This window comes from Uloborus diversus, chromosome 8, assembly GCF_026930045.1.
Source record: "Uloborus diversus isolate 005 chromosome 8, Udiv.v.3.1, whole genome shotgun sequence".
Taxonomy (NCBI): domain Eukaryota; kingdom Metazoa; phylum Arthropoda; class Arachnida; order Araneae; family Uloboridae; genus Uloborus; species Uloborus diversus.
In genome coordinates, this window is record NC_072738.1 from 36,132,057 (window position 1) to 36,204,145 (window position 72,089).

The 72,089-nt window shown below is 34.1% G+C and overlaps 1 protein-coding gene across 3 annotated transcripts; it reads left to right on the top strand.

Annotated features, from left to right (window-relative positions):
• Positions 1-18,598: 18,598 nt before the first annotated feature.
• Positions 18,599-52,759, top strand: LOC129227599 (alpha-tocopherol transfer protein-like). 3 transcript variants are annotated; one of them, XM_054862182.1, is made up of 6 exons: positions 18,599-18,832; positions 33,296-33,494; positions 35,672-35,914; positions 39,479-39,672; positions 51,050-51,160; positions 52,275-52,759. In XM_054862182.1, the coding sequence occupies exons 2-6, from the start codon at positions 33,332-33,334 to the stop codon at positions 52,449-52,451; spliced, it is 888 nt and encodes a 295-aa protein (XP_054718157.1). In that variant the 5' UTR covers positions 18,599-18,832; positions 33,296-33,331; the 3' UTR covers positions 52,452-52,759. The 3 variants fall into 3 exon arrangements, with proteins under 3 accessions (XP_054718157.1, XP_054718158.1, XP_054718159.1); XM_054862183.1 differs by having other exon boundaries at positions 18,599-18,828; XM_054862184.1 differs by lacking the exon at positions 18,599-18,832 and adding an exon at positions 32,358-32,461.
• Positions 52,760-72,089: the final 19,330 nt, after the last annotated feature.

Consider the following 72,089-nt stretch of genomic DNA (forward strand, 5'->3'; position numbering starts at 1 on the left):
TTCCTTGCAATAAGAAATGATTATGTAATAGAATGGAAAAACGTTGTATGTTGCTCTCCGCGGCCTATTTAGTATATTGCACTAAGCAAATTTGTTTTTTGACAGTAGTGAAAAGTTGTTGCTTCCAACATACAATGTTTTCAATTAATTCCTTAAACAAACTACAGTTTTAAAGCATAGCATATTAGTTTGATTCCAGACACTTACAGCTGTATGTCATGCAGGATTGCCCATCCCCCCTAGGTTGATCCCCCTCAAATAATGAGAACGAAATCCCTCTCAAATGCCTCCTCTAAATACAGTGAAATCTGTGTAAGTTGACCACTTGTGGTTCATTACTTTAGTGGTCAACTTAAACAGGTGGTCAACTTACAGAGATTGATTTATATGGTAATGGCTAATTCCGTGCCAGATAAAATCAGTCAACTTAAACTTTACAAGGGTGGTCTTACAGGTTTTACTGTATTACAATGGTCAGACATATGGTGGCAGAGTTTAGGCTCGCCACTGGCCATGACCGTCTCCCAAAACACCTACCTCGAATCATTTCGAGTGTTTTCTGCAGTCTTTGTGATCTGGAACGGATCATAGATGCTGACTACCTCGTCCTTTGCCTTGCTCTTTCCAAACGCTCTCTTGCGGACCGATACTGGGAGGCCAGGGACCTCTTGGATTCATAAGCCTTTGCTACAGTTGTTGTTTTTTTTTTAAATTTTATTTATTTATATATTTATTTTTTTGTCTACTTGTTTAAATCCTTAATCCAGTTGTTCTTTTGTATCTGTAGTTGTCTTAAGGGGGTGCGGGACACAAAAATCGTCAAATTTTGCATTTAAAAAAAAAAGAAACTTTTCTATTTCTTTTCTGCTTAAAATGACGTTTGAATCTTATTTCTATCTTCACTAGAACGAAAGATATACTTATTTTTGTTGCCTGCATTTAATTAATATTATTTTGACTTTAAAAGTTTAAACGTGGTTTTCTCCATGATGCAATTTTTCCCGATTTTCAAGAAAACTTTTACTGCAAAAAATATGATTAAAAAAAAAAAAGCATCAATTTTTTTCGATTTTTTAAAAAATTTTTTATTGAATTAATATTTTTTAAATTTCCGAAAAAAGTTAAAGCTTAGATATTTGTGCATAAGTTTCTGAAAAAAAAAATTGAAAATTTATCAAGAATATTTTTAGTTATAGCGATTTAAAGCAACCCCATTGAAAAAACAATTTTTTTTTTTTTTTTGAAAAATATTTATGTTATGATTTTTGCTTGTTAAATAGATATTGAATCAGTGCAAAAAATTTCAAAACTCTAAATTGTTTAATAAAATCTTTTCCAAAATTTGTCCCGGACCCTCTTAAAATCTTGCCATTAGAAAAAAAAAATTGCAATGGCGTAGTAACTGTCTTGCAGTGGCGGATACAGCCGGCGGGCAACCGGGCATTTGCCCGGTGGGCCGGTCATGCTTCGGGCCGATCAACTAACAGCAAAGTCTTTCGGGCCTGTCTACTAACAGCAAAATGTAAATTTTGCGCGCATGTATTTAGAATAACGCAAATTCGCAAAACACAGCCTCAGCTCCTCTTTACGCATGGGCTAAAGCTTGCGGGTGGAGGGAGGCAGGGCCGTCACCAAGAGGGGGGTGGGGGAATTTCTGAAATGGGGCTGCCTAGGGCCTGATTACCACACAGGCTGACTAGGCCTAGGCCTGGGGCACCATGTTCCTAAGGGAACCCAGATTTATGCATAGCATGCAACGATATGAGAAATACACGTACATTTTCAAAAAAAATAAAAAATAATGACTTATTAATTGTAAAAAAACTTCTTTAAAAGGGAATTTTTAATCATTCTGCCAGTAACGAATTTACTTGGTCACGATTAAGAGGGGGCCCAAAGGGGATTCATAAATGCACATAAGTGATTTATACATAGTTGTGTGATTAGACAAAGAGGCCTCCAAAAGTGCATTCGTGCTTTAAAAATGTAAATCAAACACTGCAGTCATCAAGGGGCCTGCAAATTAATGTGGGCCTAGGGCCTCACTTTTAGCTAGTCGGGCCCTGGGGCTGCCAATATATTTTCAGTGGTATAATAAAAAATAAATGAATAAATTAAAAAAAAAAAAACAGAGAAACCTTAGCGGCCGTAAAAAATTTAAATACTTTTGGTCTCTTTGACGCTTTTATTTATAAATGACAATTCACAATTGCTATAAAATGTAACTTACAACAAGGGCCGACATGAGGTCATGTCAACTTAGTTGGAGAATAGGGGGCCCGGCTCGGAACTGAACTCGCGCAGAGGGTAAAACATCCTAATGGTGAAATGTGTAGAAGGGGGCCTGTGAAAAAATTGACCTATGTAATTTTTCCCCAGATCCGCTTTTGCTCTCGGCGACTCTGTTTATAACAATTGGAATTAAAGGACAAAACATTTTTTCCGTAATATTATTTAAAAAAATGCAATCTTAAAATACCATTGAGGAGCATGAAAGGCTCTACATTATTAAGATTATTAAATCAAAGGCCAAAAAACGCCGAAATGCGAGTTTCAAACATTTTTTGACGAAACATAAAGTATTCTGTACGCTGTACCAACTCACGGTTTCAGTCCCCTCAGTTTTAAGAAAATAAGTTGATAAAAACCAATGTCGAAAGAATTCCGGTGGTCCCCAGAACCTTCCCTCCCTCCTAATATCATCGAAGATCGTGTAAAATTTAAATTTTTGGCTTCAATTTTGAATAACTTCATAAGAGAACAGCCGAATCTACTCCCGCCATAACATGGAATTCCAGTTTCGAAAATTTGCTGGAGGAAAGTACTGCTCGAATCTCTCTCATTTTTTTTAACATTCCCAAAGATGGTCTAAAACTGTATAACAGTAAATTCACAGTGTGTAAATTAACAGTAATAAAAATTTTCTGGGAAAGTACCCCCGTCCCCTCCTCTCTTTCGGCATCATCAATGAAGAACGTTTTAAATCTCGTTTTTAGCCCTTCAATTTCGAAAATTTTCCAAGGTGAGCCTCTTGAAAACTCTTTTTCCTAACATCACTGAAGGACAGCTAAAATTTCGTTTTTGGAACTTAACTTTCGAGTAACTGACGGTGCCCTAGTCTTTACCAAAAAAGGCTTTTTAAGACTTCAATTTGAAAATTTTCTGCTAATATATATATTTTTTAAATTTCAGAGGAGAGCCTCCGGAACCGCTCTTCATACCATATACTCGAAGATAATTTAAAATTCTGTTTTTTTTTGGATTTATACTTCTGAAAAATTGCAGCAGGAGAAACCCTGAACCTACGCTCTCCTAACATCACCAAATACTGTCTAAAATTGAGTTTTTAAGACTACAATTTCGAAACTTTTCCGGGCGAGAGACCCCCCGGACCTCCTTATTTCAGACTCAGTGTTAATCTTTCCATTAAGTTTATATTGCTAAAATGCCAGAACGCTAAGTCCACTCTCTCTCTCTCTCTCTCTTTTTATTGGTACATGTGTTTGAAAAAAGATTAAGGGGCTGCTAAACTCGTACCCGACCCCTCCCACCAGGTTTTTGCCTTCGCATCGAGTCTGGGGGTCGTCAGGGTATGGCAGTATAAAAAAGGGAATGTTTATAACAGGGCCCAGTAATGTATGTTTATGTCGAGATACCCATCACGTTCTAAGACGGCCCATGAACATTGCTAGATCAGTTTCATATAACAGGGCAATTAAGTTACTTGATATGATTGCAAAGAAGGACATGCTAGCCAAGCAGTGTTATTATTACAGAAATATTCAATAAAGTTCCGGGCATTATAAAAATACTTAAATAGACAATTACAATCACAATTTTCCCTCAAAATAAGTTTTAGCTAATACTGTATCAATTTGTTCACCATTAAAGGACAGAAGTGTTCCTATCTGTTAAAATGGTTTAAATAAATCATATTTAGTTGAAAAGAATATTTTCCTCATATTTAAGTGATATCCCAATCGTTAGGTAAAATTTAATATCTATAAGAGCTATGGGGCCGCTACATCTCCTAATGCCAGGGCCGATTTTTTCAATCAATCCGCCACTGCTGTCTTGCCCCCTCCCCATCCACTTGGACATCCCTGAATTATAAAAATAAATTAATAGCATTATAAACAAAGCAACAGCTTCCTGAATAAAAATGTCATGTTAGAATTACGTGAATTGAAATTACAGCTTTAAAGCTTTTTTTATTTTCTTCAAAAAATCAGCTTTTTTCCTGCACGATGTTGAGATGTTATTCTAAAGACGTTGGGTGTTGTACGTTAAGCAATAAAAGATTTCTGATTGTTTTCGTTCGACTCTTGTTGATTTCAAGGTCACTTCAGATTACCAGTTTTAGAATTCTTGACGTAAATGTTATTTACTTATTTTTTTTATTTTTTTTTTTAAGTATAGGAAATTTAAATTTTATTCATGTAAAACTTAGCTCAAAGCATGAACGGATGCAAGGGAGGGGCGATGGGGGCAATCGCCCCTCCCTTGAGGCGCTCTACAGGCAATTTTTCGACACTTAAATTTCAAAAGTATTTTTTAGTTTAGGGCCCTGCAAAAAGTTTAAGGGAACTCTCAACCAGAAAATTTTGGGAATATTTCAAACTTGAGGTCTTAACGCAATTTTCAACCATCTTCGGTAACGTTAGAGGAAGAAATGAGGTTCAAGCTCTTCCCTCTGCTAATTTATCAAAACTGCAGTTCCAAAAATACAATTTTAAACGGTATTGGGTTGTGTTAGGGGAGAGGGTTCAGAGACTGTAATTTTTCCACAAATGAAGTTCTAAAAACGCAATTTCGCCCTTCCCTTGAAGGGTTCCTGGATCCGTCCTTGGCTTAAAGAAATGTTAGGGCTAAGACCACTTGTGAGCGAAGCTGACTCATTCGACATTTTGGTTCAAAACGTGTACTCTGGACAACATCACGATGTGTTGATAATAGTGGAGGAGCCCTATAGTCTTGAGATCATATTACACCTGAACTTCGTCCAAGGGCGCATCCAGGAAATGTTCAAGGAGGGGGCGATTATTTTTAACTTATTACTCTTTGGAACTTCAATTCAAAGGTGCCCTACATTTGTGTTTCTTTTTTTAAATGTCCAAGTGAGCCCTTAAATCACCTCTAGTATCATGTAAGATCGTGTAAAATTGTGGTTTTGAAATTTCAATTTCGGAAAAATTCGTGTGGAAAGTTCTGGTCTCTATCCCCAGAGTAATAAGAGATGGGCTACGATTGCGTTTTCAAGACTCAATTGCGGAAGAATTCCCTTTCTCCTAACATTATCGATTACTATGTAAAGCTGCGTTTTTTGGAATTTAAGCATCGAAAACACACATGAAGAAAGTTCCTGTATCTCGGCTCAAGGAGGGGGCGATCGCACCTCATCGCGCCTAAATTGTAATCATCCTTGATTCCGTCCAATACGTAAAAATTCACATGACATTGAAAATAAGTACAGGAGCTCAGCTCCCGTGAACTTCGATGAAAATGAAGCTCTGCTTTGCATTACGCATTCAGTGAGTTTGAATCTTGGTTGTAAAACAGCTCGTGCAGCAATATATTGCATTAAAAAAAAAAACTGTTCCCCAATATACAGACCAGTGGCGAGTTTTGCGGGGTGCATAATCGTAGTGGTTAAAAACGCGATTTCTTCAATTATCTAACGATTCAGCATCCGCATTAATAGGCTCAGGCGCAAATCCATCTCTTTGAGTTCGGTTTCCTAAAAATAAAGACCTCTAGATTCTTAATTTAACATTTAAAAAAACAATATATCTTTGCAAAAAAAAAAAAAAAATCAGTTTTCCATTTATGTTTAACTACAATTTTTTCACCCGTCTTGCGACACAAGGGTCATTTTTCTCCACTCTATTTGGGGTCGCGATCCTTAGTTTGAATATTGGTCTTCTAGAATGTCAGTCTCTACTCAACTGATGTATAGAACAACACGTCCTCCTTTTCTTTTTTTTTCAATAATTATTTTTCAAAATGCTTAATTAGCCGATAGAAAGATATAGAAGGAAAAATTGCGCTTGAGTTATATGGAATGCAATTTTTTTGATCAATTTCCAAACCCCCTGTACTTCCTCACGGATTCTTATGACATTAGATCCATAATTAAACCCTACCCCACCTCACGCATAAAAAGGCATCCTTTTGACCTTGCTGAATGAAAAGTTCTTCTCAATCATCTTACGGTCTTTACGAAACTATTAAGTTATACAGCTATTATTACGTTTCCCAGCCGCCTTTTCATGAACAGGATAAGGAAACTAAATGAAAATGGTGAACCTGTCTTTAGAAACAAAAAACGGCAGCACGCGATGCTCGACGTGCTTTTGGACGTCAAAGCGGTCTTCTTATTGGTCCTCAACCAAAAGGTGCACCACGTGGTTCGATGTTGTCTCCGAGTCACGTTTTCCACCACGCGGAAAGGGCAACAACAAATGCTCTTTCATGACAATTGAGGCTGAAAATATCGCGATTAACCTTGTCCGACGCCAAAAATATTATGTAAATTGACAGGTTCTAGAAAAGACTTCTAGTACGCATTAAGTCATCTGTTGTTTACCCGGTATTGTATTGAAATACTATAATTTCTAAGAAATAATGCCACCAATGCGCTCATCAATATTGTGAAGAAATGTCGTGAAAATAACCAGTTGACCACTGATGATGCTTTTCGATTATGAAATGATATGTTGGAGTTCCTATTATGTTATCTCCAGGAAGGATGGTTCAACCTTCACATTTTCTGATTATTCAACCGAATACAAAAACTAAACACACCTTTATGTACTATGGTTTCAAAGTGTAACAAATATCTTCAAAGAACTTACAAGATGAGGTCGGTAGTAAAAGGATAATAAGAAAACTTGAAGTTTCTTTCTAATAAAAACTAATGCATACCAATAATTTGACAGGTTTCCTTTCTAACGAACTTCAAACAAGCAAGGGCTGATCCAGCTTCCGATTTTGGAGGGAGTCATTTTCGGAAATATGGAGGGGGTTTAAGTTCAATATTCAGGTGCAAATAGGGGGTTTGAGTCAAATTTTCGACAATATAGCTTTTCAAAATGCATTTTGTATGCTATATTTGGTTACTTAAGGGGCAGGGGAGAGGCAGGATTCTCCTTTTCTGGATTCGTGCTAGCAACAAGAAGGTTTTTAATTCATATGCTTTTTCATATTTTTTAATGTCCATCCACAAAACTTCTCACTGGATGAAACAACTTTGAATTTTCTTATTTTAAGCGATGGAATATGCTCCAACTAAGGATTCGTACACTTGTTTGACCATACTCAGGGCTGCCCTCCTAAAGTCAAGGTCGCACCCCCCCCCCCCCCAAATATCGTGAAGCTCCCTTAAAGCAAGACCTCTCCCCTCCAAAAGGGAAAAAAAACCTCAAAACACCCCTTTAAAAATGTCAATGGCGCAGTCTGCGCCATGAATACCCCCCCCCCCCCTCCTCCCCCGGGTGGGCATCCCTGCCATACTTGTCCGTTTAAAAAGAAAACTATAAGAAAAAAAAAGTAATTTTCATGTCAGCAGCTATGGCATAAAATGAATTACAATTAGTCGCGCACACAAGCAGGAGGTCCGGTCCCCTCCTATGAATCCTCCCATAGACCCTGAGTTTTTTTAATTGACTATAATCCTATATATGTAGTACTTTAAATAATGCCAAGCAAATATTACAACAACTTCAGATTTAATAAATGCAAAAAATTTTCTCTCTTTCTTCCCCAACAAAATCGAACTGTATGTGAACATAACATTGCTGTCAAAAATGATGATTTTGCTTCGCTATTTTTACTTTTAACTAGGAGAAAAGTAAATGCATTCATTCTTGGGTTTTCTGGTATTTTAATTAAGTATTTGCTATTCATAAATTTATTTTTGAAACTAATGCTAAGTAATTTTTTAATAATTTTCTTCTTAACTATTTTTTGTTCCCGACAATCGATTAAATCAAAAGAAAACGTTTGGATGCGTGTTGGAATATGATAGGAGAATGGTGGACCTTCGATCCTGGATCCTCCCCCCCACCCCTTTTCAGAAATTCCTGTGTGCGTCACTGATTACAATTAAATATGAAACTCATCATTTAAAAGAATCAGCTGTCATACAAATTTCAATAAAAAGGTGGTAAGAGTTTTGAAAGAAAGTATCATAGCAAGATCAAATTCAGAAATTAAAATTCCTAAAATTAAAATTTGGACTTAACAGAAATTTTCACCCTTCTTACAAAGACGAAAAATAATCAATTCGTACGGTGCGCGTGATTTTGTTTGTTTGTTTAAATCCAATTTGGTGACATTTTCCCCCTACTTCTCTCTGTTTAATATTTTTATTCTTAGAATCTTAAAATATAAGCCATTAAAAATATCGTACCATACCACAAGGATTTTACTGTGCTCCGACTACGGTTTACAAAAAACGCCTTCCCATGCGTTTTCTGCAAAAATGAATTTTCACTGAAGTGAATAAAATTAAAATAATAAATTGTAGCTAATGCATAAATAGAACCGATTGCTAAACGTAATTAAGAAAAAAAAGTTAAAAAAATCTAAATGCCGTTCAGCTTTTGCCCATAAACAATCCCCCCCCCCCTTTATCACTTAATATCAATACTTGCTTGCTTTAAACATTAAGTGGAATTTGGCTCAAAAATTGTGCATAAAGTCATGTGTAACCTAAAATATACCATGACTATAAGTTAAAATGAACCCCTTTCTTGCAACAATTTCTTCTTCATTTAAATGGTAATGAAATAAATCATTTTCTACGAAAAAGTACTTTTTTTTTTGTCTCTTATTCTCAACTTTTTCAGTCTTTACTTCGTGGGAAATACCTCAGACATATTTCCCTAATTCCCAGTTTTTTTTTTTTAATGACTTTTCCGAAAAACTGTTTAACAGTCTTGATTAGTTTTATGATTAAAAAAAAAAGTGAATTTTCTCGTCGACTGATATTAAATATTTTGGAACTTTTCAAAAAAAAAAAAAAAAAAAAAACCGTTTTCATAATATCTGTAGGGGAGACCGGGGCAAGATGACTATGCATACAATTTTTGTTGTTTATTAATGTATTTTTAAAGATAATAAAAATTAACTCTACATGAGCTGTTAGAATAGTCCTTTGTAGTATTAAATGTAATACCATTCAATTTTTTAAATAAAATAAATGAAGAATATTTTTATTTTTTCATAACCTTAACAAATCGTCATCTTACCCAGTACTGGGACAAGATGACTTTGGCCGTGGGGCAAGATAACAGCACTAAAAAAGGTTAAACACATTTTATCTTTTGAATATATTACATAGTTTAGCAAATAATAACTGCGTTTTTACATCTTACAAAGCATCAAATTAAGCGTAATGAATTGCAACATAATATTGAAGTGTTTAGTTGTGCAGCTATCAATACTCACAAATGAAAATGCCATTTTCACAATTGGAACATTCATCATGCCACCACTCTTGGCATTTTGCAGCCCTAAACCATCCTTCTGTTGAAGCGTCACAATATTCTTCTTCCGTCCAATCTTTTGCATGTACCAGACTAAAGTTTTTCCTCTCTCCTCTAAAGTTGCGATGTTGTGACTTACGTTGTTCTGACTCGGAGTTACAGATATAATTTGCGAGAATGTTTTTGAACCCTTTAAATCTGACCAAGAAGAAATAATAAAATCGAAAATGTATCGTGACTCTTTATATGACCTTGATAAAAGATATTCCGAACAAATTCATGACTCGAATAACTGTAAAATTGTGTATTGTATTGTATTGTCTGTGTATTGTCGCGGCAGGAGAGGTGTGAGACGGACAGACAAATAGATAAGCATTTCCAACCCTACTTCCTGTTTGTTTCATTTTTAATAAATTGTTATGTAATTATCCAATTAATTTTTAGAATTAATTAAGTTAGTACTTAGACTATTTTTCACGGAGACATTTTTAGGGGAGATACTTTATTTTATAAATTTTCAAACATATGCTTTTCTTTTTATTTTTAAAATAAAAATAATAAATAAATAAATAAATAAAATAAATTAATAGTTAACACGTACCAATATATCAATGCTATCAAATAAATTACTTCTTCTCATAAATCGTATCAAGATTTTTTTTTTTTTTTTTTTTTTTTTTTTTTTTTTTTTTTTTAAGAGTGAAGGGGGTGGGGAGGGGGCTAGAGAATTCTTTCTATGTTTTTTTATTTCCGATATCTTCATTATAAAAATTATATCCGGGTTCAAAAATCATCAGATTTCGGTCTAGAATTTCTACATGACGTCTAGATGCATTTCCCGTGAAAGAGATTACCGAGTGCTGATTATTGATCAAGGGTAGACAATCAGCGACCGCCCGAAGATAACCTAGTCCCCTACCTTGGAATAAATATTTGTGAGATAAAAAGTTTGTGTTTAATGCAGAAATGATTAGAAGTTTTATAATGAGACAATATATTGTATTCTAATTTGCTTGTGTTAAAAGAGTGCACAATGACAGCATAACTCCAAGGGTCGTTTTAGTTTCCCCAGGATTCTGAAATTTTCTAATGCGTAGTTATTTATTTTTCAGTGTACTTTTGCGTAAAACCAGAAAATAATAAAATAATATAAATAACAATTTCGTCCAAAATGTATGCAAAATACAAACAAATGAATAAACATTAAAATAAACAAAAAATTAAAAACTAATTTCGTGTTTTTTTTATGACAAAATAGTTTTCGTGATCAAGGAACGGTGTTTACAAAAGTTATAATAATGTTGCATCCATTTAGTACTAATTTTCAGATTTTTTTTTCGTACTGAAAAGCACGTAAAAAAAGAATATGCTTGAATGGCAACATTCTACGATTTTGAAGAACTATTACTTGACTCTACATCTAATAATCACAAAATATGTGCAGTGCGAAATGAAAGCAAAAGTTTAAAAGACACTGTTAAGAAATTGTAACATTGAAAAAAAAAAAAAAAAAAAGTTCAAAACCTCTTTATTTTAAGGATAAAAACGAAAAACATTTTCTAATTGAATTTATTTTAAAGGGTCTTTGGTTTCAGAGATTCTGAAGTCAAATATAATTTTGAGCTTTATCATGCATGCCGTATCTATGCGTTTAAAGTTAAATAATAAAAGTACAGTGTGCAAAAAACATCCAATCCGTAAGAACTTGCAAAGTAAAAAAAAAATAAATAAATAAATACAAATGTAAAAAAATCAATAAATAAAATAGTAAAAACCTAAAACTAAATAAAATAATGATAATTATAATTGTAAAAAAATAAAACGAAAAAAAAATCCATTACAAAAACGCTATATTTATACTTGTGAAAAAAGCAACGATAGTATAGAATTCCAGAGATAAAATTTCATTGACTTCGCAGCAATGGATGATATGGCTCTATAAGCCAATCATAATGACGATAAATTTACATCAAGGCACTGCAAACTAAAATCAATAAGTAATCTTAAATGCTCAAATAAATAAATAATAAATCTTTTGCATAGTAATTTGACCAACTTTTACAATAATTAAATACGGAAAATTTTGACCTGTTTTATTTTGTTATGTCACCATGTCTCACCCTAGCAAGAAAAGTGATAGAACTTTAAAAAACAGCATTGGAGAAAATCAAGGTTTTATACATAGTAGTTTTAAGGGTAATCATAACACAACTATTTAAATAAATAAAAATAATAATAAAATAAAATAAATTTAATCAATTAAAAAAAAGAGGCTACTTTAAATTGCTAAAACTCAAAATATTCTTGATCGATTTTAAAAAAATTTTCAAAAAAAAAAAAATATGCACAAATATCTAAGTTTAAATTTTTATACGGCAATTTAAAAATATTAATTCAATAAAAAATAGAAAATATTTGAAGAAAAATTTCAAAAAATTCTAAGATATTTCTTTTTTTTTTTTTTTTATCACATTTTTTGCAGTAAACTTTTTTTTTTTTTTTTTCCAAATTTGCCGAATAAAAATTAAAGCAAACTGTTTGAAAAAGAAATGCACCAAATTTCATTATTTTATCTTTATCAGTCCTTGACTTATAAGAGTTTGAATACAAAAAATCGGGAAAAATTGCATCACGGAGAAAAATGCGTTTAAAGTTTTAACAATATTAATTAAATGCAGGCAACAAAAAAAGGTATATCTTTCGTTCTAGTTAAAATAGAAACAAGATTTAAACGTCATTTTGGGCAGAAAAAAATGGAAAAGTTTTTTTTTTTAATGCAAAATTTAACGATTTTTGTGTCCCAGACCCTTTCAAATATTACAATACGCGCAAAAGTTATAATGTGATGTTTACTGGTTAGTTTTTGTAGTCGAAATTAATAATATATACTTAAAAGTCTGAGTTTTTCTAAATTATGAAATTTTAACGATGTCTCGCTATTGATTATATCGTTTATGCACCACCTGGCACCTGTTATGTAAGCTCACTTTGTACGAGTTTTGTGGCAAGAAAGATCCTTAATTTAGTTTTTAAATCAATAGCTTGTATATTTTCCTCAAATTTTGTGTTGTGTCACTTTTTTTGCCGGGTGCGATGTGTTGAAAATTATTTAATGTTTCTAGACAGCGTTTTTTGATTATGTGTCATTATCTACAATAAAAACTCATAAATACCTTTTTTTTTTCACAGGTAAGAAATCTCCTCGGAAAATTCTTTCATCGTACAGAATTTTGTTCACTGAATAATCAACGTTTTTCTTCATTAGAAAAATGATGGTCATCAGAATCTTAAAGAGAAAAATTAGAAATTATGAAGATGTACATAGGTAATATTTTTCTTTGCACGAAAACTACGAAATGGGTTCGATTCTATTCCGCTTTGAAACATGTGTCAATCCGAAAGTTAATGGTCTACACTTCGATACGAATCAGTGAATGAAATTTAACCCACTGAAATGAATCAGACAATACAATTTAATCCACTGAAATGAATCAATCAATGAACTATATTTCCTACATTTCACTGAAAAAAAGCAGTCAATGAAATTTGTCCCACTGAAATGAATCAGTCAGTGAAATTTAATCCACTGAAATGAAACAGTCTATGAAATTTATTCCACTGAATTGAATCAGTCAATGAACTGTATTTCACTGAAAAAAAAAGCAGTCAATGAAATTTGTTGTACTGAAATGAATCAGTCAATGATATTTATTCCACTGAAATGAATCAGTCAATGAACTATATTTCACTGAAAAAAAGCAGTCAATGAAATTTGTTCCACTGAAATGAATCAGTCAGTGAAATTTAATCCACTGAAATGAATCAGTCAATGAAATTTATTTCATTAAAAGGAATCAGTCAATGAAATTTATTTCATTAAAAGGAATCAGTCAATGAACTATATTTCACTGAAAAAAAAGCAGTCAATGAAATTTGTTCCACTGAAATGAATCAGTCAGTGAAGTTTAAATCCAATGAAATGAATCAGTCAATGAACTTTATTTCACTGAAATGAATCAGTCAATGGAATTTGTTCTACTGAAATAAATCTGTCAATGAAATTTAATCCACTAAAATGAATAGGTCAATAAAATGCACAGCAACTAAATGCAGTGAAATCCCGTTACAACGAAATGCAAGGGAGCGCAAATTTTATTCGTCATAAAGGGAATATCGTTGTAATGGAATTCAAGTAATGTAATTGCAATTAAAACGGAACTGAGTATTAATTTCGTTAAAACGGATATTTTGTTTTATTGGTATTTGCTGTAATAAGATTTTACTGTACTAGCAAAAGGTGGTCTAAGAAATGATTGAAAGAGTTACATTAGAAATACTTTGGGGAAAAATTTAGCCATTAGCTTAGAAAAAAAAAAAAAACAGTTCGTGCAGTGCCAGCGTAATATACCCTAAATAAATACACAGGAAAGAAGAAGGAAAGAAAGGTGGAAATTAGAAATAAAAGTTCGAACTGCAAATTTGTGAAATAACCAGTGACCGCCTCTTATCTGAATGAAGTTTGTTTTAAACAGTTTTTATTCAATAAAGCGGCAGATTTAATAAAGTAGAAATTAGTTAATATTTTTTTATATAATATAGAATCCTACATACAGTTTAAGAGAAGTCAATTTTCGTCAAACAAAATGAACTATCGTTAGAAATATCTATTCGTTAACAATATTTATTCTTTGATTATTTAAAAAAAATAAATAAATAAAAATATCATAAAGGTGTATGGAAAAGCAATTACATAATTCAAATTTTAACTTACTTGTGCTTTGAAAGAACTATCGCTTTTCGATTATTTAGAAGGGGCTGTAATTAATCTAAACACTCTTTTTTAATGTCGTAAAAAAATCTTTAGTCATAAGAATTCATACTTTGTTGCACCAACAGAAGCTCCGTCTCTGTCTTTATGCTTCATTTTTCTCGAGAAAACTGATACTACATGTGTGCCACCACCCTGCCTCCCTCTCGTTTCTCTATTAGTTAAAAAGTAAAAATAAAGTTAAAAAGTCTCATTTTACAAACAGAAGGCAAAGAAAAGAAAAAATAATTGAATGATGCATCACGCGCTTATGAGAAATGTTTAATTATGTACGTTTGATTCATTTGAGCGGCTTGTTTGATTCAAATACAAGGCAATGTTTAATGTTAGTGCTGGATTTCGTTCTGCTTTTTACAAGTTGATTCATTAAAGCGGCTGATTCAACTAAGCACTGATTCGATTACTCGGTGCTACCTGTATTTTATATATCATAGTTTACTGTCGCACTATAGCAGGCGTAATTTCCCACCAAAGAAGGGCAGGAGCCCTATAGTTTTCAGAGCATTTTAATGCTAAAATAGCATGAATTCAGTCTAAAATGTGAAAATTCCCGTGAAACTAAAAAACTGAAATGTAGCAGCTGAGCTCCCGTGAGCAGATCTTGCAAGTTAAGCCCGATACTATAGTGGGGGGGGGGGGGGGGGGGGGGGGGGAATAAGTGAAATAGCAGGACAAAGTGAAATGGTGAAATATTTACTTTGCTTTTAGCGCCACCTATCTAGGAATATATTGACAGAAAAACATGTAGTCTTTAACATTTTAAACATTATCTGAGATCTACTAATATTCAATGAAGTATTTATTGCCTTAATATTCACTTTTTTGTATTTCAAATGCTTTCTACTGTTAGTCAAGTACATGGGGCAAAGTGAAATAGTTAATTTTATTTATTAATTCAATCTGTTACAATCCATTAAAGTTTTCATTTATTAATTACTTCATTTACATTTCTTTATTTAGTAATTCACTGATTTATTTATCCATTTATTTTTCTCATATACTAATTAACTAATTCAATTAATTATATTTTTTCGTTTATTGTTTAATTTCCTTTTCATTCATTCACTCATTGTTTTATTTACTCATTTATGGGATCAAAAATATCTTTAATAATCGAATAGAAAGTATTTCATTAGACCAATATTTTATTTTTCACTTTGCCCTTTGAAAAAAAGAAGTGAAAATGTTTCAATTTTTTTGGAAGTATAAATTCACTGTCAAAAATAAAAAATAATGTTTCAATGTAAGTTACATTATAAAATATATTGTTCTTTCTTTATGCACCGCAATTTTCAGAACAAATTTTCAACCTTGTTCATTTTGAAAAAAGTAAGTTATCTTAACTGATTCACTTTGCCCCACATTCCCCTATATTGTATTATATCTCACTATCGTACCATGCTAAATAATATATTTCTTGAAATCAGCAAAAGTAAAAACGAAGTAATAAACATTTTCATAATATACACTAATAGCTTAACCTTATTAGAATAAACAAAAAGGGATCCAGGTCGTCCGAATTGATGAAAGTACAGATTAAACAAAATAACTTGAGACTAAATGTAAGTAAACAAACTATTGTACACGGTAAAAATTGGGTTTCGAATTCAAGAGATTGAAATATAAAAGTGCACAAGAGAAAAATACAAAATACGGTCGAAAAAAATACATCAAATACATCATAACTCGCCTTTTATTTTTACAGTATGTACATCTAAATGGCTGTCCGTATTACGCAAAGTCCGGTTTACTGGGGTCCGAATTAACGAGGTTTTACTGTACGTGAGTACATGCGATATCAGAATAACAAATTCCTTGGATAACTAGTTAATATAAAGCAAGTACCAAACTTTATGAAATAAATTATTGGTACCGTAAAATAACGCATAATTTTCTCCAAATTGGATGAAAATAGTTCGTTTAGTAAATTTATCCTATTGCCTTAAGGACAAAACTGGATAAGATCATAATTTTAGTAATAAAGTCTCACATAAATCAAAAAATTAAATAATAAAGTAATAATAAATAACAAATAGTATTTATGAGATAATTTGTTTATGAGAACTGTATTCGAAAAAGTATAATAACAACATGAAATGTTCTACTAGTAATCAGTCGTTAAATTTAATTGAAAGTAAACAGCAGAGAAAAGTTTACTGCTCGAAGTTATAAATTTGTGTAAGGACAAAATACAATAGGTAAAAAAAAGTGTTGTACAAAACCTGAAAATAACACAAAGAAGAAAATAGAACTATTATTTGCAGAAATGTTTCCGGGATTTAATTTGCCAAGATGATATAGACTGAATCAATATCTTCTTGTGGCTCCATTTTCAATTTTTTTTTTTTTTTTTTTTTTTTTTCTCCTACTCTCAAAGAGAAATAAATGAAAAAATAAAATAAAATAAAATGAATAAAGGAAAAAAATAAATAATAAAATAAATTATAATTATTTATTTATTCCGTTTTGTTTTTAATTCATTTTTATTATTATTAATATTAATAATCATAATAATAAATAATAAACACTTCTATTCATATAAACGTTTAACTTATAATTCATCCTTTATCAGATCTTATTTAAAGCATAATCTTCGCAATAATCCCTCGGTAAAAATGCATTTTATTTTGAATGTATGGACATTATTTACTGTCAACAGGTCATTATTTTGTTATCAAGCTCCTATTTACGATAATAGATATATTCTTTTTTCGGTAACAATTTCATTTGATAGTAAATTTTATCGGATAATATTGTGGCAGCAATCAAATGCTTTTCATCAACTTTTATGCAGGCATTTGCGGAACATACGGTTAATAAAAAAGGAAAAAAAAAGAAACAAATAAAGTGAATTGCTCAAACACACTGGGGCGGATACAAGAGGAGAGTCATAGGGGTCCTGCCCCCCCCCCCCCCCTCATAAACGGTCGACAATTAGTATCCGTCCACATTGTGTTCAAACACTGTATGAATAAAATGTAAACCATTTCTGTGGTCTTTTCAATTCAATAATTATTTTTGAAAGTAAATATTTGAAATACTACTTCTTTTCATTGCTTTTAAAATTATTTTTAACGTTTATGCCTATGAAGGACCCTTTTCTTGGCCGATTTGCTGCTTTTTATTGACACCCAAGTGGTTTCAGAAGTTTTTCGTACCCAAAATCGTAGGCTCAATCATGGAGGGAGGGGGGCGGTTCATTCCTTTGCATGATCCCCCCTCAATGTTAGTTTGTATCCGCTTGTGCACACACGCACACACAGACAACCGCACATTAAATGGCAATGCAAGAAAAAATTAAAGCTATTCTATACAGTGATGAGTTCAAATAAATTAAGGAAATATATTTTTTTTTTTTTTTTGAACCTAAATGCCTATTTTTTATTTTTTATTTTGAATCCATTATTTTAATTCTTTCATCCTGAGATCCATGGTACCGGAGGTTTCCCCCCTCTCAAGAGCGATGACGCACCAACTCCCACTGCTTCGGAATAATTTTCCCAGAATCAGGGGTGTTCCCATAGGGTATACTCCATATACGCCGTATACTCTCATACTCAAACATTTTTTAGACATATAACGTATACCCTCAAGCTTCAAAAATTTTCATTTACAATTAAGATTTTATCATCGCATTTCTAAATTTTCCTAAAGCAAAAACAATTGTATCTCATCGTATACCCTCAAGCTTCAAAAATTTTCATTTACAATTAAGACTTTATCATCGCATTTCTAAATTTTCCTAAAGCAAAAACAATTGTATCTATTTAACCATATTTTCCCACGAGTAACCATATTTCTTAAAAAATTTTAACACTTAATAAATCAACGTTTTTCGAAAGCATTACGATCGCATACACATATTATACTTGATGGAATACTGGGAGTATACCCTCAGAAAAATTGATGGGAACATCACTGATCAGAATACAAGTCAAAAAAAAAAAAAAAAAAAAAAGCAAAAGATCTCTAACATGTCCCCCCCCCCCAAAAAAAAAAAACTTGAACTGAAAATGAAAATTTCTAAGGCGCAATCTGTGCCATTGAACGTCCCCTCATGAGCACCCTTGGTTAATATTAATTATTAATTGTGATTGAACCACGATTTCTCACTCATTGCTAATATTTCACAATCTCAAAAAGTAACCGGAATTTTTTTAATCGAAGAACGTATTAAATGACATCACGAACCAAGAGAGGGTCGAAGTCCAATGTTCCACAACTGGAATAAAAATAATAATCCCGCCAGATTATTCATTCTCCCTTTTTTTCTCGATTTCTCCTCGCGCAATCTTCCAAAATAACGGGTTCAATATCGAATGAAATTTCGACTGTTAAGTTTCTTTTAGTTATTTTTGATTCTTAATTTTGTGAAGAAGCTGCAAAAAATATTACTGAATAAAGATTTTGAATAAATTTTGTATTTAATTTGGACATTTTCATTGCAACTTGTAAATGGATTGGAACCGATAGAATTCTGATTTGACATTACTGTATATTTTCTGCACGCAAGTGAGTAAGTATTATCTGCTTTACATATATATTAATGCAAATCAAAATTCAAAACGTTTTTAATGGAGTTAATTCTTATTTTTGATTTACTATTGCACTAATATTTATCGTAGTTCCTAAAACGTTCGTATAAAGTAAAAATTTCTTACCAGGCTGTGATTAACGCATGGGATAACTGGACCCAAACCCAGGGGCTCGCAAAATTCAGGACATCATTTACTTCGAAAACGTTGCATTATATGCAATACAATTCGAATTTATTAGACTTAAAGTATAAAAATACGAAAAAAAAATAATGTTGAAAGGTTTTTGTTTTGTTTTTTTTTCTTTCATTTCTCTAGTATTTATTGTTAGCATTCAACATTCAGTACACTTGTATAACAAATTTTCTTTATAGTATTACATTAAAATTACATTGCAGATTGTAGAAATAGAGTGAATATTGTATTTAAATAGGAAAATAAAAATAGGAAAACTTTTAGTTGTAGTCATACCACTAATATAACTATTTCAACATTTGAAGAGAAAACTAGTGCACTGAAATCAGTGCAAAAAGCTCAAAAACACAACCAAAAGTTGCGAGAGAACTGACAAGAACCGAGTGGACACCGGTATTTATACCAAAGATGGCCAACCAATTGGTTGGCCATCTTTGCCAACCAAGAGGCTTCATTGTAGCCTTGAAATAGCTATATGCTGTATCTACTCCAATATTTGTGCTTTATTTACGTTGTTTTTCACTTTAATCATATTGTAGCACAAAGCTTATATGATAATTTTTCATATAGTGCACTGAAATTCCGATACAACGAATATCAATGCAGCGAAGTACATTTTCACTTTTCAGTCTCAATTTAATTGCCATTATACTGCTTGAATTCCATTATAACGAAATTGCTGTTACAACGAACAAAATTTGAGGTGGCTTGAAATTTGTCTTGAAAACGAAACTTTTTCGAGTGAAATGAATAGAAGTAAACTTGTAACTACAAAAAATCATGTAGCTATAATCAATGTAGAGAAATGTTGGGCAAAGTGAAATGGTAAAATATTTTATACACTTTGCAGTACAACCACTTATCTGGCAATATTTTTACTATGTTATAAAACAAGAATCTAGTCAAAAAATCATTAAAGATCAAGGTGAATACAAGCAGTTTTCATATTTTTATACTCATATCGTAATATTTTGAGCCATATGAAAAAAAAAATTTTTGTTCCTGTTAAAGCACCAAATTCTTGTAATTATGGGGCCTACTGGTGTTCAGTATAGTATTCATTTACTTAACATTAAGCATGGTTGGATTATAAATGTGTTGTACAATTTATCATGTACGTGTGAGACAAAGTGAAATAGTTCATTTCAGTTTCAATTAATTAGTTTATTAAATCGCTCATGCGATAATTTATTAAAATTCATCCATTTACTTGTTTTTTCACTCAGTTGCTTATTTTTTTTCTAAATTAATTCTAAACAAATAAATATTTCATTATAAATGGATTTTAATTATCTTTTTGAATCATGTATGGGGAAAAGTGGTAATTTTCTGCTTTTATTTGAGGTTAAAAATTTACTGACAAAAATGTGTGTGTGAATAACCTTTTCCACAACTTTTATTACAAAATACATTTTCCTTTTCATATGCTATAATGTTATTTTTATTTATTTATTTTTTAATTTTGTTTTTCATTTAAAAAAAGTAGGTTATCCAGCTGCTTCACTTTGCCCCACATTCCCTTGCAATGTTTATTAATATGAACAGTAAGACTTTACATAAATTCATCCATGGAACCTCCCGATGGGAGGTCACTGTGACCTCCCAAAAATTTCTTTATTTGGCAAATTTTGTCTAACGATTCGGTAAAATAATTATCATTCTGCGAAATTTGGAGTTCCATTCGGTAAAATTTGGAGTTCTATTCGGCAAAATTATCAACATTCGGTTAAATTTAGAGCTCTATTCCGCTAATTGAGAACTTACGCCCTCCCGAAAATTTATGTTCGGGGAGCCGTTGAAGTCATCTTGAACTTAAATAATGCGTAAAGGAAACTTTTTAGCGTATAACATATTAGTCCTACTTAGGATGATATTATCTTTTTAATTGCAGGGAAAAGTCGATAATAGCTGATACTTTTATCCCACTCGAAATTTTTTATCGAGGTCGAAGAATTTTTTTCATTCGCAAATTTATAAATTTATTTCAAAATGTAGAAACGACCTATAAAGTTTTTGATAATTTTAAACCAGCATTTGTTAGAACATTGTACCAACCAAATGTTTCTGATTTCCTCATTAAATCAAAGTTCGTTATAAGCGATCTCGATTGTACTGGCTTCATTGCCCATACAAATTTTCATGAACCAGGGGTGGATACAAGGGGAATGTCATGGGGCTCATGACCCCCTTCCCCATAAACAATATTATCCACCCATCATTATTGTATGTGAACATCCTCATATATATATATATATATATATATATAATAGCTATTTCACTGATCGAGTAAAGCCTTGGTTTCCTAGGAGTCAACTCGCCGATCGTCGACGTCGCTCCTCGCTGAGGAGAAAACTCGATTCTTCTGCCCATGCGCGCCCAAGCTAAATCGACGTCGTGAGTGGCCACGCCGGAATCTACTTGACTTTGATTTCAGCGTCACGGCGAGGAGCGACGTCGAAGATCGGCGATTCGCTCCTAGGAAACCAGGGCTTAACGCTGACGTCATCAACGATGAAACTCGCGCCACGACACGATAATTCGATAATATTTTTTGGCAATGTTTGACATGCAGGGAAATGCTTTATTGTGACGAGGCTGAACTGGATCGGGTAACTTAACTGTTTTACTGGTAAGACTGTCATTTAAGGAAAATGAAGAAAGGAAAAAGTGGTCAACAATGAACGCTATCTACTGGAGTTCAGAGTTAATCCACTAAAGTAAGGGTTAAATTTCATCTATCAAAAAATCACCAAACAGGCAACTGCTTCGTACAAATGTAGCAGTTTTCCCCCCGTCATACCTTGACGGGCGATTTTCTAGTAATTTAATAATTGCATACAAGGTGAATGAATGAAGAATATCATACAAATATATTATTACGCATTGCGTTCAAATACTTCATGAATAAAATGTATAAGTGTTTGCAGCAATCTATTTCATTGGTTAATTATTTGTTTGAGTAAATGTTTGAAACAAAACTTCCCTCCAGTGCTTCTGAATTTGATTAAGTTCAACCCTGACTAGTCGCCTTATTTTTAGCCGATTTGGTGTTTTTAATTGACACCCAAACTCTGATCCAGAAATTTTTCATACCCAAAACTCGATATTTTTCAGCATGACTTCCCTCCTCCCAAAATGCTGGTCTGTATCCGTTCCTGCCACAGACTGGATAATACAGTAAAACCTGTAAAGTTGACCACCCTTGTAAGTTGACCGCCTTTTTCAGGCACAGAATTAGATCTAGATCATATAATTCAACCTCTAACTTGACCACCTGTTTAAGTTGAGTACTAAAGTAGTGCACCGCAAAAGTGGTCAACTTACACATGTTTCACTGTAAGTCTGATTAATCAAACTTTGGGCCAAAGAGTTAAAGTCTGTTCATTCGGCTATGCAAGTAAAAGTTTAGCAACTATATTTGTTAACGGAGAACAATACTTCTATTTATAGCACAAATATCTTCTCCATTGCTCCAATATTTATCAGTGAACACTTCGCTAATAGACTTTTACTTACATCGGTAACGCGTCAAGGACGTACAAACGCCCTTTAACCTTCCCTCGAAAATGATAATGATGAGAAAAAGAAAAGCTTCTTCCGACCACATCACCGGCAATTAGTTATGATTCGTGTTGTTTACCTTGAAGAAACGGTTCTGGAACTTTCTTCGGAAAACAATTGTATAATCTAATCACGCGGCTCGCGTCATGTATTTCAGTCACGACGCGGAGAAGCGTTAAAAACCTAAGTAAAACTGTTACCAATTATAGGATACATATTTGGTATTTAGAAGCTTCAAAAAAATTTCTGGAATAAATTTTTGCTCAATAGAAGTATTGTAGGGTAACGGCACCAGTAACAGACATGCTTAAGACATCGCTCTCAGGTTAACTCAATTTTCTGAGCCTTTTAATGTATTTAGACTTTTAAAACTATTTTTCTCTCATGCAACTACATCTCATCTAACTTTTGGCTGCTTCTGGATCCACTGAATTAGTTAATTATATTTTTATTTCTCAATTTCGAAAAAAGGTCCGAACCTCAGTAACAGACACCGACAATTCTGATGATGCCCAGTAAGAGATAGGATGAGGAAAGGATGAGTAATGGACAGAATTCCCCTTTTATCTTCAAAATGTGAATAAGCTTTTTGTTTTAAGCTTTAAAACCTTATTAAATTCAAATGAACATGAAACACCAGCAGACCTCGTGGTGGCTGTTCATAACCTTCCGCCACTGCCTTGTAAATACCAACTGGCTCATAAAATTCACTTTGATAACACTAGATGGTTGCATCGTATTCGTGGGTGGCAGCAACTTCAGTTTTACCCGCTTAACATGCTTATTATTTAAATCCAAACTTACGATTGTCTGTTACTGGACCAAGGAAAAAGGAAAATCGAAACTGCTAACTAGAAAACAATTAACTCTATTTTAAAAGTCACAACAGCAATTACCAAAAGAGTAAATTTTATTTAATCTTTACGTTTTCTCTTATTCAGAGTTTTTTTCTCCCTTACTCTCATCCTTCTTGTTTCTTCCTTTCTTTTTTCTTTCTTTCCTTCTTTTCTTTCTTTTTTTTTGCGTCACTGTCACCGGACCCCCCTCCCCCCCCAATGCCCGGGCCCCTAGTTTCCGACTAAGCTGACATGGCCTCTCGTCGTCAAATTTCAATGAGTGAAACAGGGATGTCGCCAGGGGAGGGCCATGCCGCAGACTGCGCCATTGAAATTTTTAGGGTGTTATCAGGGGTTATTTTTCTCTGTCTTGGGGATGTCAACGGGGTATTGGGGTGGGGGTGTGCCTTTGTTTGTTTTTTCTTGGAAAGGCGGCAGGAAGAGTTGAGCACCATTTAGTGAAATACACTTGTAAGAGTGGGGAAAAAAAAAAAAAACCGAAACTTTCTATGCTGTTTATTTTGACCGAAATAGGCGCTGAACGGAATCCTATGCATCCATCAATCAATGGCAACGTAATGGAAAACAGGGATTCCCTGTAGCCAACCTCTTTGTTGTCATGAGTGTCAGCTATTGTCACAGCCTATAAGCGTATGCGAAATTTAGTGGGGCCATGGACAAACCTAGGGATTGAGCAGGCCAAATTAGGCGATGATGTGGAAGAAGTCTCCTGACGCCATTACTGTCTGTGACCAAACATTGTTTTGTTGAAGAATGGCTCTTGGCCTCCTTTGTTAATTAAATTATAGCAACCACTAAAGTGAGATCCAATTTTGGACCTTGGGTCGTGGCTGTTTAAAAATGTGTCACTGCATGTGACTACTCATATGTAGGATTTAGTGACTGCCTTCATATCTAAATATGCCTTAAACTATCACGAGATTATTAAAAACTAAAATAAATCCCTTTAAAAAGTGAGTGGATGGTCTCCAGTAGGAAGATCATTAATGTTCAAAACAATTTAGTTTTCACGAACTTCTGATGATGCTGTTAAAGAAATTTAGATTATGTGAAAAGAAAAAAAGATAACATTCTCTAAAATTTCTACCGTAATTTCGTAAATTTTTATTACTGCCTTGCATTGTTAGATGAAACTTATTGGTGAAACCACAATCAGTTCACGAATGAGGACCAATTTATAAAAAACAGCACTTATCGCATTGAATATGGTAAGGTTTCATTAATCCGGCAAATGATAATCGCAATCTGTAAACTCTCAGCTAGAAAAACCTTGAACCAATCAAGTTTCAAGTAATTTTTTTTCCATCATCGTAAGAACTTGATTCACTAAAATCTTTACAGTAGAAAAATTGCTATCCTCGTGTAACTGCGTTGTAGTTTATATATTTTTTTAAAAGGCATAGGCCTAACCTACGAACAGGATTTTATTATAATTTTATTAGATATGCTTGATTATTTACTTTAATAAATGAATCAAATTACTCACTGATAAAGTACTCTAAGAACTTGTACTTTGTCAGTCTTATTCTCTCTCTATTCCCGAGAAAATTTTATTTTTAAAAAATATAACGGTTTGAAATTTCATCGTCCCTTATTAACCTATTGCTGAATGGATAAAGATTACCGGAGCAATGTAGAACGTACGAAGTTATAGGTCATTGTGTTACGTTGTGTTGTCAAATATTTGTTAAGATATTATGAAAACAAGTTTTAATTCATCAATTGTTATTTGTTTGCTTTCTGTGGTCGTGATATCTGATTTGGTCTTGAAAAGTTACATAAACATGAGATATTGACGTGGTTCAAGGTCTGAAAGAAAAGAAAAAATGAAGTGAATGCGTTTGTTAAGCATATGCCAAAGTCCATAATGTACAGAAAAATGAAGCTACTGCAAGAAATGATCAAATTATTTCTAAGAAAAATCGATAAGTTTTGTTATATAGTGTTACTGTTACTAGTTTGTAAAGTGAAATTTATTAAAGTAATTATGAAGTGTTAAACTGACATCGTCTGGGTTTCAAATGCAAATAATGCTACTAAGATCATTCCTAGTTTTACTTGAAATAATTACGAGGAACCCCGATTTTTACGTTTTGTGTCGGACCAGTGATCAAAAACGTTCCATGCGGACATGTTGAAAATATTAACATATTGTTTGAAAACTGACTCTCATCCAATGAAAGTAGTGAGAAAAATGTGTTATCATTACATCTTTTGTTTTAGTTACAATTTCACTTATTGCACGATCCGTACTAACATTTTTTTGCAAACTTGCTTCTCAGTTGGCATTTACAAATAAAAATAGTTTTGGAGTTTTTATACTTAGAATCGTATGATCAGCGAGGGACACCACCCTCGATTATTTCTTCCTCATCTTAATCATTATCATCGAAAGATGATAATGATAATTCCTTCAATATCGTAAATCTGATATTGAAGGAATTCGTCATCTGTTGAGACAATGCATGCGTCGTGTCACCAACTTCTTAATAAAAATTTTTCAAGAAGACTCTCAGCAGCTCTAGTCCTTAACTGTCATGAAGGAAGATGGGACGATGAGAGGAAGTCCCCCTCGCAGACAAAGGACTATTAAACAGAGCAAAAGGAACGCCAGAGTGACTTCAAACAGTATACAAATTTATCTTGAGAAAATTGAAATTTAAAAATAAAAAAAAAGTTTGTGTTGGTCTTTTTAATGAAAAATTATTTTGATATTTTTATCAAGAAAGGTATTAAGCGGACTTTCCGAAAAAGGGTAATGTAAAATCCAGGATATTTTAACATTATCAGTATAACCTTTTCAGGGGTAATAATGAAAAGATATTATAATTTTTTAAGGAATTCAATTTGAGAGGGTTTTTTATCTCTTTTTTGGGAGACTCTCGCTCTGAGAGAGGTGTCATTGTCCTGGGTGGAGGGGGGGGACCATCTTTGACTTAACGTCATCAGTACAACATCGTACTGAAAAACTGAGAATGTTAAGCAAAATTAAAAAGGGTATGCCAAAACCTTTAAAATTAATTCTGCCACATTCTCTTCTTCGTCACATGATATCTTTCTCACTAATATTATTTTCCAATTCTTATCTTTCATCCCCCCCCCCACACACCCATCCTGCCCTCAACCATGGGCAATGTCAATCCCCACCGCGTGCTGCTATCTTTAGCTCAACGCCAATGCTCTGATCTGACCCTTATGGAAAATACCCGCACATCAACAAATATTGGTTCTGATGACGCAAAACTATTTTTTTCGATAAGGCGTCATCCCTGGTTATTCTATCTACTGCCCTACTTTTTGGCAGTTCATTCACCCCCCTATTTTAGCAGGAGACTGCTCGAAATCTCTGAACGTCTCCTGCTGTATCGGGCATCTCAGGAAACCTACTTTTCCGGGACTTATCAATGTTTTTTGATGCAATACAGCAATCTTTGAAAGTGATAAAAACTGTCCATTCCCATGTCTTCAAGTACATTGTGGTTATTGGGTTCAATCGTTACATCTTCAAGGTTAATCTAGAGGAGCACAGTGGGATTGAGGGTAAGATTTTTAAAAATATTTTCCCAATGTTCTGGCATTATCCATCAGAGTTCGTTAAGCAGCATTAATATATAAAACAGAAGACATTCCTCTTTATTCAGTTAAATTTGTAAATGGAAATAAAATGCAAATATTTTAGCCCTACCTCCACCACTAGTCCACTTCTTGGTTTAGAAGCGTTACTGTATTTTAGTTTAGAGGCGTAATTAGTAAACTTGTTGAAAGCGGGGAATTCATATGAAAGCTTGTGTCAGGTATCAATAATGGAGCTTTTTTGCAAAATGATTTAGATGATTTTGATAGTTAAAGTGGGAAGAAGAAAAAAAAAGGGGGGGGGGGAGGGAACGCGATAGGGTTTGTGTATTGTGACTTTAAACTAAAGTTTTTTTTTTCTTTTTTTCTTTTTTTTTTAAAGCAATGATTGCCAGTTTGTGGTATGCGATAATCTACAAGAGGTGTCCTATAGACTATTTTTAAAAAAAATGCAAAATTACTTTGTACTGCCTGAATATAATTCTGACAATAGTGTGCGCGATATCAGGTGATCCTACATTAATATATAGGTACGATTTCAATATGTAAAGTAACTTTTGGTCTGGTATTGAAAAAGAACTAGTGCACTCGCAGACAATGCTGTGAAGCCCGTCATTTCGACTTTTTCTGGGGGCTGGGGGTGGAAATGGTGTGTACTCAATGCAAATTTTGTAGGAAACCAATAAAAAACTCATCAACGACGAATGGTTGGCACGTTCTGCGTGAAACAAGCGAAAGAAACTTGATTTCTTCCAATGCTGAGATAAAACATCTGTCACGTGACTTGGGGTCAGGGCTTCACGAATGAAAGTCTTCACTCCCTCCATTATATCTCTTCTCAATACCTCTAATCATTGCTCTTGAGCATTGATATCATCTTTGTTCTAAGGCGAATGAATGAAAAAAAAAAGTCTGTTGAACAGAATAGCGTGATTAGACTTCTTATTTTAGATGGATACCCGCTGTAAAGATGCAATTTAATTTTAAATCGAGTTCCCAAAAAACTCTCCGGCAAGGCACGGGCAGCTAAATTAATATACCTCGACGACTAGTTTTTTTTCTTCTGATTTGCTGTCAAGTTTGAGAAATAATTTATCTGGAGCCTAAATTTTTTCCTGGTTTCTAAGAACTTGCAGTTTTTGTCGGTCTTTGAAAACAAACCTTTTAGTTCTCATATTGAAGAAATGCATGAAAAATGTAGTTTTAGATTAAATATTTTATAGTGCCATTGTTCAAACATCGTAAAATTTTATATCCATCTTATTTCTCTTTTAATGTCTTTTTATTGCTTTCAAATACCGGCAAATTTCTGTCGTCTTTTTTTGCAATAAATCCATTTTGAAAAGGTTGAAATTCTAATCTACAATTTTGAAGTCCAGAAGAGCTCACGATGCTAGACTTTCTCTCGCTTATAAAATTTACTGGAAAGGATTCTGTTACTGTTATAAACAAGTTTCACTAACCTTACTGTAATTTTTCCTGGTAATGAAAATATCCAACTTTCATTCTCAAAGTTAGTAATCTTACATATTCATTTTTAAAACAATTTCAATACATTTCCATTAAATAAATAAAGAGTTTTATCTATAAACAGCTTTTGGTGGGGCAGAGACAGATTTTATTATTAAGGCTGCGGCGTCGGAGTCTAACTAATTTTGGGATAAAGGAGTCGGAGTAGGTCATTTTCTCTCCAACTCCAAAGCCCTGCTTTTTAAGAAAATGAAGGGCTTTCATGATGATCAAAAATAACGTCACTTGAATAAAATGTCATTTAAAGGAGTTCGGGACACATTTTGAAAAAAAAAAAAAAAAAAATATTAAATAGTTTAGAGTTTTGAACTTCTTCGCACTGATTCACCATCTATTTAATAAGCAAAATCATAACATAAATATAAAAAAAAAATTTTCATTTAAATTTAATTGTTTTATTAAAAAAACGGGGTTGTTTCAAATTGCTATAACTCAAAATATTCTTGTTCAATTTTCAAAATTCTTTTAAAAAATATGAACAAATATCTAAGCTTTAATTTTATTCGGCGATTTAAAAAATATTAATTCAATAGGAAATAGAAAATATTTAAAGAAAATTTTCGAAAAATTCGAAGATACTTTTTTTTTTTAATCTTTTTTTTTTTTTTTTTGCAGAAAACGTTTTTTTTTTTCAAATTCGCCGAATAAGAATTAAAGTGAACTGTTAAAAAAATATATGCTCCAAATTTCGTTACTTTATCTTTATCAGTTCTTGACTTATAAGAGTTTGAATGCAAAAAATCGGGAAAAATTGTATCATGGAGAAAAACGCGTTTGAAGTTTAAAGTTAAATATAATATTAGCTAAATGCATGCAACAAAAATTATTGTATCTTTTGTTCTAGTTAAGATAGAAACAAGATTCAAACGCCTTTTTGAACAGGAAAAAAAAAAAGACAATTTTTGTGTCCCGAACCGTCTTAAATATTACAATACGTACAAAAGTTATAATGTGATGTTTACTGGTTAGTTTTTGTACCCGAAATCAAAAATGCATACTTAAAAGTTTTTTAATATTAGTTTTTCAAATGATTTAAAAAAATGCAAAATTTAACGATTTTTGTGTCCCGGACCCCTTAAATGAAGAATAATCAAAAAGGCTTAGTGCTTAAATATAAGCAAAATAAAACAACACCGTAAATAAACCACAAACAATCGAGAAAATGCTCTTGCATTCCGTTCAGTATAGGTGTTATCGCGTCTCTATGCGAAAAATAAGAAGGTAGGATTGAAGCTCTCTCCATGTATCTCCGTCTTTTCAATCAGAGCAACAAGCCTCAGCTAGCTCGATTTCTTACAGCATAATGTTGCAGTAAAATAGAACGGTAAAAAGTATTGGCTACATAGAAATACTTTACATACCGAACTTTTTAGCCTATAATTTCATTAGATTTTTTTTTTTTTTTTTTTTTTCAGAATATGTGTCAACAAACCCTATCACTCAAATCGAATTTCAAATTTTGTCAATTTAAAAAAAAAAATTAAGAGGCAGAATTTCCTAATATCGATAAATTTTGTTTCTGAAAATTATACCAATATTGCATAATTTTCAATGTCAAAACACTGCGATAAGAAAGCGACGGTCAAAGGGTACACTTTCTCTTTTTTTCTCACCGGAATCGATAAAATTATGCGAATCAATGGATATCTATACAAATATGCACAGATAAATAAAAATTCGAAAATATTTTTTTCCATAAAAAAATTCAGGGTCATTTCCGTACATTGTCTAAGGACGAAATTTCAAGCTTTCCCCTTCGATTTAGTATTTTGTTTTATCGATACGTATTTATCATTCATTGGTTCTGAGTGTATCGGGCTGAATTAGTGCTAGTTCTGAACTGCTTTTCAGGAAAGCAAATTTTCCATTCACATAAAATTGCTCACGAGTACCACTTTGCATTCAATGGCTTTTCAGTAGAGAAAAAGTTTCAAATTCATCCCTGGTATGTATGTTATATTCAACATACGAATAACTTATCATCTATTCAAATTTTAGAACTTAATGGACAGACTTCTGTATTGAATTGATTTGTGCTCTGATGAAGCCTTAGACATGTCTGGTGAAACGTTAGCCTGAAATATCCTGAATATACTACGGCCTATAAGCCTGGAAAGTAGCTATATTAGTTGTTATCTAGCCGGCTGTATGCACTTTTGTTGCTATAACATACTTATTAACTTGTAAGGCATAAATTATAAATCCTTTCATGATTTAAAAGTAGTATTTTTCTAATAAGAAATATGTTAGTACCTCTAACGGATTTTTTTTTTCAAATGAGATTCAGTGGTGAATTTATGAAATCACCCCTGAATATACTATATGCAGTGAAGCCTCGATTTTACGTTCTTCAAGGGATTGGGTTAAAAAAACGTAAAATGTGGGAAATACGTAGGCAAGCAAAAATCAAAAAGAAAAAAAAACTAAAGGTAGTAGAGATGACTCTTTCAAAAGGTATAATATCTATACATTACGAAAAGAACATTATTATGCGTATCATTTTAGATAATTTTAACACATATAGTTGCGAATCCGGGCGTTTAGGTTGAAAATAGTCCGTAATAGTGGATTGTCTGTTTAATCATTGAGTTCAAAGTAAATGCAGCAACTTCCAGTATTGAAATACTTTGCAAGGATTTTTCCTGATCTTTATGAGAAAAAAGTCTTTCACTATTTCTAACTCTTCAATGCAATATTGAAAGGGGCGGGCTGTGTTTCCGGTTCTTCTTGTTCATCTTCTTTGGCGAAAGAAAAATCCATAAGGACGACTACAGATGGAGCAGTAGCACTTCTGTTTTCACAGATTAGTAATCTGTTCTTAGTTGAATCTGTTTTCTCAGATTCAACAACGTGAATTATCTTTAAAAAAGCACAAATGAAAAATATTGCTTATTTTAAAACATTTTTTTTTCTTTTTCTTTATTTCCCAGGGAAAACGTAAAATGCGGGAAATTCATAAATAACAGACTTGATATCCGGGTTAAATTATCATTATTAGTAATACGGAAAAACTGGAACCTGATGAAAAAATAACTTGAAATGCGATAAAAACGTAGATTCGGTTGAAGTAAAATCGGGGTTTCATTGAAATGCATAATATATGTGATTATAAAAGAAACGTGCCCATATGTGTCCTTATATGACTAGCATAGCGTTCGAAGCAGCGGAATTAGTAAAGATAAAATAATTATAAAGTAGTACATTCAAGAATGACATAGAAAAAGATTAGCTCTGATAATTACTATTTTAGGCCCAAATTTTTGAAGTTTTTGATTGGGAGCAGCTATTTGTGAAAAGTAATTCAAGTGAAAATTTGAACGATAATTTCAGCTAGCTAAAAATGATTTCATTAGGCAGAGACGAAGAAAAAATATTCGGAGGCTATTTGCTAGAATCGTCTAATACGGATGTCTAAGAATGTGTCTTGCACGTGACAACACAACTTCATTTAAAAAACGAAAATTAAAAAAGATATTGGGGGAGGGGGGATAGTTTTTTCTTTACAAATCACACAAACAAAATTTTTTCACGAGGTCAGCATGTTTTTTAACTTTTATTCATAAATAATTTGTAAATTTATTCAAAATCTAAGGGAAAATGTAGTCCAATTCCAATATGTCCTACACTGGTAAAATCACCCTTGATGAGGTAATGTACATAGGTAAACGTTTCACTTGAAAGGATTTCTATGTTTCGCAAATGTAAGACGTGTTTTCTCTTGCGATAACTCTCAGCATGTGCCAGATGGTGGATAGCAGCACGTACCATGTCAAGGGGAATCTCTTCATACCTGACGTTTGATGACACCTTTCCATTCAGACTCATTTTGTGGATTTGTTGCCCGGACTTTGGATTTCAGTCATCCCCAGCTCAGAGCCGCAGAATTCCAATCGAGTGAGATAGAGGGCCTGGATAGTCACCCACGTGGATTACAAACCGCGCTAAAAGAAAATCTTAGCCCTCCATTCTCGCATCAATGATCATTACAAGCCGATGGGAAGTCATAGAAGTTCACTATGACTACCCAACTGTCTTTCTTTTTTGGCAAATTTCGATTGACGATTCGGAAAATTTGGAGACAATATTGAAAATTTGCTATTTTTGTTTCTATTTTTTTTATTATTAGTTTTCCTAATGTTGTCTTATGTATATTCTCTAAGTATATTTGTATGTTCTTATTTTATCGTTCGGAAAAATTCAGAGTTTTCCCCGTCTCAAAACTTGCAGTTCGGGACGCCCCTGGTCATTATTATTATAATTTGCATCTAAAAGTAAGGAACATTGGAATTTAAGGTAAAATGCTCTCTTAGCAAGTTATTAATGACTTATGTATTGTAATGGCTAATTTGCGTGTATTTTTTTAAAGAGGGTTTCGGTATTTTATTATATAACATAAGTCAGTTTTCATTATTTTATCAATCTTAAAAGCTACATTTTTGAAAGCAATGACGAACCTAAAACTACATTTCATTTTTAGTGATAAACATGCGAATTAATTTTGCTTACTCTTTGACCAATTTTCATGAATCATCATCTACGAAAAAATAGGGGTTGCCATTTAAAATTCTGAAGTAAACATTTATTTCAATGCCAGAGGGCAAAATTTTAAACAGATGAGATCAAATTCATTTCAGAGTCGATAAAATACAGACTTACAACAGACTTACTAACTTAAAATTTCAAACACGGTGATGCTATTGCAAATGACTAATTCATATTTTCTTTTAGGTTCTTTTTCTTAAATTGTGAGGAACGAAAGAAACAATGCCGAACTCGAAGTATGATGAGGTGATGAAGGCGAAGGGGTACCTTCCATTCGTTCTAGGATACTTGACAGATAATTTAACTATACAAGCGGAGAAAGAACTCAATGAAACAGAAGAATCCAGGCAACTATGTTTAGCTGAACTGCGAAAAGTAATTCAAAGTAAGTACATATACAACAGAGTTCATTACTCCTCAGTTTCTATGAATACGTATTTGACTAAGTAATCAAGCTCTTTCTTTAATGCCAGCATTAAATCTACTTAAAAGCCTACTTTGTAAGCATAAAATTCTCCTTCCGTCCCTACTTAATCCCTACATTTTGGCAGAAAATTTTGACTCAAATTGCTGCATTGAATACTCTTGTACTAAATGTTGAATATGATGAATTTCTTCAAATATTTTTCAGGGAATTCTGGGTTCTAATGCTTCAAACAACAACATTTACTTACTAAGCATTCCTTCCTTCTCTCCTTGTACAAAATTAGTTACAGAATTCCAGGGTTCGCACCAGAGGTACCCCAAACACAAATTGTTGGGAGGGCGGAAATTCTCAATTTGCTAAATGAAGCTCCACATTTTGCAGAATGGAACTCCACATTTTGCCTAATGGAACTTCAAATTTTGCCCAATGGAGCTCCAAATTTCGCCCAATGGAACTCCAAATTTTACCGAATGGAACTCCAAATTTTGTCTAATGATAATAACTTTGCCGAATCGTCAGACTTAATTCGCCAAATACGAACATTTTTGGGAGATCACGGTGACCTAACATCGGAGCGCCCCTAGTTCGCAATCTTTAACCACGCCTCACTCTGTAAGGACTCTTCCACCAGTAATCGCATAAAACTAATGAATCATGTATTCATAAGAAAGCAAACTCATTGTACTGGTATACTGATGGTTGGTATTCTGGGGTAGTTAAAGTTATTACAAAATGGGGCGTTGCTTAATAGAGTGTCAATTCTAGATTTTTGAAACTAATTTGGTTGTGATTTAAGGAGGTAATGTTTTGCAAGTAAATGTCGCTAATTAGTGGCGCAACGAGGGGTGGGGGGTCAACCACCCTAGCTGTTGGTTTTAACATTACTAACAATCCTAATACGGTAATTTTTATGCATGTAAAAACCGGTTATGATGAAAAAACTCCCTCTAGAAAGTCAACCCTGACTGCGCTTGCGTTGTAGTGTAGCTCCTCTGCACACGAAGCGGTTAGTTCAAGTTTAATCAACTTTTCGAAATAGTTGCATGTCAACTAGTTGACTGAAGTTTTTCGTTGTGTTCATACGAGGCAACTTACAGTTGAATGATTCAACAGTTGAAGTTGATTCAATCAACTTCTCTTCTTCTAAGCCGAATTTTTTCGAGCAGCTGCTCCACAACGCTGTTAAAACTGAACCGAGTTGACATAACTAGTTCTCTTGCGTAAAGTGAACACCTGGCAATTTCCCGATAAGTTGAATCATCTAAAAAGTTGATTCATCTCATCGGGATGAGTGTGGTACCCGCACATGTGTCTGGTGTACCTGATTAGTTGACGGTAGTGTGAAGGACGCCAAGCTTTCCCTTCACTGTTCTACTTGGTTACACTTCCTGATAACCGCCCGTCCAAAATATGATTCAACTAAGTTGCCTTGTGTGAAGGAGGCCTCAGTCTCTGAAAAAAAAAATTCAAATAAAATAATAATTTCATTAGTATCAATAATCCTCATATATATATATATATATATATATATATATATATATATATATATATATATATATATATATATATATATATATATATATATATATATATATATATATACACAGTATATATAAGCCAATTCACTGATCGAGAAACGCTCTGACGTCACCAGCAATGAAATTCGCGTCATAGCATGAAAATTTGAAAATATTTTCTGGCAAAGTTTGAAATGCAAGGAAATGCTTTATTTTGACAAGGCTGAACTGGATCCGTAACTTTACTGTTTTACTGGTAAGACTCATTTCAGGGGAATGAAGAAACGAAAAAGAGGTCAACAATGAACGCTATGTACTGGAGCTTAGGGTTAATCCGCTGGAGTTAGGGTTAAAATTTCAACTACATCAAAAGATTACCAAAACGCAATGGCTTCATTCAAATGTAGAAGCAATTTTCACCCGTCATGACGAGCGATTTTCTACTCAGTAGAAAAGTATTGAAATTGTAGCAACTGATTTGAAATGGAGGGAGAACTTTTTTTACGTATGTGCGTGCGTGGATGGTGCGTTATATGATCCATTGAGTGTAAAAAAAATACACCACTTGCCGATTTTTCTTTTCTTTTTACTAAAGTATGATTTTTTTCCCTTCTGCAGAGGATTCGAAACTTGTGTGTCCGACAGACGACGCATACCTGCTTCAGTACCTACGAGCGAGGAAATTCAATGTCAAGAAAGCGTTTTCTCTGCTGCAGAATTTCTATCAAGTTAAAAAATCGTACCCCGAACTTTTCGACAACTGTGATCTGGATGACCTGAGGAAGACGTACAGCTCCGGCGCCATTTCCACGATGCCCTACAGAGACCAGGACGGCTGTGCTGTCTATTTAATTCAAATGGGTAAGCAAAACACAGATCACCCATAAATATCTGTATTTCTGCCAAGAGATAAACTAAAACCACGCTGCAAATATCCAATAGAACAGGGCTGTCCAACTGGCGGCCAGCGGGCCGGATGCGGCCCGCCAACACATATTGTGCGGCCCGCCAAATTCTTATTCAGCTTATTTCTGTTTTCGACATCTATCGGTATCAAGAAGCATCCGAGACTACCCTTCTTGGTCAAGCCGGGGTCCCCGAAATTTCCTCTTGATCGCCCTTTTATACTCTTTTCATTGTTTTGAGAGAAAAAAGTACAGGACACCTGCAGGTCAAGGTCAAGCAATCCAAAACCTGCCTGCCAATGGTTGAAAATAAAGACCCCCCCCCCCTCACTGATTCTACGGCCTTTGTTGATTTCGAAAAAGAAATTGAGAATTTGCTCTCGTCGCTTCCATGTTTGGGAGCACATATTTATTATGCGAAAGTGCTTCTTCGACAATGAACTTTATCATGAATCATCACAGGAGCTCTCTCTCCGACAGTTCATTGATAGACCTTCTTCTGCTGGCAACGAAAAACATCGAGGTTGGCATCCCTGCCCTTGTAAAGAAGGCGGATCTGCCTCAATTTTCCAATTAACATTTAAGCAAATTGTTTTATAATCCTCCTGTTTCATTGTTTTATAATTAATTACCTCTTATACATTAAGAATTATTATTAATTGTTATTGTATAAGAGGTGAGAACTTATTGTTCAAATTTTTCAAACTGCGGCCCGCCAGGTGATCAGTGATCGGAATTCTGGCCCGTGGGCTCTTTGCAGTTGGACAGCCCTGCAATAGAAGTACTATTTCTCAGTGCACATGGACCATTTCCTTCCTATCTACACTGATTCAAGATAATTAGCTCCCCATTGTGTGTGCAGTCAACCTGGAACTCCTGAATATTCATATCCTGAATATTCATATATACATATTCAACTGTTCTCTAACAAACTCTTTCCATTGAGCTTACAATTCCAACTTTTCGTTTTCCAAAAATATTGCACTTATTCTATCTCATCCAGTTTAACGCAAGAATTTCTTTAAAATAATATCACTACTTATATCACAAGCAGATGACTTTAAATTTCCGGCCTAAAAAATCTCGAAGAACTTTTTTGCAGTTAACTTTATTGCAGTTTAAAATGCATTTCCAGCCAACCAGATTTTTCCAACTTCTATTTCACTTGCTTACTGTGTTTTTAAATGTTTTATGTTTTTTTTTTTTTTTTTTTTTTTTTTTTTTTTGTGTGTGTGTGTGTGTGTTTATGTATTAGTATGTTTCAAAATTGTTCTAGCGAGTGCTTGGTCGCTCGTGACATGTTCTGTTCCCCTCAATCACCACATCCGGTTAAACCCTCACCAGGGTTGGTACGGTGGTGATTGGTGGGATTTAAATAATTAAATAATAAAATAAATATCTGTACTGATGTCGGCTGAGCAGCGCAGTGCTTAGGTGCTGGCCTCGTACGCCTTTAGTCCCGGGCTCTGAACCAGGGGTTCAAGTGAAAAGTCATCGAGTTTTTAGATGCAGAAAATGGACAGAGCTCATGTCGTATGATTGAGCGGCATGTAAAAGATCCATTGAGTATTCGTTCGGCTTTGTATATTCTCGTCAAAATTAAACTCCCAGTGTAATTTTGCATTGTGAGAGTCAAGGTGCTCACCGTCTGGTGGGAAACTGGACGTCAAAATTCTGTGTGTCATTATCATTCGCACCTTAACACTCCGTCGGGCGCAATATGTTGTAGAACACGATCGGGCGCATTGAGCCTGGGAAGCACACTTTGATCTACTGATCTTTTCTACGCATGTTCACATTTTCTTACGAAAAAATTGTCAACTACAAACACCAAAGAAGAGAAATAAAACAGTTTTTCATGATTTTCGAATGTAACAAATTTATTTGAGAAAATGAATATACATTTTCCATGAGCTATTGAGGGGGCGTGGCTAACAAAAGAATTCGAGGTGTGCCTAATAGATCAGTTGCGCCCGACGGAGTGTTAAAGGTGGCACATGAAATACTGGATGCCATATCGAGGGGAATGCACTTGCTCTGCAAAAGGCTAAAGCTTCTTGCGCAGCGCCATTGGAACGGGGGGAAAAAAATACTGCACAGCCTGCTTGAAATTAAACAGGGAGGGGGGGGGGGCATGAAATCTCTGTCTTCGCATCATTTATCTTCGTTCATTTTTTTTTTTTTTCAATCTAAGTAAGCGCACTTACAGCACTACATACACTAGTACATCCCTAATGCATACCCGCTAGATTTTTAGTTTGTCCTTAAGAATGAAGGGCCTTAATCTTAATTTTTAAAGTTTAAAACTAGGTAGGTTAAAACTCAACAATCGGCAGTAATCGGTCATTCATCGCTTTGCCGATTATCCATAATCGGCTTATTTTAACCGATTAATCGGCAGAAAAATTATTTTCATTAAAATTACTTGTGCATAAACAAGTAGCAATGCTGAGGGAATTTATTACACCAAACTAAAAGTTTCAAATTCTAGCTGTCGTGCCGACCATCTTCATTTAGTTTTACGAATGGTGGTTGCGAATTGGGTGCCAAATAGGCAAAAAAATTTTTCTAAAAAACGATTCGAAACCTTACATCAGTAAAATAAGCATGTAGTATGATCATGATAACAACAATTCTTGGTTTCTAATTTTCTTTCCTTTTCCAATTTTTCCTATTATTATCTAAAATGATTTAAATCTATTTTAATTTTATGTGTGTTTTACCCCACGAAATTCATCTTAGAATAAGGTTCCGGTTCCGCGAATAAAAAACGCTTAGGCGCAACTGTTATAGGCGATCATTCGTTTTGTTTATGGGAGAATGAAGGGATTCAAAATTTTTGACGACATCATCACACGCCAGAGTCCCCCGTACCTACCAGTATTTATGTTTTAACTGGTTGGACGAGGCCCTGAAGACATTTCTTTTTTTTTTTTTTTTTTTTTTTATCCAGACCAGAAGTGGAGCAATCCCTTGTCCAGCACCCCCAGTTCATTTGAAAGACTTCGTGATCACGACATAATTAACGTGCCCTGGTCACCATTAACGACCAAGGAGTTTCTTTGACCAGCTAGCATTAAATCCGGGACCCTTTCGTTGCAAGTCCGACGACTTAAGGGCTGTTCACTTATCGGCCGTCCGTCCCGTGAATCCCGCTTTTTGACGTGACAGACTGCCGACGAAAACAGAATAGCATTCACATACGGTCACCGTGCACCAATCACGTGGCTGAATTCACCGACTCGAAAGAAGAGCGCGCTGCTCGGCGGAAACCAATGAAATGCTGTCCTACTTTTGACGGCCGTCAGATATCAAGGTTCTTCTTATCGAAACCAGCAAAGAAAACCTTTTTCGGGTGGAAAAAATCGATGCGGACGTGACGGACGGCCGATAAGTGAACAGCACTTTACTGATCTCGTCACCACGGTTTAAAAGTTTTTGACAGTGTGACAGTTGTCACTATAAACGATGTCACTGTATGACTAAGTTTAACTGCATTCTTCTTATCTTCCGGCTTCAGGCAAATGGGATCCCGAGATGATCTCGATGCAGAGTGGCTTGACGGCATTGACGTGCTGCATCCTGATGTGCATCGAAGACTGTGCGACGCAGGTGACCGGTGTGCACATCATCGTGGACGTGCGGGGCGCGAATCTCAAACAGTTGAGGTGCCTCACGCCCAGATACCTCACGCTCTTCTCCAAAGCCCTCAAGGTGAGTATCCTCGTATAAATAGTAGCCAATGATCGAGTAACCCGTGAGTTTCAACAATGAAACTCGCGCCACGGTATGATAATTTGATAATATGTTTTGGTAATGTTTAACATGCAGGGAAAGGCTTTATTGTGACAAGGCTGAACTCGATCCGATAACTTAATTGTGTCACTGGTAAGAATGAAATTTCAGGGGAATGAAGGAACTAAAACAATGAAAGCTACCTACTGGAGTTTAGGGTTAATCCACCGGCGTGAGGGTTACAATTTCCAGGGGTACCCTCCATGGGGGGGGGGGGGGGTTATGGCCCAGACTGCGTACTTTAAAATTTTAGGGAGGTTGTTTTGAGGGGTATTTTTCTGATTTTTGGGGGACTCTTGCTTTTCGGGGAAGTCATCTCGTTATTTAGGGGGGGTGCGCCCTTGCTCTTAGGGGGGTGGGCACCCCCGCAATTTCAACTATCACAATATCACCAAACAGGCAATGGATTCGTTCAAATGTAGAAGAGTAGAAGCAATTTTCACTCGTCATACCTTGACGGGCGACTTTCTAGTCCATAGAGTAAAAATAGAAATCGAGTGCAGTAGGGTTATTTTTTGGCGGTAAGGATGAAAGCGGTTTGTGGATCACTAACGTTTGGCGGGCGCTGGGTTGAATAAAGGCTTTATCGGTTGAAGGCAAGTTGTCGTGAAAATATCATTTTATTAAGCTGTTCTCAGGGTCACAGAGAGCCAAGGCGGGCCCCTTGTCAGTTATGTCGCCGGGTCTCTCCCGCCCCAAAAAGAAGGAAAAAAAAATGGGAGAAAAAGAAAAGAAAAGAGGAAAAAGAAGACAAAAAAAAGGGGGGGGGGAGAAAAAAATCAAAATTTCTTACTAGGAATTAATTAACTCAATTTTAAGTGCCACAACAGTAAATACCAAAAGAATAAATTTTACTTAATCTTTACGTTTTCTCTTATTCAGAGTTTCCCTCCCCCCTTTTTTTCTTTCTTCTTTTCTTTTATTTCTTTCTTTTTTTTCGTCAGTGTCGGCCCTCCCCCCTCCCCCTAGGCCCGGGCCCGTAGTTTCCGACTAGGCTAACATGGCCTCTCGTTTGGCCTGGCCGTTCCTTTGTAATGATGGTCGCAAAAAGGTCGGGAGTTGGGGAGAAAAGCAAGGCCAACTAGAGGCCATGTCAGCTTAGTTCTAAACTAGGGGCTCGAGGCAGAATTGCAGTAATGTAAATTTTATAAGTTTTATTGGAAAGGGATCCGGCGATCAAACTGACAAGTGACAAGGGCCCGCATTGACTCTCGGTACCTCTGTAGAAAAGTATACGAAACAACTCCATACCTGTCATTTATGGAAGAAGCATTAACAGTAGATTTTTTTACCAAAAAAAAAGAGAGAAATAGGTAATTTTTCGATTAAAAAAACGGGAAAGAAAACAATACGTAGCTTTTACACTGAAAATATTTTAGAAATAAACTTGTTTGACTAGATTTTGTCCAGATCGGCATTTTACTTCATGCCAATTGAAAATCACTCTGAAAATCTATATATATAAAAATGAATGTTGGTAAATTTGTGCCCTAAGATCTCAGAAACTACCCGGCAGATTTGGCTGAAACTTTCACCGTTTGTTCTTTTTGGTACTGGGGAGTTTTGTAGACCAGTTCGAAAAAAATCCGATTGATAGTTCCTTTTTTATTCTAATTTGTCCAAATTTTCACATAAATGCCCCAATATGACGGTGAAAAAATACGTGCACATATTAAAGTTATGTGTCCATCGAAAGCGGTTATTTTTCTGCTGAAGATGGCATCTGTTAGAAAGTTCTAAGTTGTATGAAAAACGAGTTATTAGCTTTTTTTGTTCCATGTTCGAAGGCTTTCCTCAACCCAATTCATTATTTAGTGTATCATCTCAACTCCCAGTTCATAGTTAGAATTGTTGAATGTTTTTGTGTTTCGTCTGACTGTTTGAGGCTTTTCTCAAGTCAAATCTTAAAGTAACGTTTTCCCCCAAGATTGGCTAATAATAACTAGATTTGGTTGATTATTTTCCATTTAAATGGAACTTTAGTGTAATTAATGTTTTTTTTAAATAATTTGTGCTGATTAGATTTTTTAATCATTATCCAATCGAACAGCAGAAACCTCGCCAAAATTTGTGTAGAAGGATTTCAGTAGCGGATGCATTTGGCAGTTTTTTCAGCTGTCGCGGTTTTTGAAGTCAAAGACTACGTAATAATGTTTGTCAGCTTTCACCATGTAAGCAAAATATCGTCAATCAAAGAATCTTTAAAAACTTTTTTACTGTAAAATAATCCAGCAACTAAATTAGGCAAATCCATAAACAGCACGAAAACTTCCATTAATGTGACTTTGTGCACAAATTCAAACCATCGCCAAATTTTACTACTTATTCTGGAAACATTTCGGATGAAATTGTTTAGCGCCATTTTATGGTGACCAAAAGTATCTTAGCATATGGCGACAATATCTCTTTAACAAAAATTAGTAACATACCGTTTTACAAAGTAAGGAGGGGGAGCATTATCCAAGGTATCCCAAAACGATTCCCGAAAATTCGGTAACATTTTAAATCGCACCAAGAATCCACAATAATTAAAATTTTCCAAAATAACTAAAGCAAGTTTAAGGGGATCACCGGCGCGCGGCTACATTTTTTTAAATAGTTCGTTCTTCAATAGAGAAGGTAAGACTCTATGTAAAAAAAATAAGTATTAACTGATAAATTGTTTAAGTTAATGATCACATGTTTAAAAAAACATGTGAAGTTTTTTTCATATTTCGGAAATTCTTCAAATTTGTATACCCTTAAATTTCGTGTTTTCGTTTCTAAATGAATACTATTTTGCTCTTTTTACTTACTGCTACTTTAGTTTTATGAGTAAGGAAGAAGCTAGATCTTAAATCACGTCAAAAAAGTGTGTTTTAAGTTCTTTCACTTAAAACAGAAAACAAATGCAAGTAACGATTGTTTCTCATAATTATTGCTAACCCAGGCAACGTCGGGTATTTTTGCTATTGATTATATAATTTCGATTAAACGTTTTCGATTTTTAATGAAAATAAACAAAAACATTAACAAGGTTTAATAATAATCGAAAATGAGAAATATTCGATTCCCAACATCGGTGCGAAAACATCCCATTTATCATCAGAAGCATGAAAACGGAAAAAAAAGGACTTTTAAATAAATGAAATAATTTTAGAAACATTTTTTATTCTGGTAATAGTTATTAATATTAAACACCGATACGATCGTTGGAATGTAACTGAGGGGTAAATTAAAAAATAATGGAAATAAAATCCGAACTGGGGTAATTTTTCCAAATTTTATTATTATTTTTCTTTTCTTTTTTTTTTGGGGGGGGGGGGGTCACGGTCGATGAAAATCATTTTAATGAAATAATTTTTAAAAGTGAGAGGAAATCATACTCAAGAGTTAAATCGGGGATAAGTAGACAGTAAAAAACAGTAAAAATACGGGAAGCTCACGCGAAAAATAGTAGACTCGGCAGGTAACTCTTGGTCATACTGGAGAATAATAGATACTTCGAAACAAACGTCTGTAATTTTTATTGATATTAATGAGATGGTATAAATTGCTCCCTTTTTTTTCATAGTTTTTAAAATTGAGTGATTAGAGTTCTAGAATGGCATTGAGCTCGCGCTCATTTTGGATTGTCACTCGACATTGCAAGTTCGAGTGCCAAAATTAAAAATTTGGATTTATCTAGTTCTCAAATACAGTGTCTCCCAAAAGTGTTCGTACACTTTGAAATTTTTTAGTAAAAACAAAATAACTCGAAGCTGAATTCGAATATAAAGTCCAATATTTTTTCACATCATTCCTATGTCATTCTAAATACAACCCATTGGTTTTTTCAAAATATTGAAGGATCTTCTTTTTGAAATGGGTCAGAAAATGAAGAGACAGAGAAATTACACGCCACAAAAGTCATTGTACACTCAAATATTTTCGAATAAATTCACAATTAAAATTATCATATGCCGTTTTATTAATATTTTTGCATTGTGTTGACCATTGTAAGTCATTTGGCTTTATTTTTTTTGTTTATTTATTCCTTAATATTGTGTTTATTACTGTAAAATGGCTGGTATTCGTAAAAAACTGCAATCACCATTCAAAATTTGATTTTTTTTCCCACAGTAGTGGTAAATTGGTTTGAAATGTCTCTAAATTAGTTAATTTATTTGTTTGTATAGTAAAGTGCTTGATAAAATTTTTTAAAGAAAGGAATCGGACCGAAAACAAGGTAAGAAAAGGTCAACCGGCAAAGTTGACAAAACGTGATCGGAGATTTAAAGTTAAAAAAAATATGAAAAATACACATTTGAGTGCTGCAAAAGTTTTTGCAGTTAAATGAAACATTTTACAGTTAATTTTCACCTAAAGTTGTTCGCCAAGTTCTCTAATTAGCTGGATTAAATGGGACCTCTTTCCGCAGAAATTTTATTTCCGTGCGAAGAACAGAAAACTTACGCTTTTCGTCGCAAAATCAATGATAAATAAGCTAAAAACGTTTTGGAATCACGTCTTACTAACAGATAAAAATTAATTAACATTTTTGGTTAAATTGTTGTGTAACTTTAAGTAGAAGAAAAAATTAGGAACTTCATCTTAAGAACTTATTTGGATCAGTTAATCAGGACGGTGGAGGTGTTCTAGTGTGAGGGTGCATATCAGCATCAGGACTTGGTAGTTTGTAATTTTTTGATGAAATAATGAATCATGCTGTTCCTTTAAACATTTTAAAAACCAATTTTGAACTCTTAGTCAAAAATTTGGTTATTGGAAACAACATTGTTTTTTATCAAGATAATGATAAGAAGCAAACGGTTTTCAACGTTTGCGTTTAGTGCCTCGAAAATTGTCCTAAAGTTTAGAAAATACCCTCTCAATCTCCAGATTTTAACTCAATGTAACGTATTTAGAGAGATCTGGAGGCAAGATTACGAAAATAGGGCTTTTAAAACGAAAATACTGCTAGAAACAGTAAGACTCGAAGTGTGGTTGAACACTTACTCAGAAATTACGCAAAAAAAAAAGAAAAAAAAAAAAGAATGAAATCTATTCCCAGACGTTTAAAAGGTGTTATGAATACTATATGATATTCTACTAATTAATAACTTAATCAAAAGTTAGATTATTCTATAATGTATAGACATTTCATAAAGTGTACGAAGACTTTTGTGAGATAAAATTTCTGGCACTTTTTGGTTTTTGATTTTTAAAAAATTAAGTTTTAATAATTTTTAAAAACTTTTCATGTAGTTTTGTTAAAACTTGATCATAGATCTTATAATTAAATACCTATTCCGAAATATCAATTCTAACCAATGGATTGGGGCCTATTTCTTTGAAAGTCGTAGGTGTACGAAGACTTTTGGGAGCCACTGTAGGTACGGGGAACCCTCCTTTGTTCTGGGCAACACATTTATAAGCAGTTCTGGTAGGTGCTGCTATGCACCATGATTTAGTCCAGGAAAACTTCTAAATGTACGCGTACCAACGGTTTGAACTTTGCATCCGTCTTTCTGAAAACTTTCAAAAGTTGCTTCTTACTCAGTAAGATATAAACAAGGAGAAGATAAATAATGTGATTGAAAAATGATGAAAGATTTTCGAACAACCCTTTCTATTGCTGAGTATATATTTTGCATTCATAAATACATACAGTAGCTCCCAAAAGTCTTCGTACACCTACGACTTTCAACGAAATAGGCCCCAAATCATTGGTTAGAATTAATGTTTCGGAATAGGTATTTAATTATAAGATCTATGATCAATTTTTAACAAAACTGCATGAAAAGTTTTTAAAAAATATTAAAACTTAATTTTTTAAAAATCAAAAACAGAAAAGTGCCGGAAATTTTATCTCACAAAAATCTTCGTACACTTTATAAAATATCTATATATTAATGAATAATCTAACTTTTGATTAAGTTATTAATTAGTAGAATATCATACAGTATTCATAACACCTTTTAAACGTCTGGGAATATATTTCGTTCTTTTCCTTTCTTTTTTTAGCGTAATTTCTGAGTAAGTGTTCTACCACACTTCGAGTATTACTATTTCTAGCTTTGGGCAGTTCTCAAAAGATGGGTACAAACACAGACCTCAACTTTGAAGCTTCAACACCAAATAACTTTCATTTTAATTAACTCAAAAATTTTTGAGTCAAACTATAATACTGTATAGAGACAAGAATTGACATAAATTATGGAAAAAATGCTCTTCAAATGCCCTTAAAAAAATATTTTCTTTGCTAAAAGGCACAATTTTGGACATACCAAAACGTTAACTGAGCAAATGTACCATTGAAAAAAATTTTTTTTTTAATTATTTCCATACGTTTCAAAAAAATTAAAGGTATGAATCTTACACTGAATAACTTTTTGTTAATATTTTACACAAATAACAAAAGTAAAGATAGATTATTTACTTTGTAAACGATTTAAAAAAAACGTAAGTTTGAAATTTGATGTATGTCCAAAAGTTACGATCTTTACAATGCTATTATTTGAGAATTAAGTATATGATGTTTTCGTTTTAAAGGTATTTATCGATCCTCAGAATCAATTTTTAATTGTTGTAAAGTGTTTTCATAAGCTTTTATGCAGCATCTTAGAAGAAAAATGATTTTTCTTAAACATACATGTGCGATGTCCAAATGGCGTTACGATCTTGACGCCGATAATTCTGTCCGTTTATTCATAATTTTTGCTGATCCACTGTCTTCTAACCTCAATAAAAATGGTTATTATAATGTTATCTTCTTTAATACATTGGTATTTTGCATAATTAATATGTTACACATTGAACAATACATAAATTACAGTAGAAACATGGCTGGTTATGTTCGAACGAAAGCCATTTTGCGCTAAAATTGCCAAGCAAACCTCCATTGGCGACAACACAGTATACGATAAGCTAAAGGTTACCAGAGGGGAATTCCAGTTTGACAAATGTAGTTGATCGTCAGCTGCACCAGTTTTGGCGACTTTATCACCTGCGCTAGCAATTTTTTTTTTTTTTTTTTTTTTAAATTTTTAGAGTTAAAAAAAATCGTCTGCAGTTGATTTGTAAACAAATATCAGTTGGTAATTTTCATTCTATCTTGAGATTTGAGAGATAGTAAGCCTTTTGAATTAACATGTTTTGAAAAAGTGCTTTAAACAATTTAATTAAGTTCTTTTATGGAATTTGTATTTATATGCTTTTTGAAGTCATTATTGATTTTTAATACCTATTTGCAAAAGGATTTATTGCAAATTTTAATGCTCACACGAGATTGTCTCCTAAAAGTAGAACAAAAAGTGAGGTTCTGGTAGAAGTACATTCTAAGTTTGGAAAATATCTGCAGAAATGAAAGTTAATAATCCAGAGAAATACAAATGTTATTTAATAAAAGAAGCTACGAGTTTGTATAGTTATTTCCGTGAAGCTTTTTTTTTTTTACCTTTCATCAATTTCTTCAAAATCATTCCAAGACTTTATTATATGTAAAGAGCAGTATGTATAGCCATTCAAGTTCATCATTAATATCCTCTTTATTATTAAATTTCAAAATTCAGAAGGTAGTAAATAAAATTTTCATTGGAAAAGTTAAAAATCAGATTAACAATCGTCAAAAATGGTGAAACTTACATTATGATGATGTCCAAAATCCGTTACCTACAGGACAACAATGTCCAAAATCTGTTACCTACAGACAGCTGATTTAATTTGGTAATTAACAATTTTTACAAATACCTGCTGTCTTTTCATGTTCATATATTGTGTTCTAGGTATGCATGCTGTAGAATAAAAGCAAAATTGACGTCAAATTTGAAAATTTTTGAAATTGCTCAAAGTTAACTTTTTTGTTCCCACCTTTTGAGAACTGCCCCTCTATTTTCGTTTTAAAGCCCTATTTTCGTAATCTAGTCTCCAGATATCGCTAAATACGTTACATTAAGTTACAATCTGGAGATTGAGGGGGTATTTTCTAATTTTTAGGACAATTTTCGAGGCACTAGACGCAAACGTTGAAAACCGTGTGCTTCTTATCGTTATCTTGATAAAAAACGAATTTGCTTCCAATAACCAAATTTTTGGCTAAGAGTTCAAAATTGGTTTTTAAAATATTTAAAGGAACATCATGATTCATTATTTCATCAGAAAATTACAAACTACCAAGTCCTGATGCTGATATGCACCCTCACACTAAAACACCTTCACCGTCCTGATTAAATGATCCAACTAAGTTCTTAAGATTAAGTTCCTAATTTTTTCTTCTACTTACAGTTATACAACAATTTAGCCAAAAATGTTGAATTAATTTTTATCTGTAAGTAAGACATGATTCTAAACTGTTTTTAGCTTATTTATCATTGATTTTGGGACGAAAAGCGTAAGCTTTCTGTTTTTCGCACGACCAAGAAAATTTCTGCGGGAAGAGGTCCCATTTAATCCAGCTAATCAAAGAACTTAGCAAACAATTTTAGGTAAAAATTAAATGTAAAATGCTTCATTTAACTCTGCAGAAACTTTTACAGTACTCAAATGTGTATTTTTCATAAATTTTTTAACTTAGAATCTACGATCACTTTTTGTCAACTTTGCCGGTTGACCTTTTCATACCTTGTTTTCGGTCCTATTCCTTTCTTTAAAGCATTTTGTCAAGCACTTTACTATACAAACAAATAAATTAACTAATTTAGAGACATTTCAAACCAATTTACCACTACTGTGGGAAAAAAATTCAAATTTTGAATGACGTTTTCGGTTTTTTACGAATACCAGCCATTATACGTAATAAGCAATATATTAAGGAATAAATAAACAAAAAATTAAAGCCAAATGACTTATAAGGGTCAACACAATGCAAAAATATTAATAAACGGCATATGATAATTTTAATCATGAATTTATTCGAAAATATTTGAGTGTACGATGACTTTTGTGGCGTGTTATTTCTCTCTCTTCGTTTTCTGACCCATTTCAAAAAGAAGATCCGACAATATTTTGAAAAAAACCAATGGTTATATTTAGAATGACATAGGAATGATCTGAAAAAATATCGGACTTTATATTCGAATTCAGTTTTGAGTTATTTTAGTTTTACTAAAAAATTTCAAAGTGTACGAACACTTTTGGGAGCCACTGTAGATGATACTCTCTCCCAAGCAGACCCCAAAGCATTGGTTTTAACAAATGCCTCTTTAAGGAATGCACATAAAAATAATTTACGAACAAAGCATAAAATTAACTCACCTCCGCATTGGATTTCATTCGTTTTTTCCAGACAGCTTCAACGCAACAAACTAGCTTCGAAGAACAGAAACAGGATTTCACAAAATCAACAAACTTTAGAATGCTTCTTTTTGCATTTATTTATTTGTTGCCAGATTGTTTTTGTGCAGAGTTGGATTTCAAGCTTTATTGAAGTAGCAGACCATCATTCTAAAATAATTTTTTAATTTGTAGTAAACAATCGTGTGCGAAAACAAAAAAAGTGGGAAATCAATGATTGCAATTCTAGAGCTTGGATACGCCACCTAACGGTGGTTTAAAAAGTTAGCCGAAGATGCAAAGCATTAAAATTTTTCAGGGACAAGGCAGATGTTTAATTAGACAGGCCAAATTCTATGTAAGTGGGTCAGTTTTGCTTTAACCTCTTTCAGCAGCCATTAGTCAAAAGCTGCACTGCCTCCTATAGTTTATTTGAATTATGAATAAAAGCTAAATTGAATTAACATTTTAATGAAATTGTGATACCATTAAACATTTTGCATTTTATATATAACTTGTTCCAAATATTTCAGTAGGTCTTTAAACCAAATCGTTTAATTTATTCAGAAAAGCAAAAAGTAAAGAAAAAAAGTTATTTTTTTTAATTAATAAAAACTTTTGTTATTGCCATTTTTTTTCTTTTTTTAATTTTGAACTTTAAAAAAAATGTAAAAATATTAGGCTGAACAACGTTTAGCCTAATATTTTAAAAAATTCATTCTTTAAAAAATTTCTTTCTTAAATTCTTTTAAACATTCTTTAAAAAATTCATTCATTCTATTAAAATAAAAATTTGACTTCGCTATGCTATAGAAATACATACTATAAGTAAAAGGTAAAAGTAGTGACCGCCAGCGACAGCAGGGCGACTAAATGAACAGAATGGCAATTTAAAAATCATCTGTCAATCACTATTTGATTGTCTCTTCAACAAATATATAAATGACAAAGTATATAAAAGATACTAAGAAATAGGTAAAATATGTTTCACAAAATTCAAGATGCTGCCATTATGAGCTAATTTAATGAAAATATGTTATTTAAATTGTCGTATTTAGGATCAAACCTCAATAAGCTTTAAAAAATATACCGTTCTGTTTTACACTTTAAGTTAAAAAAGAAAAAAACAGAAAAAAAAAGTTACAACCTCGTTTATCCGGAGCAACTTAGACCGAAGATTATCCGGATAATCAAAGAACTAGATAATCCAGATGCTGTGGGTAATAAGCAAAGCAAATCCATAAACAAGCAGACTTACCGTTCTTTACAAGAAAAACCATATTTTGTAGCTAAAGAACAAAGAATATAAGACAAGAAAAAATATCGAAACAATTTTTAACACAACTTTTGAACTAAGAATCGCTCCATTTGGGTTCTGGTTCAAACACGTGGTGTCGCTTGAATGAAACGCGGTCAATCTAATGCTTTATCATTACACATGTAGTTCAGCTGCAGTGGTGTTCGTATTGTACCATAATTCATTGTACAAACTGTGCAGACGCTGTACATTTAGTTAAAATAAAAAACGAATGTTCGACGTACTTGTATGTATGGAATTAGCAAACGTCCAGTTAAGACCGGTCTATCTGAATGAAGGCAAAAAGTAAAAATTTGATGCGCGTGTTCCGCTGATTTGAATGAGACATTGCTTAATTGAGAGGCTAACATACATCTGCAAAAGCTGATATCCCTAAAAAGTAATAGATGCGTCTACTTCCGCCTGTAAACCGGATGTTTGTCTATGTGGAAAAAAAGAATTAAAGTTACAAACTTGATCCGAATAATTTGGAGATCTGGATAAACGAGGGCCGGTTGAACGAGGTTTTACTGTATTTCAAAAAACTGGCTGCTAATGCAACTGTTACTACCGGTCTAGTCACTAAGGAACTTCCCCGGTTTTGCCTTTAACTGTAAGTACCATGAATGTTGCAAAGGATAATACCCCCCCCCCTCCACCCCCTATTTTTATTGATGATGAAAAACGTATAGATAACTTGCATTTTGTGTTACTTTACTAATTTATGTCAGTTATTCATAATTTTTTCTTCTTTACCATTTCTTTCAGAATTGCTTACCTGTTCGATTCAAAGGCATTCATATTTATAACGAATCAACAGTTTTCCAATACATATGGTCAGTGTTGAAGCTTTTCCTTACAGAGAAAATAAAGAAAAGGGTAAGAAAATATTTAAAAACTGCTTTAGAATTAGCAGCAAGAAACACAACGTTGAAAAAGGCAACCGATTGCAGACACTTGTTTTGGGGTTTTAAGAATGTGAGCTTTTGGGTGTAAAGCCATTCCGAGTGCTATCTTGAGTGACTTTACATCGAAGGGCTTCACATTTTCGCTTTGAAAAAAGGGTTCCTTGAAACCCTGAAACTCGTGTCTGCAATCAGTTGCAAAACTGTGGCACAATTTGCTGCACAAAGGTATTTATTCATTTCGTGCTCAAGAACTGCGAAGAATCCTCATTTACTTTTCTGTTGCAGAAATAATTTCTACCTTGGTATAAATAGTTGCGATAATACTATCCAAAAGTTTTTTTTTAACATTAATATTTTAGAGTATTTATTATTTTTTTTTATTTTTTTTCCCATTTTAATATTTTGGTTCTATAGTTATTTTATTTCTTTTGATGATTTCTTTCCTAAAATGAATAAATATTTCACCTTAAAAAAAAGGGAAAACTTTCAGTACTTCCGTTTTTTTTTCTTTCTTTTTTTTTCTTTTTTTGAGCACTCACGATTGCTTATGGTTTTTACTTGACCGTAGTTATGTCCTTTGATTTCATTTTTCTATGCTTTTTATACGAACTTTTCTGGTGCACGGGCCTCCACGAGCATGTCTCTCCTCTTCGGTGGTGGCGTCTATGTACCTTGGAATCGAATTATTTATAAACGACCTTCTCGAATTTTCAATCCTTTTTACGCGAAAACAGTATCCTGCACACAACATCCAGCATCCAACCCCTGGCATTAATTTAAATTTTGACGTTTTTAATTCAAATTATGGTTGCGATAAAAGCTATTAGTAAAAACAAGAAAACGAACGAGTAGGCTCCTATCGCAATTCGTGATTGCGAAAATTATAAAATGAAACTTTTGTTTTTCTTTTTAATTCCCTTTTCTTGGTATCTTTTAAAATTTCCCAATTAATTTATAAATGAAAAAAAAAGGAAAAAACACAAAAAATCAATTAGACGTCTATGTGTCGATAATCTGCTTATCTCAAATAGATTAAAACAATAATTTATTATTGTTTTCGACTCATCAATTCATTTTTATTTCAGGTACATTTTCATGGAGATAACCAGAAGCAGCTTCACAAATTCATTCCCAAAGCTATCCTGCCTTCAGAATACGGCGGAGACAATGCAGCTCACAGCTCCCTCTCGTGGTTTATGCCAGTAATCGAAAGCTTTTTCGAACGTTACAACGAAATCCACACTTACGGTTACAGTGATTAGTTCCTTTAATTTCGAGAATAGAAGATTGAAGAAAGGGAAACATATTTTTAAACTATCAAGTTGGCTCATTACGAGGAAGAAAAAAACTTTCTGTGAAGGAATTCTGTGATCTGCTGCTAGTTCGTGAGACTCAAAGGACTATGTTTTACTATTCCTAGCGCATGCATGTGTATGCATATACAGACGAAGACAGTCAACATGTTCAAATGTAACTCAAAAGATGTATCTGTTGTTATTTAAGATATTCTTATATTTATACTTTTGTGTTATGTCATGTTGTGAGAATACATTAAAAGTATATTTTTGAATATCAATTTTTTTTTTATTTTTTCATTTTCAAAGTCCTAATGTGTTACCTTAGTGCAGTAAATTCTCATTAATTCGAACCCTATGAAGCCGGACTTAGTTTAATACGGACAGCCATTTAGATGTAGGGAACATAAGGCAAAGGGAAAAGGTGAAATATTTACTCGGCTTTTAGCGCCACCTATATAGTATTATTTTAACTATATAGTACCAATTGTAGTCCATTCCAGCCATGAAAGAAATACCACCAAAGATTAAAACATTTTGTAATACAGGCAATTTCAAAAAATTGATACTAATATTGTAATATTTTGTTATAAGTCAAAAGTTATTGTTGTTACAATAAAATGATAAAGTTCTTGTCATTAACATTTTAAATATTAATTGAGACCTCCTAATACTCAAAGCAGTATTAATTTAGTTAATATTGAGTTTATTTGTATTTTAAATAAATTGTACAATTAGTCAAGTACATACAGGGCAAAGTGAAATACTTTGTTTCATTTACTCAATCATTTAATATAAATCACTTACGTTTTCATTTATTAATGAATTCATTTACGTTCCTTCATTTAGTAATTCACTCATTCATTCGTTCTTTTACTTGTTCATTATTTTTTCTTTATACATTAATTGATTTGTTCATTTAATTATTCGTTTTTTGTTTCATTATCTTTTCATTTATTCATTCAACCTTTTATTTACTGAATCTTTTAATCAAAAAATGTTTTATAACCGAATAGAAAATATTTTATTTTTCACTGCCCCATGAAAAAAAAAAGTGAAAAGGCTCAATTGTACTGAAAAAAATAAAAAATACTGTTTCAACGCAAGTTTTATTATAAAATACAGTGTTCTTTTTTTTTTTATGTACTGTAATTTTCAAAGCAAATTTCCGATTTGTTCATTTTGAAAAAACTCAGTCATCTTAACCATTTATTTCACTTTGCCCCACATTCCCCTACATAACTGAATAAATAAAAGGTGAGTTAGCGCAATAATGTATTTTTGTAGGTCGTACTTGCTTTTTTTTTTCTCTTATGCAGTTTTATATTTCATTGTCTTTAAATTCGGAATGCAATTTTTACCATGTAGGATAGTTTTTTACGCACCTTAGCTCAATTTATTGGTTATTTTGTTGAACCCGTACTTTCATTAAATCGTGCAACCTGGATCCCCTGTTAGTCTTGATTAATGAGTTTCTACTGCTTAAGCTTCGGTAATATTCTGTTTGTATACATCGTCATTTAAGAAGTAGCGTGAAGTTTTCAAACACCGTGAATTGGGCAGGGCCCAAGGGCGTCCATATGCAAAATTCTAAGAGAGGGGGCAAAAATTTTCCCCATGGTTTAGCAGAATATTTTCCCCATGGAAACCGATTTCAGTACAGATTAGTGATATTTAAACGTGACATTTTTAATAATTTATTCATTAATGGCTGGAAAAGAATTTTTTATGCATTTTTGCAAAGAAAAAAGCAATAAAATTCTCATTTGTAAGGGTGGGGGTGGGGGGAGGGGCTTGAGCCCCCCTATATAGGTGCCCTTGGCAGGGCCTGATTACCGCACAGGCCAACTAAGCCTGGACCTGGGGACCCATCTTCCTAAGGGGCTCTTATTATTATTTTTTAATTATACATAGCATTAAAGAATAACATATTTTCAAGAAAATAATAGAAGATTAATTACAAAAACTCTGTTGAAACTTTGTGAGTATTTCTCTTGTTTAGTTCGTTTTATATGAGTAAGAGAGTTTTATTTCTTGAGAGTTTTACGCAAAGTTAGGTATAGTTATTATTATTTATTTATTTTTTAATCATAAATAAACTGGTTGATGAAGCTAAAAAGACTCTGAAAAAAAAATTGTTTGGTAAATTGCCTATTTTTCTTTTGAATATATTTCTAGAGAGGAGGAGGGTGCAACATGCTCTTCCCTATTTAACTGTGCTATAAAAGTATTAAGCTGTGAAAGAGATATAAAAAAGCAGTGGCAGGGGGGGGGGAATGCTAGGCGAGTACAAGCAGTGCAACTGCACTGGGCCTAGCGGCCCTATATATAAGGGCCCCGCAAGGGTTAGTACCAACACTGCAGGGAACCATGGCACACCAACGAGGTACGGGGAGACATACCGTATCTCATGGTAAGCAAGGTTCAAACATTAAGGGGTAAACTCCCAGCTGGGCTAACGCCCAGCACGGGGACCTTCCCCGGCGCAATAGGCATTAAGCGCGTCCGTAGCACGTTACGACTATCGACCGTCGCACCCAGCGGTGCGGGGGGCCCGCTACGCGGACCCCCCGGGCGGTGGAACCTAAGGCTTACAGCTAAGTGGTGGGGTGTGTGCGGAGAAAAGTACCAACACTGCGAGCAAGGTTCACACATTAAGGGGTAAACTCCCAGTTGAGCTGACGTCCAGCAAGGGGACCTTCCCCGGCGCAGTAAGCACCAAGACCGTCCGTAACCCAGACTACTATCGGCCGTCGCACCCAGCCGTGCGGGGGTCCGCTACGCGGACCCGCCGGACGGTGGAACAAAAGCTTACAGCTAAGTGGTGGGATGTGTGCGGAGAAAAGTACCAACTATGCGACAATTTAAATATTATTTTGCTTTGACTTACAGTAGTAGAATAGAGAGTAGTGCCTCCAAATTATCGAGGGTCATGGGTCTCACTTTTAGTTAGTCGGGCCATGGAATTGGAGGGCTAGCTTTGTAAAAACGCGACATGAATTAATGTCAATGAACGAGGCAGTTACATTTTACTTCAAGTACCAAGTTCAAGTACGCACCTATGTACAGGCAAAATTAATTAATTTCATAGTTTAGCAGTACAAATAGAATTCGAATAACCCTGGATACAGAATGAATGTGGACAACTATTATCAAAATGAAACACATCAGAAGATCTAAACATTGAATCATAGAATTGAATATAGAACATTAGACATAGAACATTGAACACTTGAACATAGAAGATCTAAAAAAAACAAGGGCCGTGGTGGCCTGATCGGTAAAGCATCGGACTTGTGACCGGAGTGTCCCTGTCTGGTTCAATCCTGGGGACGTTCAATATGCTCGTAGTCACGAAGTCCTCCAAGTGACACGATACCTCTGGGGTGTTAGGTCAGAAGTTATTCGCTTCTGGTCTGGTTCTAAATTATCGATTTGCCCATAGATGGTGCTGCGATATATCGTGTTGTCTGAGCTAAATCGGACTTTCACCTAGAAATGGGCTCGATTAAACAGAAGCCGTACCCCCAGGGGCGGATCAAGAAATTTTTGTTAGGGGGGTCAAGTTTCAATGGCCAGCATTAAACCTCCTATGTAAAAAAATATTAGTGAAGCAGGGTTTGCCCATCCTCATTTGCTACGAAGCACGCAACCCCCTCCCCCTATATTTTGCCATGTATCATATATCCTCTTTTCATCAAAAGTCAAGTTTTCTTAGGCAGACAGGCTGGTAACGTTACCGAAAGTGAATATAAGTGTTCTTTTGATAATGAACAAAAAATTCAAAATAGCAAAAGTTCTACAGACAAATCTAGTCAACCTTTTGAATTATGATGCCCTGAGAAGAAATACCTTACAGAACCGAGCAAATAAAAGGTTAATATTGATTCCATGAACTATCTGTTTGAATCTAAAAAAATGAAGTTTAATAATAACCTTAATAAAATTATTGCCACAGGGGGGGGTCAGCTGACCCTTTGACCCTCCCCCTTCCCCTAAATCTGCCCTTGCGTACCCCTCTGCCTTAAAATCGAGTAGCACTCGGGTTCCGGAGCGGTATTAGTAACAACAACAGATCTAAACATGGAGGTGGCCGTAGAACCAGGGCTGCTTAGTCGGACTGATTTTGGGACGAATTAGTCGGAGTCAGGAGCCAAAGATTTAAAATTCCAAGAGTCGGTCATTTTCCCTCTAAGTCCTGTGCTTACGGAAACGGATTCGAAGTCGGACTGACTGTGGGGTAAAGGACAGGCTTGTCATTTCGAGTTTTTCCAGGGGGAAGACGGAACAGGGGTCATATAGTACATATATTCAATGCAATTTAATTTCTCAAAAAACAGCGAAACCACGTCAACTTTTTGGAAATACATTGATTTCTGAAATTGCCCCTTCCGACCCTACTAAATGAAAAGGAGTCGGAATCGAAGGTTCGAAAATTCCGGGAGTCAGTCATTTTTCCACGGATTCCGCAACGCGGCAAGAATAGCGAAGGAAATTGGTGACAGTGCTGCCATCTTGCATGAATAAAAATTAACATTTATTTCTCAGAATTTCAATAGTTCAAGGAAAAAAAGAACATTCCATGCAATGATAATGGTTTCGTACAGTTTAGTATGCAGAAAAGTTATTGATCTTTTGTTGCAATTTTGAATAAGACTTTTTTCAAAAAGCAAAAATTGCCAAAAGTTTATTATTAAAGTAAGTTCCACTAAATTTTGTGCTCCTCTATGATTGAAAATATGAGTTAAATGTAATTTTAAAATATTTATCAATATTTTTCACAAAAAATATTTTAAATAGCTCGATGCCTTTCATTGCTCTAAAATTAAATACATGTAGAAACTTATGGTTTTCAATTTTATAACAAAAAAAAATTCCTAGCAAAAGAAAAAAAAAAAAAACTTCCGAAAATGTTCTGAATTCTTAACCAAAACAGTACTAGTACCTCCTCCAAAGCTGAAATTTAGAGTACAGTCACTTAGAGAAACTTTGCCGCACTTCAAATTCACGAGTATATTTAACTTCAAAAAAGAAAAAGAAAAAAAAGTGCTGCATTGTCGAGGTTTCTACTGCTCATTTTACAAAAAAAAAAAAAAAAAAAAAAAAAGAAAGAAAGAAAGAAAAAGGTGGCAGTTTTGTATATAGTTCATTGCATTGTTCAATACTTCTAGATTGTTTAGAAGCAATTTCTAAAGTGGTTGAAAGTGTTCTTCCTGAATTGTAATATTCTATGCAATGTTATAATATTGTACAGATACAGAATATTAAATAATAGAAATCTTGTGATGTTTTAAAGAACAAAGGGGAAGTTTTTAAACTCTTAGAAACCTTTTTTTCTACTGCTGCATTAACGTTGCACTACTTTTATTGAAGTAACTTACTTTATATCTTATTTCTGAAGTGGTTCAAAGCGAACCTGAATGGCTGGATACACTATTTTTCTTCTGCATTAATGTTGCTCTACTTTTATTAAAGAAATTTACCTTGTATCTAATTTCTGATGCGACTCAAAGTGACCCCGCACGGCTGGATAGCTTTGAATCAGGCTAACAATTCATTTTTAATGGATCTTCTAATTATTATTTCTTTTATTTTGTAGAGTTGGTGTACTCGTTTAAAAGTGTTCCTTCCGTTTTATGCCAAATGACAGAATTTTTCAAATGACAGGACAAAGTAACTTTTCTGGGTCAGAAATGTCAATATTTTGGTACCGTAAACTGGGGCTACTTGGACCCGAAATTTCAAATTTTTTGCGAGTAATACACAGATGTTTTGGTTAAACCCATATTGTGGACTGATAACCTTGTTTTTACCACTTTTCAGACGTTCTGCTACCACCTTAAGCCTGTTTTAAACAACAATTTTAACTCTTTATATATTGTTTTCGATTTTTAAAAATTATGCTCAAGTAGCCGCGCGCTGGGGCTACTTTGTCCGACTGAGCAAATCCATTAGAAAAAGCTGTAAAACAGATGCTGGTATCAAGAAGGACCAATGATTTTGAAAAATAAACTCAAAACGTACATTCAAGTGAGCAAACTAGTTATATAAATTGCAAATTATTTATATAAATTAATATAAAATCAACGTACATTCATAAAAACATATTTTTAGGCAAACATAATTTCTAAAATAGAAATATAATCTAACTATAGCTAAAACCAATTGAAATTCTCATTATTTAAACATTAGAAAGGATGAAAGCTCCTCTCTTTAATGGCTTGGGTGGATTTATTTTCTCTTATGCTATTTAATACCTGCTCTGCAAATACTACAGGATGCCCAGGCTCGTTTTGTGAACGATCTTTTACTCTCTGGCTTTCACGAGAAAAGCTCCCGCCGTCAAGTCTAAACCCGTCTACTGCCATAGAAACGAACTTCGTTCATTTTCTGCAAGAGTTGTCACGGCCAGATTAATTCAGAAGAGGGCGCCGTTGCTATAAAATATTGCGAAATAAAATTGGCAACAGCAAGAGATGAAAACATTGCATCGGTCGAAATGTTGTAGTTTCAGTTGTGTTTTGAAGGCGCAAGCCTAATTTTTACTAATCCTTTTCAATGTAAATAAATTTTAACTTTACTTACCTCATGGTGTTTTCTAACTTATTTGAATTCTACAATTTACAAAATGGTGCCGAAACTTCCAGGATTTTAAGATGAAATATTTTAATATTTGAAGAAAATTTATGAGGTAAGGTGAATTTGAATTGTTCATTATGGAATCGTTGGATAAATGCATTAAGTAGCGTGCTACGCTAAGACGAACAACAACAAGAATTATTAAGAAATTAGAAACATTAATTAGCATGGAATCACCTGATATTGAAGTAATTGAAATAACACTTGAACTATTAACCGAAAAGGAAGAAAGCCTAAAAGCACTTAATGAAGTAATAGAACAGGAAATTACCGACGAAAAACAATTAGAAAAAGAAATACTTGCAGTAGAAAACTACAGAGAAGAAATTTTGACATGTAAAGCTCGGGTAAAGAAATATCTCAAGAATAATTTACCAGTTCCAAATCAAGTGCAAATTAGTCCCGTATATTCGAGTCCTTGTACGCCAAATACTACGTTTGTCAAACTTCCTCGATTAGTAATAGAAAAATTTAATGGGAATATTTGCAAATGGTCAAATTTTTGGGCACAGTTTAAAAGTAGTATACATGATAACAAATCGTTAACTGACGTCGAAAAGTTTAATTATTTAAAATCTTATTTACTAACTGATGCAGAAACTGCAACCCCTGGGTTGTCATTAGAGGCAAATAATTATGAAAAAGCTATCGGTATTTTGGAATCTCGCTTTGGTAGAAAAGAATTAATTATTGATAGTCATTTGTCTAACCTCTTTAGCGCCGTTTAATTTTTGAAAACAATCGTTTTATAAAGAGGGAAAATGAAATGTAATAAACATTCACACGACCAGAAATGTCATGCTTATATTTTTGTACAAAACGTTTCGTTTTTGCGATCGCGATTTCTTTAAGGTATCGTATTTACAAATGCGATTTTTGCAAAGGGTTAGTTTATGCAAACGCGATTTCTGAAAAAAGTTTGTTTAAAATTCTACTTCTTTTCTGACTGTTTTTTGGTTTTTAATTTATTGTATCCGTATTATACTTTCATTTTTTGAAAACAAAATCTAATTTTCTCTCGATCGGAGGCAATATCACGAATGCAGTGCTTCTAGCTCTTTTTATAGTCAGTCTTTTACTGTTGTATTTAATTAACAGTCAGACAATGAGAAATTATACCAGAATGTGTCAGTATTAGTTTCTCTAGATTCAAAAGAGTTGGGCTAAAGTTTGAAAAAAATTTTAAAGTTTTATTTTTCAAGGATTGTTTAGGAAAAATTAGCTCCACGTATAGGTCTATCCCAGTGTTGTGAGTGGTTTTTTATTTGTTGAAGTTTATTCATTGCATTAATAGGATATAAATGCTAATTTTTTTTAAAAATGAGGAGCTATTTTAGAAACTATTTTCTGCATCTGGTAATTATTTCGGAGACTACTTTTCATATTAAAGGCTACTAAACCAACTATTTTTTTTGTAGTGGAACTCAGTGATAGCCCTGGGGGCAAACAGGGGTTCTGGGAAAAGGGGCTTTCCTTCGGAAATTTTTGAAAATTTACAGTAAAAATTCTGGTTTTTAGTTTATTTCAGAGCGATTTTATAGCACTGTTTGCTGGAACGATGTGTAAGGTTGGCTGGTTGATGTGTATAAGGTAAGACTTGAAACAGTCTAAAAGTCTTGAAACTACATCGTTTATGAGAAAGTGTTTTACAATAGTCGTTTTTACTTCCTTTTAGAAAAAAGAAAGTATTGTATTTTCGGAAGTATTTCACTCAAAAATCGACCTTAATTTCCATTTTAATCACCCCCGAATGAATCTTGATTATTTTTTTCGACTCGACCACACTTGGATAAGTACCTAAGAACGTATAGACACGTGAAGTATCCATTTTGACGATTTCCGAGAAAATTGCAACGAGTTATCTCGTGACGTCTGTATGTACATATGTGCGCATGTGCGTATGTATGTCGCGTAACTCAAGAACGGTATGTCCTAGAAAGTGGAAATTTGGTACGTAGACTCCTAGTGGAGTCTAGTTGTACACCTCTCCTTTTGGTTGCATTCGGGCGATTCTAAAGGAGTCTTTTGCTCCTTTTTGGGGGGAAATCATTAGTAATTTCGATGTAAACTCAAGTGGTGTTATCATTTGACGGACACTTGGCGATATATCGCCAGTATTTTGGTCAACAAGCTTAGTCACCAACTTGGCGACAAACTTGGAGATTTTTTTAATTTTTTTTTTTAATCTGGTTTTCATTGGCCATTGTTGGTGATATTTAGAGAGTAAACTATTGAATAACATTAAAAATGCCAATAATGGGGAAATGACATTAAATTGGAGTAAAAGGAAGATGCACACATCACCTCGCTTTTTTTTTTTTTTTTAACTTTATTACTTTACTAGTGGTACCCGCACGGCTTTGCCCGTAATAGAAAAATTAAAAGTTCTTTTGGTTCGCCTGTGTGGCGAATTTTCTCTCCAATTGGCTTGTACTAATGTTACGGTTCCACGTTATGATAATTTCGTATCTCGCCAATTGGCTTGTGCCCATGTTACGGTTCCACGTTATGATAATTTCGTAATTAACTCGTCCATCTTATGATATTTTTTTCTTAAAATTGGAATAGAAAAAGAACCACATCGAATTTTCGAAAAATCGCTTCGAGGTGCACACCCCCATGCTACATACTAACTTTGTGCCAAATTTCATGAAAATCGGCCGAACGGTTTAGGCGCTATGCGCGTCACAGACATCCTACAGACATCCTACAGACATCCAGACATCCAGACATCCTCCGGACAGAGAGACTTTCAGCTTTATTATTAGTATAATAAAGATTAGCCATGGTTTTAAAGAAAAAGAAATTGTAAAGATCTCTATACCAATAAGTACCCAATTACAGAGTATACAATTATTCTATACAGCACTAAAAAATAAATAATTTAAGAAATGTGATATAGACCGGGATCTGAAGGGGGTTGAGCATGCATGGAAAGGCTGACGCAATATTATTTCTGATTATTGTTACAGGCACGATGGTGATTATGAAACCACATGTCGTCGCCCCCCTGGGTGGTCGACAACCCCGGGGGAGGGGGGAAAGCAGCGGGGGGAGCCGTTTGCTAAAACACTCATAACTCGCGAACTATTTGAGATAAAACACTGAAAAAAGTGGCAATCGATGCAACAAAACAAGGGCTTTATAAAAGCTAAATATGATTAAGGCCCTATCTTTGTTGGTTTCTGAGTAAAATTCCATTTTTTGCAAACAAGCAAATTTTTTGAATAAAAAGCGCAAAACAAACTTTTTTTGACTAAAATGAATTCCAAATCAAAATTGTTTGATTTTTTTTTCAAATAAAGTCTTAAATATCATTATTCAGTTTGTGAAAACTATTAAGTACTGCTAACGCGTTGAAAATCAAAATGACAGTAGCAAGCTCGAACACGATTTGCAGTATAGTTCCGGATCTGAAGGGGGGTTTTGAGCATGCATGGATACCTGACGCAAAATTATTTCTGATTAATGTCACAGGCACTATGGTGATTATGAAACCACATGTCGTCGCCCCCCTGGGTTGTCGACAACCCTGGGGGAGGGGGGAAAGCAGTGGGGGGAGCCGTTTGCCAAAACACTCATAACTCGCGAACTATTTGAAAAAAAAAAAAACACTGAAAATAGTGGCAATCGACGCAACAAAACAAGGGCTTCATAAAAGCTAAATATGACTATGATCATATCTTTCTTAGTTTCTGAGTAAAATTCTATTTTTCACAAACAAGCAAACATTTTGAATAAAATAAGCATTTTTTTTTTTTTTTCGAATTATCAAAATTATTTAACTGTTTAGGTAACCAATAAAATCTGAAATATCATTATACAGTTTGTTTAAAATTACTTAATTATTATCAAAGCGTTGAAAAGTGAAATAAAAGCAAGCTCAAAAAGCATTTGAGGTAAAAAAAAAAAGTTTGCGGAATGTACCTTGAAGACTCGACATAAACCAAAGAAAATTTTGTGGATCTCCTGTTTTGGCGGTTTTATTTCGTAATATTATCAAAACTATGTCCCAGTTAAGTAATTACTTAATTTTTTAACCTTTAACGCATAATAGCTGCTTAGTATGGATCACAATGGCACTTTTTAAAAAATTAAAACATGCAAGTTTGCATGTACGGAGTAATTACGGAAAGAAAAACTATCAGGATAACCCTTTTTCCAGATTTTACACCTGAGTTATGAAACATAGTGAGCGAGGCTATTGCCACATAAGCAGCATTAAAATTTCAGTGTAACGTTAAAGAAAATCTGAATAGTCTCTTATCCAGAGAAATCCTGCACTGGCAATGTCTTCAATAGCGACTGCAAAAGAGCAAAAGAAAACCAAAAAAACATTTAACCTGGGAAAGGTTAGCTCAAAAGTGATGTTAGTACATCTAAAAATCATTCCCATACAATTAGCCCAATGCTAGGTTAGGTTCATCAGAATGGTTCACTGAAGCAAAGCGAGAGGTCCGATTTCGTGAATGTAATTGAAAATGATACTTCTTGCAGCAAAACTCTAGAAGAAGCACCCTATTTTAAGAACAAAGTTCAAGTTATCGATGGAATGACTCTGGTCCATAATGTCCCAAACACTACTTTCAAGTGCAGCAAAGATTTTGCAGGTCTCCAAATAAAAAATAATAAAATTTTCTCTCCAATAGTCAAACTACACAAGTGGACCTTAAACACGATCGGTACATCTCACTGTCGTTTTCATAACTTGAAAACCAGAAGTTCAGGAAAGTCTCCTTCGCTTATAAAAAAATTACTACGTACCAAACCAGTGGTTTCGTGTCATAGCCATTCCTGAAAATAAAAAGAACCTTTAAAAGTACATTTCAGAGTATGTAATATGTAACATATCCGTTCCTGCATCCAATCAGCTTCTGGTGTCTGGTAACTCTGAAAACGAAAATGAATATCATTTAAAATCTGAGAGTCAAGTAATAAATTTCTCTGAAATGCCCGAGTCCAACCAGCAGGACGAAGCACGCAACAGAATCTATCTCCCTGCATATGATTCAGTGCGGAATAGGGGAAAAAGTAACTAATAGTTTATAGATCAGAAACTAATGAATTCTTATTGGCAATCTTTGTTAAAGGAACAAAGGTTGCAATTTCATGTGCTGGTGTTGTGGAAAGGAAAAGAGCTTTAGGATGGTATCTATCTTTAGGAGCACTTACGGAAAAAAAACATCTAAAATTTTACAAGCGATTCAACAAGTAAAATAGGAACAAAAAAGTATGCTTTCCCTTTACCAAAAAGTCGGAAACTGTTTTTTGTACACTAGAGTAATCATTAAAATAATATCTGAGTGCTTCAGAATTTCAACTGTTAGAAGCTGTATTATAAAAAAAATTGTCAAGAAAATAGGTATTTCTTGCGAATGCAACCATTACGCACAATAATTTCTTGTCATTTCCATCAAAAATAAATATAATATCAGCTCTCTACCATGCTCCTGCAATTCTTTCCAACATGTGCTAAGAAGTATTGCTCAACTGTACTATTGAATCAATTCCCCTGTACCTTAGCAGTGCCTTTAGATGTAACCAAGTTTGAGTTTCACTTGAATGAAAATAAAACAATAAAGCCCCACACCTTATGATGCAGCCAGTGTTACCAGAGAGTTTAATTCCACCCTGCGCAGGCAAGAACTGTAAATAATCTTGTAAATGTTTCATTAATAATTCATCTTGCTGTAAATACTGTGTTATTAAGGCTAAAGCAAAAACCCATAAACTACAAAATACTCGGAAGAGAACGATTCAACAAAACAATTACAGGTCAACAAAAAAGTGTATGATCCAGCTTTCAGAATTTCTGATATATTAATGCTTTATGTATGCACATTGATATTCTGCAATTATTTTTTAACACGCATTATTTTACTAATTTTATTTAATTAGTTTTTTTTAGAACTCTAGTGTATAATTTTATATTTATATTCGTTTTCATAAAAGCTCAAAGATGCTTCTCATTTTTTATATTTATTTAGAACATATTATTTCTTGTATCATTGTTCTTTGTTGGGTAAATTATAAAAAACACTATCCGCAAAACAATACCCGCAATATTCTTGTGCAAATTGAAAATATAAATTAATAGAAATAAGAATTATATTTGAATTGAAACTATTGTAGGCCTGGTTTCCTAGTTCCTCTCAAATTTAAAGCAGTATATAACAAAATTAAAGCCATAATTGAATACTTTGCAATTAGAATAAATTTGTAAACGGAAGAATGAATAGTTCGTCATAAGGATAATAAGGCTATTTTTTTCTCCTTAGCATGCTGCCGTTTTATTCAATGCGTTAAGTTACTTGGCAGTGCTTGCATTTTCTATTTCGCTTTTTAACGCTCACGTTGGTAATAATTAAGTAGTTTTAAACAAACTGAATGATGAAGTTTCAGATTTTATTGATTCCCTAAACCGTTAAATAATTTCAAAAAAGAACTTATCTTTGGAAAAAAAGCTATTCGTATTTTATTAAAAATTTTTGCATGACTGCTAAAAAAAAAGGAATTTTACTTATAAACCATCATAGAACTATAAACATATATAGGTTTTTCAAGCCCTTGTTCTGTTGCATCTTTTACCACATTTTTAATGCTTTACCTCCTACGGTTCGCGAGTTATGAGTGTTTTAGTAAACGGCGTCCCCCCACTGCTTTCCCCCCTCCCCCGGGGTTGTCGACCGCCGATGGGAGGGGGACGACATGCGTTTTCATAATCACTATAGTGCCTGTAACAATAATCAAAAATAATTTTGCGTCAGGTATTTCATACATGCTCAAAACTCCCCTTCAGATCCTGAACTATACTACGAATAGTGTTCGAGCTTGCTACTGTCATTTTGTTTTTCAACTCGTTAACAGTACTTAAATAGTTTTAACAAACTGAATCATGATATTTAGGACTTTATTTTTAAAAAATTCAAACAATTTCGAATTGGAATTTATTTTGGTCAAAAAAAGTTTGTTTTGCGAGTTTTATTCAAAAATTTTGCTTGTTTGAGAAAAATGGAATTTTACTCAGAAACCAACAAAGATAGGTCCATAATCATATTTAGCTTTTATGAAGCCCTTGTTTTGTTGCGCCGATTGTCACTTTTTTCAGTGTTTTATCTCAAATAGTTCGCGAGTTATGAGTGTTTTAGCAAACGGCTCCCCCCACTGCTTTCCCCCCTCCCCCGGGGTTGTCGACCACCCAGGGGGGCGACGACATGTGGTTTCATAATAACCATCGTGCCTGTAACAATAATCAGAAATAATATTGCGTCAGCCTTTCCATGTATGCTCAACCCCCTTCAGATCCTGGACTAATAATTTCATGCATGTAATTATTTATTATCATTATTTCCTAAATGGATAAAAATAGATGTAGCACGATGTCTTTCGCACTGGCGATGCGTGGTGACCGGATGACATAATAAACTGCATATTATTGTATTTTTGGGTGTGCTTTCAAGAAAATTTACTAGCATTGTAGCTGTAGAAAAATATAAATTGTTTTATAAACTTCCTGCTGAAGACTATATATATATATATATTTTTTTGATAAAATACAGTGAAACCCCTCTATTACGGACACTAACGGGACAAACTTTTTTGTCCGTAAAGAGGGGTGTCCGCTTTACAGAGGTTTTTTTAATTTAATTAACTTTAGTTATTTGTTTATGTTTTTTGAAATCTTAAATGAAATATGTGTGAATTCTACTCTTTCACATGCATAGATTTTTTTTAATTTACTAGTTTTTACCAACATATACATAATAAACAATTATTTTATCAGGTTAAATTCAAATATTACAGTTTTGCACACTCAAAGAGATTTAAATAACAGGTTCGCATAAAAATTACATACCTAATTTGTACTTTTAAAAAATTGTTCGATTGATGTCTGTTGATATGTTTTGATCGATGAAAGTCTTTCATTTTCGAAATGTATCTTAAGTTCTTGTACCAAGTCTAGTCCTTTAGGATCGTTGTGTTTAATTGAAAATTCCCTGAGTCCATCTAATACGCTTAAAGCTTCGTTAACATTTTTAATTGTTTTAACGTCTTCTTTTACGGACAGTTCATCTTCATCGTCATCCTCAACTGTATGATCTACGTTAATTTCGCGCACTATGCTTGCAATTTCTGTTTCGCTTTCTTCAGTGAAAACTTGGTCGTCGATGGGAGCATAGTCTTCAGCGGTCACATTTGTGAACCCTGCTTGTTGCATTAACGACTGCAAATCGGATCCATCATTGTCACAATCAACTTCGTTGTCAATTTCCTCTGTGGCAGATCCTTTTTTGAATCCAACGCGATTAAAGCAACTTACTATTGTTTCTTTTTTAACTTCCTTCCATGCGTGCTTAACCCAGCTGATTGCATCTAACACATCAATTGTTTTGGACAATTCGCTACTTGTTTTAGTTTCTTCCATTTTATTGATTAAATGCTTCATAACTAGTTGTCTGTATTGAATTTTAAATGCTTGAATTATCCCAGCATCCATAGGTTGGCATTTCGATGTTGTGTTTGCTGGCAAGAAGACTATTTCTATATTTTTCAAGTGAAAGTCTTTGGGATGGGAGGGCGCGTTGTCCATAAAAATAACAATATGCCTTTTTTCTCTCCCCAACTTCTTATCAAAAGTTACAAGCCAATCAGATATGACACTGGTTGTCATCCACGCTCTTCTATTTGAATACCAGTCTACAGGTAATTTTTTTATATCCAGTCCTTTAAAACACCGAGGTCTGGCTGCTTTTCCGATGACAACTGGTTTTAATTTTGTACCATCCATGCTGGCACCCAACAAAACTGTTAAGCGTTCTTTGGAGATTTTGCCACCAGAGCAGTTTTCTTTCCGTAAAGTTAAGGTTTTATCTGGCAGAGTTCTATAAAACAAACCGGTCTCATCAATGTTATAAATGTCACATGGCTCGTAATTTTCAATCAAACTAGGCACTTTCTCAAACCATTTCTCGCAAACGTCAGCATCCACATCCATGGATTCACCACATATTTTTTTTAAAAACGATATCATGTCTCGTTCGAAAACGATCTAACCATCCATTGGAAGCTTTGAAATTTTCTATACCCATTTCAGTAGCTGCTTCTTTCGCCTTTTCTTGTAAAATGGGGCCAGAAATCGGAATATTTTTGCTTCTTGCGGACACAAACCATTTAAACACAATTTCATCCACTGCAAGGGCATTACTTTTAGGAAAATCTTTTTCCTTCTCTTGGTTTCCATTTATGAACCATTCTTTCTTAAACTTCTCTTTTCCTTTTAATATACAGCAAATTTGTGTGCGTCCCACACCAAACTTTTCAGCAATGTTCCGTATTCCAATTTTATTTTTTTCTGCGAAATCTATAACTTCAATTTTTTCTTTAAGAGAAAGAGTACGACGCTGACGATGAGTATTCAGAGCCATTTCAATGAGAACGATGAAACAACTGAATGCTTTTACCCTTAAGTTTACTTTATGATATTGCATTGGCTTTACTTTTACTCTCTATAAAATATTTTTGTTAGATGGCGCGTCAACTCGGCTCCACTTAGACGCAACACGCCTGCTTGTTAGTCATCTGAAAAGGAACAAGGCAACGGGGGAGGGTGGGGGTATACAGACAGAAACTTGCAGAATAATCATTTTCTCTTTTCTTTTCTTTTATTTTTGACGATTTGATGATGTTTTTTGGAATGAAAAATGCATTTCGGTGTCAAGCTGAAAATTTTTTGCTACGCAGTAGATGCAAAGTAAAATTGCAAAGAAATATTTTTTTTATCTCCGTATAAGCTGGTCGACTTTGCATTAAATGAAGCCTTTCAATGGAGTAGCTATTTAATTCTCAAGTTTTAAATACTATCCGCAAAAAAGGATATATCAATGTAAATGACTTCGAAAAGGGTGTCCGTGTCCGTATTTGAGGGTGTCCGTACGAGAGAGGTTCCTTATACATTAGGTTTAATGTCTCTCTGCCGGGGAATTAAAAACTGTCCGCATAAGAGGGGTGTCCGCATTAAAGGGGTGTCCGTTAGGAGGGGTTTCACTGTATATTTAATTTATTTGTTTATTTGTATTCGAAAATCCGCCAAAGAAGATTAGGGGTGCGGAGTACCCCCGTAAATCCAACTATGGTCCGAATTGAATAAAATTTTTAAAGAATGTCTAAAATGAAAGTGTTTTCAATACACTTTTTATCTCATTAACTGTTTTATTTAGTGCATATTCGAAATAATATTTCCTTTCATTGCTTCTGAAATAAACTAATAAAGTTTATACTCTACTAGGCGTCTTTATTAATGACCGATTTGGTGCTTTTGATTGACGCGGAAACAGTTCCAGAAACGTTTCGCACCGAGATTCTTCAGCATTACACCCTCCCTTTAAAATACTAGTGTATCCGCCCCTGTAGAACGCCATGATGTTTGTAACATTACTATTAGCCCAGTCAATGAGTGCTCAAAACAGGGGTGTAGCGTGCATGGAATATGCGATAATTTTTGACTTCAGAATATTGTTAGGGATAGTTAGTAAGTAAACATACTAAAAGTCCCCGCCCCTAGGAGGTGAGCTAAAGGTGGGAGGGAGGGGGAAGAAACTTTTAGGTTTTTCAAGAAAATGTCGAATACGGTGGAAAAAAATTGTTTAAAATAAAAATTCAAGCTAAATAAACTTCCTATGAAACTGTTTCTACATATATTTGCCAAACTTCCAATAATTTTCCGGGTATATGCTATGAAAAATCGATGATTTTTGAAAATATTCTCTCTTTTTGTCAAACATTTCTTCCTAGTGCCTCCCAAAATCAGTATTCATGAAAATTGTCTATGACATAGTTGTAGAGCTTTAAATTTCCTTCAATTTGATGTGCTATTTTGTTATATTTTATTCAATCAATCAAAAGTTACAGAAGTTCAAACACGCACTTTCATGGCAAAACACGGATCACTTACCATTCACCAATTTCAAACTGACTCGAAAGGATCGCGCACTTCCTCTTTCCGCAATGAATTCGATAATCCTGATGGACAATAAAGAAGTATTTGTGGATTACTACAACACAAAAAGTGTTTAAGGGGGGGGGGTGAAGTTGTGACTTTGTGACAAGGGGGAAGGAAAGAGTAAGAAGTGTGACATCAAGCGTTTTTTAATACTGTTACAAATCTTGTAAATAGTAATTATTGCAGGAACGTAACCTGTAAATAGTTTCCCGTAATGAATATACAACCCCTTTTTCATTCGGCTAAAGTACACGACCCCTATTTTCTTTCTTTGATAACGGTCTACTACTTTACAGAAGCGTGTGGAATATTTGAGAAATTTCTTTTCGGTGTATTTAAGCCGTTAGCGATGGATAAACAGTTGAGTTTCGATTGATATTTCGAACTGAGAAGATTTTTGCTCTGTTTATAGCGAGGCATTTCGCTGTGTTGTTTTCGTATTTGGAAGTAAATACGTGTGTAAACGTTGAGTTTACGGTGTTGTGTGATAATTGCTTAATTGCTGATGAATAATTTAGCAGTGGTTGAAGATCTTTCCTGTACATAGTGTAAATAAATTTCCTGTGTTTTTATCAAGAACTGTGTCTTCATTTCAAGAAAGTGGAAGTCGCACCGAATCCGTTACAATTTGGCGCCCAACGTGGGGCTTCTTCTGGACTTTCTTGGAGTAAGTGACTTTGGACATTTTTTCATAAAGACTTTTTTTGTGAATTAGGACTTTATTTTTATGGTGATTACTCGCGCAATGGATGAACAATTAAAACAACTTCTTGACGCAATCACCTCTGTGAAGAGTGATATGGCGGCTAATCAAGAACAATTAAAAAATGATATGGCGGCTAATCAAGAACAATTAAAAAATGATATGGCGGCTAATCAAGAACAATTAAAAAGTGATCTGACTGCAAGTATGTTGGCAAATCAAGACCAGTTAAAAAGCGATTTAACGGTGCTGAAAAAGGACTTAACGTCTAACCAAGAAGAAATTAAAAACGACCTTATTTCGGTAAAGACTGTGATGGAAAATAAATTTAATGACATAGAGCATCGAGTTGATGCTATTGAAGAAAAATTTAATACCGTTGAAAGCCGATTCAATGCTGTAGAAAATAAATTTGAAGATGAAGATAGAAGATTTCATCTACTTAAAGAAGAGATCTTTAAGGACGTGGAAAGGAGATTGGCGACCGCGGAAAGCAGCTCTGTACAGTTTGGCGCTCCCACATCGGTTGCTCGACCGTCCATTAAACTTGCCACATTTGATGGGAAAACTTCGTGGCGGGTTTACAAAACTCAATTCATGATAGTGGCGGAAGCGAACGGATGGGACTCTGCTACCAAGGCCTGTCATCTTGCAGCATCCCTGAGAGGTGACGCAGCGGACATTCTTCAGACCCTTCCGGACAGCCAGCGCCTGGATTTCGCCGCCCTCACAGCTGCGTTGGAGCTTCGCTTCGGTGAGAAGTGCCAGAAAGATTTCAGCCGACTCCAGTTGAAGTCCCGTTTCCAGAAAACCGGGGAGACCCTGCAAGAGCTTGCGGCGGACATCGAGAGACTGGCTCATCTTGCTTTTTACGACTGCCCTGCGGATGTTCGAGACAACCTGGCACTCAACTACTACATCGACGGGGTTCGAGATCCGGAAATCCAGAAAGCTCTACGGATGGCGGATGTCAAAGACCTGAATTCTGCTGTTGTGTATGCGATGAGATACGAGGCCGCCCAAGAAGCAACCCGTGTGGATCGCCATCTAATCCGGACTCAGGAAGCTGATGAGTCTGATTCCAGGTCGTCCCACCTCGCTGAACTTGAGAGACAACTCGGTGACTTGACAAGACATTTGAGCAGCATAACAGCCCAAAAGAAACAAGAGCAGAAGTGCTGGAAATGCGGTAGTGAAGGACACCTGCGAAGGAGTTGTCCGGCTCGCCAAGCTACGAGAGGGAAGGAAATCACCACCACTAAAG

What these genes read in the sequence shown, in the direction of transcription:
- LOC129227599 (XM_054862182.1), top strand. Translation starts at nt 33,332, where the DNA reads ATGCCGAACTCGAAGTATGATGAGGTGATGAAGGCGAAGGGGTACCTT. An exon ending in ACTGCGAAAAGTAATTCAAA is followed by an intron (nt 33,495 to 35,671) that starts GTAAGTACATAT and finishes TCCCTTCTGCAG; the next exon opens with AGGATTCGAAACTTGTGTGT. An exon ending in CAGAGAAAATAAAGAAAAGG is followed by an intron (nt 51,161 to 52,274) that starts GTAAGAAAATAT and finishes TTTTTATTTCAG; the next exon opens with GTACATTTTCATGGAGATAA.